Source organism: Electrophorus electricus, chromosome 12 (assembly GCF_041902795.1).
Source record: "Electrophorus electricus isolate QZ-2024a chromosome 12, ASM4190279v1, whole genome shotgun sequence".
NCBI classification, from domain to species: Eukaryota; Metazoa; Chordata; class Actinopteri; order Gymnotiformes; family Gymnotidae; genus Electrophorus; species Electrophorus electricus.
The window spans coordinates 2,131,349-2,203,437 of NC_137508.1; the positions used below are offsets into that span (position 1 = coordinate 2,131,349).

The 72,089-nt window shown below is 39.2% G+C and overlaps 4 protein-coding genes across 8 annotated transcripts; 2 read left to right on the top strand and 2 right to left on the bottom strand.

The window, feature by feature from the left end:
* The first annotated feature begins 11,602 nt into the window (after window positions 1-11,602).
* On the top strand, window positions 11,603-24,392 carry slc43a1b (solute carrier family 43 member 1b). 2 transcript variants are annotated; one of them, XM_027000482.3, is made up of 15 exons: window positions 11,603-11,817; window positions 14,997-15,153; window positions 15,425-15,611; window positions 16,130-16,185; window positions 16,456-16,532; window positions 18,218-18,310; window positions 18,672-18,805; window positions 19,261-19,412; window positions 19,580-19,726; window positions 20,674-20,709; window positions 20,883-21,015; window positions 21,143-21,263; window positions 21,449-21,522; window positions 22,193-22,316; window positions 22,442-24,392. In XM_027000482.3, exons 2-15 carry the CDS (start codon window positions 15,000-15,002, stop codon window positions 22,649-22,651), a joined length of 1,698 nt encoding a protein of 565 aa, XP_026856283.2. In that variant the 5' UTR covers window positions 11,603-11,817; window positions 14,997-14,999; the 3' UTR covers window positions 22,652-24,392. The 2 variants fall into 2 exon arrangements, with proteins under 2 accessions (XP_026856283.2, XP_081580301.1); XM_081724175.1 differs by lacking the exon at window positions 11,603-11,817 and adding an exon at window positions 11,828-11,971.
* med19b (mediator complex subunit 19b) lies at window positions 24,056-27,533 on the bottom strand. Its single transcript, XM_027000497.3, has 6 exons — window positions 27,010-27,533; window positions 26,656-26,778; window positions 26,324-26,457; window positions 25,130-25,226; window positions 24,650-24,744; window positions 24,056-24,513 (listed from the first exon to the last, which is right to left on the bottom strand). The coding sequence occupies exons 1-6, from the start codon at window positions 27,230-27,232 to the stop codon at window positions 24,448-24,450; spliced, it is 738 nt and encodes a 245-aa protein (XP_026856298.2). The 5' UTR covers window positions 27,233-27,533; the 3' UTR covers window positions 24,056-24,447.
* Window positions 27,534-27,701: 168 nt separating this feature from the next.
* On the top strand, window positions 27,702-32,315 carry tmx2b (thioredoxin-related transmembrane protein 2b). Its single transcript, XM_027000494.3, has 8 exons — window positions 27,702-27,998; window positions 28,451-28,511; window positions 28,863-28,976; window positions 29,990-30,066; window positions 30,222-30,328; window positions 30,489-30,554; window positions 30,636-30,765; window positions 31,022-32,315. The coding sequence occupies exons 1-8, from the start codon at window positions 27,810-27,812 to the stop codon at window positions 31,199-31,201; spliced, it is 924 nt and encodes a 307-aa protein (XP_026856295.1). The 5' UTR covers window positions 27,702-27,809; the 3' UTR covers window positions 31,202-32,315.
* A 719-nt stretch (window positions 32,316-33,034) lies between these two features.
* On the bottom strand, window positions 33,035-52,440 carry zdhhc5a (zDHHC palmitoyltransferase 5a). 4 transcript variants are annotated; one of them, XR_014126304.1, is made up of 13 exons: window positions 52,037-52,440; window positions 46,035-48,012; window positions 43,529-43,650; window positions 43,139-43,296; window positions 42,670-42,842; window positions 42,329-42,431; window positions 41,784-41,875; window positions 40,896-41,022; window positions 39,368-39,485; window positions 39,095-39,207; window positions 35,870-36,795; window positions 34,856-35,414; window positions 33,035-34,731 (listed from the first exon to the last, which is right to left on the bottom strand). XR_014126304.1 is itself a non-coding variant. In XM_081724171.1 (12 exons), exons 2-12 carry the CDS (start codon window positions 46,187-46,189, stop codon window positions 35,183-35,185), a joined length of 2,319 nt encoding a protein of 772 aa, XP_081580297.1. In that variant the 5' UTR covers window positions 46,190-48,012; window positions 52,037-52,440; the 3' UTR covers window positions 33,035-35,182. The 4 variants fall into 4 exon arrangements, 1 of the variants encoding a protein (XP_081580297.1); XR_014126306.1 differs by lacking the exon at window positions 33,035-34,731 and adding an exon at window positions 35,647-35,682 and having other exon boundaries at window positions 35,277-35,414; window positions 35,782-36,795; XM_081724171.1 differs by having other exon boundaries at window positions 33,035-35,414.
* Window positions 52,441-72,089: the final 19,649 nt, after the last annotated feature.

Here is a 72,089-nt window from a genome sequence, read left to right on the forward strand (position 1 = left end):
ATGCATAAGGACAGAAAAAAAATCAAGTTCAAAAGCTGGATGTGCTAGGTGTTGTTTAACTCGGACTGATCTAAGTCCAGAGTTGAATGCATTGTCTTTTCCAGAATCAGGGCTGTGGCACCCAGGAGTACTACTTGGCCAGAAGCTTGTTGGGCTGCTGGTAGAGCAAAAAAGATGTGCTACATTGGAAATATCCTAATACTAAACTAAGCAAAACTATTTTAAAACAATACCTTATGTCCTGAATGTATTTACATATGAAATTCTAAGTTTTTAAATGGATTGCTTTTTGCTGTGTATTGAGTGTGTATTTGCTGTGTATTGTGAGGTATTGTGAGTTGATCCTACCATTTCATTTGCGTTTAAACTGAGCTTGCTCTCTTCTGGATTTCTCTTTATGGACTACACATGTGGAAGAGATGATAGCATTAAATATAAATAACAATAATCTAAACTGACAAATGTTCTTTGATGAAAGGTATACTCACTGTCCCATCAACACCACTTCTTAAAGTCTTCAGTGAGTTGCGAATGCTCTCAATCTGTCTCCATATGTTTTGACATGACATGGTGGGCATAGATGAGACTGGCCATAGCAAGGGCAACAGCAGAAAACTAGAGATGGTAAAATGCACTGGAAAAAACAACAGCGTATTACATATCACTATGTTATACACAGAAATGTATTAAGATGAATGATAATTATCAAACACTGGTTTGATAATGCAAAATCATTAGACAGTATTACCTTGTGCACATATAATGATTATACACACACGCACACACACACACACACACACACACACACACACACACACACACACACATATATATATATATATATATATATATATATATATATATATATATATATATATATATATATGTATATATATGTATATATACTCAAAATTGGAGTAAAGTACACAAGGTTTCCAGTTAAACAGGATGTTTCAAACAGAGGTCCTACATCAGCTGTACAAGCAAAGTGAATTTGTAGCAAATTATTAAGAAGCACTTTGCTTGCACAGGACCTCTGATGAAGGACCTCTGTCCGAAACATCCTGTTTAACTGGAAACCTTGTGTACTTCACCACACACACACACACACACACACACATACACTTACTTATGTCTTCTTTGTGGTGACTCAATGGATCTCAGAGGCTCTGTGGTGCCCCAGTGATGTGTTCTAGACACAGGTTCTTGTGTTGCTCCTGACTCCCCATCCTTCTGACTTTATATATATACATATGAGACCAGGACATCAGTCCACACAGATGCCTCAGAGGCTGAATTTCCAAGGAACTATTGCATAACCTTGCCCTGTTTCTGTGAGTTAATGAGCTTCTTTTCTGAAATACAGAACAGGCATGCACATTAGTAGTGGTGGTTTTGCGTTTCTGAGCTTGTAAATGACTCATTTAAATCCCTCTTCCTCCAGGTGTATGGATGAGAAAGGCAGGTTACAGGTGCCACTGTGCATGTCCTTACATGGAAGTAACAAATCAAAACTTCATAGGGCAAAAAGATTTTAAAGTGCTCACCCATGAAATAGATGTAAATGTGTCAGTGAAGCCATGTATAAGTGTATTATTCTTGGCTGAGGAACAATTAAAACAAATGGGTAAGATGAACTCAGAGTTCTGGTGGGAATAGACAAAGGACTTCTGCTTTGTAAGTAGGCACCAGTCGACTTTAATACAGTTCTCCTTCTTTACACCCATGGGCGAAAATTTGCTTTGAAATGTGCTGTGGACAAGAATGCAGACTTCAGGTGCCCTTCAAATTCCTGAAAAAAAGTCCTCAAGCACTGAAAATAAGCACAGAGATTCAAAGGAATTGGCTAATGAAAGGTTTTAAGGCTGTTTGTTAAGCCCACTGGCATTGAATAATACTCTATGTATCAGCACTATGGTTTAAAACATATTTTTAGTACAAATGTATTGCTTTAGATTTTTTTTAATTAAAAAATTATTCAAGAAATGTTGGTTATTCCACATTGGTGTGTCCTAAAATATAACATGAACATTTTCTGATTCTTTTGTTAGGATCACACGTTTCAATTTAATGCTTAAAACAGCACATTTCTTTAAATATTACTGAATAAATTAACCAAAAGATAGCTTGTAGAGGAAACATTATTTTCAGTTCCCCTTTAAAAAGTGGTGGAGACGATATCAGCCATTTCAGAAAGTGCTGGGGACACGATCCCAGAGTCCCTAGCTATGTTTACAACATTAGAGAAGAAAGAGTTTTATTTAATACAACTGCATTCATGATAAGGATGTCTGGTGGACTGTAAGGTATGCTGAATTATAGTTGTCCAACTGAGATAAAAGCATGAACTACTGTTCAGACCAAAAATGTAAAGATCAAAGTTGTTTAATCTTTAATAATAATTTCTGAGGTGAAAAGAGTTGCTTTTGACAAATCAACCTTGAGTTCTAAAGCAGAGCTCACCTCTAGGTTATGTCAAGAGTTTTAACGAAGATTTCTGTGTGGTCAAACTTCTTATAGGTAATCACTAGTCAGTTTACACAGGGCAAATACTGACTAGACAAATGATCTTTAATAACCGAGAGCTTATAATTATGTCTTCTTAGTGTCAATATACTGTATCAAGGAAACAACTGAATAATAAAAAAGAAGCATATATTTGGAGAATAGAATAGGGCCATAGAGGGACCATTATTAACTCAAACATCAATCAAAATAGCCCAACAGCTAACAACTTGATTAGAAGAAAAAGTATCAGATTAAAAACTAATCAACCAATGATTTAATTAGAAACAGAATTACCACTGAACTTTTTTCCAAACATAGGTTTTTACATTTGTTAGGTGCTCATTTCTTTTAGTGATACTTTTGGTATAAAAATCTAAAAGTGAGAGGTGAAATACGCCAGGTACGCTCTCCTGGAACAAAATACAATTAAATATAGAAAGAGGTTAATTTAACTGGATTATTGGATTATTAAAATGTATCTGAATAAACAGTAGATTCCTCACAACTACACAGTAACCGGTCAAAACAGGCCCAGATTAAGACCACACAAGGGTTTAGATGTAACCATTAGATGGTAATCTTTAATGACGTCATTAAAATGTATGGCATCCATGGACATGTATGATAAGTGTCTTTTCTCTTGTACCATAATACACCACAAGTGATTTTTGTTTATTTATTTATTTTAAATCAAACATGGTTTAGAAAAGGGACATTCTCCTTGCATTAGTAACAGGCAATGCAACAATTGGTGAACAAGACTGGTCAAACAACAGCATCTCAGTAAAGTCAGCTGCTCATCTAATTTTACTGAGATGCTGTTTAAAGCTGAATAGAAGTAGCACTGTCTATTTTTAAACAAATTACCATTTTATCAATCTGTATTTCTTTTAATCTCCAACTGTGTTGCAATGAGATGGCGGTTTACATCACTACACAATTTTGAAAAGCAATATTTCCAGTGAATATTGATAATAAGCAAGACCTCTAAATGTTACCTAGCTGGTTTGTATCAGCACATTGGTTTAAAATATATTTATAGGACAAATTTATTATTTTAAATTTATTTTGATTAAAAGTAATTCAACTAATGTTTTTTTATTCTTTTGATAGGATCATATGTTTCGATTTACTGACTAAAAGGCATATTGCTTTAATTATTTTGGAATAAATGAAGCAAACTCAACTTTTGTTCATAAGCCACCTATGATGCTTGAAGAAATTCTCACATATGCTGGGCACGTTTCTAAGGTGATGGACTAAATATTTTTAATGAAAACGCTTTGCTGAGGGAGCATTTAAAATTGGAATTAAAAAAATGTAACACTTTTAATATAATTTTCCTTCAAGATTGGAAAAGTGACTTATCAATACAACACGTTATCAATACAAGATGAGTTTATATTTGTGAGTAATAAGCAAGACCGCTAAGAGCTAGCTGGTTTGCTGATAAGATGCCATGCGGTCAAACAGGTTGTGATTTTTGTTTGTACTGGCAGCAGGTGGTGTTGTTTTGCCCAGTTCTGCACTTTTATATTTCTTGTATTATTTGAATCATTGTTAAGGTTCAATGTTCTTTTTAAAATAGATGATTGTGTGATGTACTCTCCAGCTGTGTCTATGAATCAGATATTGATTGTTTAGTTGTATTAATTGTATCTACTGTGCAATCGGGCATTTTATCACAGATTGCAAAGGGCTATGAAACTACTTTTGGGTTTCTCACTCTAACAGGATGTTTAACTCTGAGCCAAACATATTGTACTGCTGCGAATGCTGTATGCTTACCATGCTACAAGTTAATTTGATATTTTGTGGTTGCTGTACTCATTACAGATTATACCCTGCTGGCACTTGGAAGTGCATTTCATGCAAGGGCAAGTGAGTACTCCTGTGCATTTGAGTGCTGGTAGAGGTAAAGGTTTGGGAAGGATCCCCGCTGTATTACGATTTGACAGTCCTGTTCAGGAGGGTTGAACACATGTTGTGAGGGATAGATGGGATCCAGTAGGAACTCCTTTCCTCTGTGGGAAATGGAATCCTTCTCAGGCCCTTCATGTTACTGATGCACCTAGCTCTCAGGTTAATATTACATCAATTCTGAACCCTATTCTCGGTCTTCTGATATATTTAGTCAAATGGGTCTTTTAATTAATCATATCAGACAGGAACTGGCAGACAGCATTATTATTCACCTTAGCTCATTACAAACTGTAACCTGATCTAGCACCACTATTACACATGGCACGTCTACTGACATTCCTGCACTGTGTCTCAATCTATCACAAGTCCAGTTAGTATCCTGCAGGATCCATCTACCTTCAGAGAGGATTGCTCAGATTGGAACGGTGAGTGAAAGGACCTGATGAGGAATTACTTTAAGAAAGGGGATATTAAGGCAAAGCCACAAGCTGAAGAGATGCTCACACGTCTCAGAGGTATGGCAAGAGATGTTGTAAAGATTTGGGCACATAACATTGGTATTATTGTAGTTATAAGGCACTTTGTAGTGTAGAGGCACTTTGACTCCTTACCATGCTCACATCTCCCTATGACAAACTTTTATGCTACATTGCCTAAGCATGACAACTACTGGCTCTAATTCAGCTAGACTGCAGACATTGTTATTGACTGACTGAAAGGACAGGGTAAGACATTTGATTACCCAAGTGTGGAGGTGACGCATATATTCATTAGAAACTGTCCTTCTGAAGAACTTGCTGTGACTTTCAGATCAAAGACAGTTGAGTAATGGGCTACTGAAGATGTTGAGATGAGATTAAGTACTCCGAGTAATTATTGCTACCTTTACCGTCGAGTAAATACTACTCCCTGTAATGATTAATGAGTATGTGTTTGACCAGGCTGAGCAGTTTCGTTTTATTCTATAAACTACTGGCAACATTCCTTCCAAATTTCAGATAAAATATTATATTTTAGAGAATGTTTTTTTTTTTATATGAAGATGACTAATGGTCAAAATAACAAAACAATTACATTTCAGAACACAAATAATGCAAAGGAAACAAGCTCATATTTATTTATAAAGAACACAGTACTAATATTTCAACTTAGGATGAGTCAGGAAAATAATATTTGGTGGAATAACCCTGATTTTTAATCACAGCTTTCATGCGACTTGGCATGCTTTCCACCAGTCTTTCACATTGCTGTTGGGTAACTTTATGCCACTCCTGGCACAGAAATTCTGGGAGCTTGGCTTTGTTTGATGGCTTGTGACCATCCATCTTCCTCTGGATCACATTCCAGAGGTTTTCAGTGGGGTTCAGGTCTGGAAATTGGGCTGGTCACGACAGAGTCTTGATCACTTTGACTGACCTGGCTGTGTGACATGGAGCATTGTCCTGTCGAAAAAAACAATCATCAGAGTTGGGGAAACATTGTCAGAGCAGAAGGAAGCAAGTTTTCTTCCATCACAGTTTTGTAAGTGGCTTGATTTGTGTGTCCTTCACAAAGACAAATCTGCCCGATTCCAGCCTTGCTGAAACACCCCCAGATCACCACTAATCCTGCACCAAATTTCATAGTGGGTGCGAGACACTCTGGCTTGTAGGCCGCTCCAGGTCTTTGTCTAACCATTACATGACCAGGTGTTGGACAAAACTGAAAATAGCACTCATCAGAGAAGATGACCACACTCCAGTTCTCTACAGTCTAAAACTTATGGTCTTTTGCAAAATTCAGTCTGGCTCTTCTTTGCTTCTCATTGATGAATGGCTTTTTTCTAGCTTTGCATGACTTCAGCCCTGCCTCCAGAAGCCTGTTTTGTAGAAAGTCGTTTTTGACCTCTGTAGTCTGTAGCTATTGTTGTCCCATGTGTTTTCTGCTTGACCTTGTTCTTATAAACCACAGCTTTTGAAATTTTCAAGATAGAAGCAACCTGATGCTCACTGTATCCCTCTGCCAGTAAAGCTACAATTGAACCCTTCTTTTCCTCATTAAGAACCTTTCTTTTCAACTCTTTTGGCGTGGTCTGTAGCTGTATTTTGACTACACTTACCTTTTGGGTAGTCCTAGCACTGCTTTTCCCATCCAAGAGAATAGTGATGACAGCAGCAGTGGCAATACTGTTGCTCATTAGAACAGGATTTTGTTAATGTGAGTACCTTAATATTCTATTAAGTAGAATGAGGTGTGTCTGTGAAGGAATTCAACAAACACATGAATGGAATGGCTGCTGTACATGTGGAGATGCTGATTTAAGAAAAAATTGGAGTGGTTTCTTTCTTTCTTTATTTTTTTCCCAGTTCACCCTCCTCCAGGTGGTCTATTACCAGAGGCCTGAGAGCTTACCCTAACCCTGCATAGTATCTTAGCTATTCACAAGACTGCACTCTTCTGGACGGGGTTCTCGGCTGTTAGTCCTGGGATGTGCTGGAGCCATTCTCCCCTAGTGCTTTGATTACTACAGGAACTACTGTTGCTTTCACCTCCACATCTTTTCTTTTTATCCATCACAACTATATCCAGTTGGTTACCCATTACCATTTTGTTAATATGTATCTGGAAGTCCCATAGGATTTTAGCCCAGTCATTCTTCATCACACTCAGGGGTGATTCCACTTTGACCTTGGTACTTTCAACCCATACTCAGCACAGATGTTTCTGTATACTATGCCAGCCACTTGGTTATAGCGTTCCATGTATGCTTTGCCTGCTAGCATCTTGCATCCAGCTGTTATGTGCTGGATTGTCTCAGGGACATTTTTGCACAGCCTGCATGGGGTCCTGCCTAGTGTGATATATCCCAGCCTCTGCTGATCTTGTATTCAGAGCTTGTTCTTGTGATTCCATGATTAGTGCCTCCATGCTCTTTCAATCCATCTTTTTCACGCCATTGGTAGGATCTCTCCATATCAGCCACTTCCATTATTTGCCAGAGGTATATCAAATCAAATAAAAATGTATTTATATAACACTTTTTACAACAGATGTTGTCACAAAGCAGCTTTACAAATGTCCAAGTCCAAGCCCACTGGGAGCAAGCCAATGGCGACAGTGGCAAGGAAAACCTCCCTAGAGCATGAGGAAGAAACCCTGAGAGGAACCAAGACTCAAAGGGGGGGGGGGGGGTATCCTCCTCTGGCCATGCAGGAGTTTATCCTCCCATGATAGTTCCAGCTCCTCCTCGTTTCTGCTGTCTAAGGTACTTACTAAGCATTTCATCACTTCAGGCCATCATCCTGGATCTTGGTTATTTCATCTTGGATAGTGGCTCTGACAATCAATAGTCCCTGGCCCCCCTCCTTCCACTTAGTGTACAGTCTGGATTTGGAATGAAAGCCTCCATGCATTGTGAGGACTTTCCTTTTCTTGGTGCCAGTGGCTTGAGTGCCATCTCTTCCTTTGACCAGCTTATTATGTCAGTGGAGTGCTAGAGCATAGTTGTTGATAGCCCTGATCTTTTTCTTCCCATTCAGCTGACTTTTCAAAACTCTCACTCTCTGTATGTACTTGGCTGTAGTTGCTTTCCTTGTGGCCTCTTCATGATTCCAATTTGCCTGTGGGATTCCAAAGTACTTGAAGCTGCCCTTAACATCTGTTACTTACTGTTACTTACTGGTGGTACTGCCCTCTCAGTTCTAGCTACATTCCCGCTGACTGTAAACATCTGATCACAATTATCTTGTCTGAATGACATTCCGATGTCGTTGCTGTATATCCTTGTGAGATGTATTAGTGAGTTGATGTCTCATTCACTTCTGGCTTACAGCTTGATGTCTTCTATGTAGAGGAGGTGGCCTTTTTTTTTTTTTTTGTAGCTGGCATCTGTAGCCACTCTTGGTTGATTGATTTAACTGAGGGGGTTCAGGATTCAGAACAGCAACAGGGACAGGGCATCTCCTTGGTAAATCCCACACTTTATCGTAACTTATGCTATTGGTCTGAAGGATGGATGATTGAGGATACTGTTCTTTGTAACCAAGCATCTCAAAGATCACTGTTGCTGTGGTGTATATCAGCTGGTTGATCTCAGTGATACACTTACACTTATATCTTCCATTCTGTCCATTTTAACCATGATCTGACAGAGCTGCTGACTTGAGATTAAAAATATATGTACATATATGAAGTTATGTTTCTGAACGAACATTCCTTCAGTGTATTTTACAACCGAAACTTTTCAGTGTTAGTTTTCACTAATATCAGCGTGTTTCATGTGGACAGATGCTATATGCTAACTAGACAATGAGTTAATATTATATTTAGAAAAGTACTAATTCTATCAAAGTAACTGTAAGTGTAACAGAGGCAATACAAGTACCATAATGCCAACCTCTGGTTATGCATATAGAATTAAGATGAGAAATTAAGTTTGAGGTAATGGGGAGAGTCTTAACTATAGAATTAGTCATAAGGTAAGGCAGCAGCTGAGGTTTGTACCAGTGGAGTATGTTTCATTTCAATTTTGGGTGGGAGGGGTTGTCACCTACACCTCTGGTTTGTGAACTGTGATTCGCCTATGATGGACTCTGCTGCTCCCTGCTGACAGTAAGGTTTTCTTCCTGACTATAATAATGTTTTAAAGCTATCGAAACCACTTTCACTGTGTGATGTGTGATGTGTAAAAATGGAGGTAATGAAAATATTCATAATGACCTATTCGTGACAGCTGTTTCATAATAATGACTTTAGTAGTGCTTCTTACTATCAGACCTTTTAGAGTATATTGAGGCTTTAAGGTGAAAACAAGCACATGTTGGTGTAAATGAATAGTTCTTCAGTAGAGATATACAGATATAGGATCTTAATTGTTAATCTATTTACTTTTAAAAGAAGAATGATAATACATTCTAGTGGTACACACATAAAGAAGAGCCCATCTCACTTGTAATCCTGTGTCAAACTGTGGCTCAGTGGTTAGCTAAGTGCATAAAGCCTGGAATCATCAAAGGATGAGAGGATCAAAGACATGACAGAATGTATATTATTGCATGTTATAGGCTACGGTTATCAAACTTGAAAAGTCCTTTATCCTATGCCCTTCTGAGCTTATCTGTGTGATAGAACTACATTGCATTTTACTGGCATTCCTAAATTTCTCTATATGCTGACAATTTCTATTTCATTCAAGAATAAAAATGCAGACTTGAGAACACAGTTTTCAGGAATGCTTATGTAATCGCACCACCTTCTTTTACATGCTAATTTTTGAAATCCATATCCATTATATCCAAACCATATATTATTCATGTCACGGCGCGAGTACCACGGGACGTTGAGCAGGACGCACACACTCCCTTGACGAACTGAAGCATTTAATAACAAAACATAAAGGACACTCGTGGCACTCACACACAAATAACATAAACAGTGACAACGACAACATAAAATGATACAAACGTGAGGGTATATTAACAGTGGCTACACACTCACTGACACTAACATTACACTAACACGAACGATGAAACTCACACTGACTGGTGTTTAAATAAACAGACATACAATCAAAGATAACCCCGTGCAGGTGCGTGCCATCATGGAGGGCGTGGCAACAAACGTAAAGTCCACCTGCACGCGGCGGGCCATACCATGTGACTCGTGAGGGGCGGGAGCATTCCGTGACAATTCAAAATATGCAAATTGATATTCAATACCTGTACTAGCTGGAGCTTGGCACCATTATATTTCAGCAGAAGACTTCTCTCTTTTTTCCCTCTTTAAAAAAAATTTTTACTTCATCTTTCATGAGGTTGTTTTTCTGTACCTGGTGGGGAGATGATGTGCTTTACACAGAGGTCTGCATTGGATTACCCAGAGTTCTTTTCAGAAGCCTGCACAGGCCCTTGCTCTGTACACAGATCATCTTATAAGGATGCAGAATCTCTATGGTCCTTTATGTTTTAGGTTATTAATTAAATTCAATTTGAATTCAATTTTTAAACATCTTTTTCTGTAAACACTCTCTTTATTACGTCAGTACAATGTGCAGAGACACTGGCTGCTAGCTCCCTTTCTTCATAGACCTGCACTTCTGTGATGTAAAATCCATGGCCAACCTCTCCCAGCTTTACAGTTTCTTTTCCGTGACCAGTCCTTGTAAACAAAAACCATTCTAACAGCTCTCCTCTGGAACTAGTTGTATGCTTGCATTTTAACTGTCATGAGTAGTTATCATTTGTAAATCTATATAGCAATCACTGTGCTTATTGTTTAAGTGTATATATATATATATATATATATATATATATATATATATATATATATATATATATATATTCCTATCACTGATATTCATATGCAATTATAGATAAAATTCATTGCACATATCTAAATAAATTTCATTGCACAATAATAAATAAAATAAAAAGAAATAAAATAAATAAATAAATAAAATAAATAAATAAAATTAATTGCACATATCTTTACTTTTATTTTTTTATTGCTATTTAATAGTTTTAATGCATGGCCACTGCACACAGATGTAATTACACAGGTTGGCCAGATAGGGGCACTCTATGGCTTATCAAAAGTTATGGCTCGGGTGCTTGAGTAGACGCGACACCAGTCAGATTCTGGGCTTAAATTATGATACCGATCTCTTTCTACGAAGCACAAGCAGCGCGAGTGGGCATAGGATGATTTTGGACAGACGACTGTAGACAGCGCGCGTTGAGTTTTTGTTTGTTTGTTTTTTTTTTGAATACCTTCGGTCTAAATGACTAAACACATGAAGGCAGAAGTTAAAAATAAAATCTCTATGGTCTATGGAGCACCAAATTTAAAAACTAAATGAATAAACAATACTATCTATTAGTGATAGGTATTATAATGTATGTATTGTATGTTTTTTATTATAAAAATGTCGGTATTTAGTCATTTAACAAGTAATCATGGCTTTGGTTTGATGGGCAAATGGCACATGAGCTGCGAATCTCTTGTCCCATAATCGTCTGTTTAGTAGGACTAGTCCTGTTTATTTTCAGCAATACCGTTTATTTGCCTTTGAATGTTTTTTGGGACGTCAGCGCGGTCTGAAGGGGCGTAGCCTCCCAGCAGTCAGACAAGCCCCCTGACCAGCAGAAATCGCCATAAATTGCGCTCAGTGTAAATCGGCAGGGAGGGGGGAGCCATTTATAGACCGTGCAAGCAGACAGACGAGGGGGAGAGTCTCCTACGTTTCACCGACTGTCACGTGTAGTTGTGCAGAGCGGTGAATCGTTTCAATTTTAAGAACAAACAGCAAATAACATATAGATCAGACCAGACGCCCTGACCGGAAAAATATATCATCTCGTAGGAATAATTCATATTTCACTGCTTTAAATAACTATCTTTAGGAGAGTGGTAAGTTGCTTTTCATATCTCTATGAAAAGTGTGTGTGTGTGTGTGTGTAAAAACTGAAGAGAAACTTCACGGGATTATGGACATGGCACTTGCAGAGGTTGTAGACTAAGTTATACTAAGTGCGCAAGTTGACCTCTAACCTCTGCATATAAGGTATGTTTCTTTATGAGTATATTAAGTAGTACACAACACCTTCATTTGAATTTTTGTAATTATTTAATACATTTGTCTGTAATTACTCAAACATACCGTTCATGTCTATACTGGTGCTTACACAATGCCTGGGCATTTGATTTATAATCAGACTAATGCTTTAGAAAAAATATAATGCGAAGAATATTTCAGAAATACTAAAATTAAAGTGGAGGTAGTCTCATAAAAAATAAAAGATGTCAGGGAAGAGGAAAAGTGTGCTTCATGAAGTTTAAGGAACTTCTCACTTACACACACACGCACGCATGTACGCACACACACAAACACACACACACACACACACACACACACACACACACACACACACACACACACACACACATATATATATACAGAGAGAGAGAGAATGAATGAATGAAAATGATAATTGTGTGCATATGAGTTGAATGGCTTCAGAACCTTCTCAGGTTACATCATGCAGGAAACTGAAGTGTGCACACTATAGTGCCAGCGGGGTGCTGACTATGCATTTGCAGTTGGTTTGAAGGAAACAGCTGGTTGTGTGTGTGGCATATCTGGTGTTGAGTGTCATCACTTACTTTGGGAAGTGGCTTTTGACCTGTTGACCTGCTGTCCAATCTCAGTCACAGTGTCTTCAGCATTTATCGCTCGACATCTGATGCCATTTTGTGTTCTTTATTGCTGTTGACAATAGTACTTTTGTCGTCATTACATATTTCATGTAATTGATGTTTGATGACTTAACACATATTTAATATGAACAATTTTCAGTTTTATGGCTAATGTGTCTGTCAATCCACTAAATTACAGATAAACAGTAAGATGTAGATGAAATGTATTATAAACACATGTTCATGCTGTAGTTCTTTAATAGTATGCAAACTCAAAAGCAGTCAGATTGAAGATGGTTGAAGTAAGTTAAGGTAAAGAGGAATATACATGTATTTAGAATATGTCTATACATATATTTAGAAATCCCTCGGAGATCTTGCAGAAACTCTGAAGCAGATAACAGAGGAACAGTCTTTGAATTACTTTCATTCCAATTAATTAAAATGACCTGTAAAAAGCTTTAATCATGGTATCATGTTCTAAAAACACTCAAAGAGAAACTGATTTAATATGTCACTTCTAATCAGTGCTTCTTCTCGTGATTTTCTTCCCTCAATTATAGCTACTTCATTTAATTTCATTTTCATTTCATTTACAGTATTTAGCTGACACTTTTATCCAAAGCAACTTACAATTACAACTGAGCACACAACCATTCTCCCCATTTATTTCCATTTCTTTATCCTTGGGCATTTCGTCCCATATCAGGTGCTAGCCAAACTGTAACAATAAATGAATTAGTCTGTTCTCATCATCACAATAACCATGACTGTCGGCAATCAATGGTAATAACCATTTAGTGTAATAGCCATCCTCTTTGCTGATTTCCTAGATGAGTGTGGGATTATCAGATTATCAATTACTTGGACAGCATAACATCTGTGTGTGGGTGTGTGTCAGTGTGTGTGAGAAATACGTGAGAGAATAAATTAAGAGTGTTGAATAAAGGACTGACTCTAGGCAGTCCACTTTGGTTCGTGTGACTGTTTTATAGCCCATAGATCAGAAAGGGCTACAGATTTGCTTGGTTTAGGTCAACTCTTACCAGTGTAAATGTAAATGATTAATGTTATGAATATAGAATTGTAGAAACAATATGGTGTAGCTTTGGACATGTCTCTTAAAAATCTTGATTTGGAATGGCCATTTTACATACACGAGTATCCCATGAGGATTGTAAAATACATTTATAGGTAGGTTCCTTTCTCCCAGAATGTTCTTGGGCATTTCTAAGCTTATTGCATTATTGAATGTTGGAGTTTTATTTATAATGCATTACTGCATATGCATATGTTAAACTACATTTTACACTCTGCTTGTTAAACATCTCTGAATGTGTGGATTAGTCATTCACTTCAATACTGAAACACATCATTAGTTTATTTTGAACCAATGTACAGATACATTACTCATGAAATGCAGTAGAATATTCAGGTTTATAGTAAAATCTGCTTCATGTTATCATTGTTATCAATCATTATTTACATAACAGAGTGTAAGATGGCTAGAGTGTTACAGTGCAGCCAGTGGTTAGCGCTGCTCTTTACTTAGCCAGAGGTTTGTGTCGCTGCCCTTGCAGTGACACAGTGTTTCTGTACACTAAAGCCTGTTTCAGGTATCAGCAGTGCAGGGTGACATGTACTCTTCAGTTCTCTACAATCCACAACAATAACAATACTGCAACTTGGTTCAGCAGTTGGCTTGGAACAGCCATGTTATGTATATTTTTCATATTCTCAGTTACAGAGTGAAGGAGCCAATTAATGAATAATTTACTCTGTTTTATATCTGCCTGAGAGAGTCAGATTCATCTGCTTACAGTACACTTACTTCATCAGAACCATCTTATAAGGGCACATTTAGAGTATGTATCCCATCTGTTAGAATACACAGTTTTTAATTGATGGTCAGTCTTTGATCACAGAACCTCAGTTCAGTGGCTTCTTGAGCATGAGCCCACTCTCAACGCAGTGACACTGTCATGTGTAAAGGTTCAGGAAACACTTTGTTTTTCGGTTGTGCATTTCTGTTGTGCTTCTTTGCTTGTTTTGTTATTTCTCTTATTGTTTTGCTGTCCAGTAATCACCAAAGGAGGATGCCCCCCCCCCCCCCTTTGAGTCTTGGTTCCTCTCGAGGTTTCTTCTTCATGCTCTTAGGGAGTTTTTCCTCACCACTGTTACCACTGGTGTGCTTACTGGGTGCTTGGACCTTGACATTTGTAAAGCTGCTTTGTGACAACGACTGTTGTAAAAAGTGCTATATGAATCATTTTTGATTTATTATTATTATTTTTTGATAAATGAGTATATAAGACAGCTGTACCTAATAAAGTGGTGACTGAGTACAAATAACTCTCTCTCTCTCTCTCTCTCTCTCTCATTCTGTCTCCCAGGCCATGGCGCCATCTCTGTCAGTGGCGTATAGGAGGCGCTGGTGGATGGCTGTGACAGCGGTAATAGAGAACCTGCTCTTCTCTGCTGTGTTGCTGGGCTGGGGGTCACTGTTAATCATGCTCAAGAATGAGGGCTTCTATTCTCACCTGTGCACAGGTACCCTGACATTCCTAGTGTATGGCTTAACCGGTGTGGCCAACTGGAACTTAAAATCATACTTTTAAATATGTTAACTCATATGTCCAGGTGGGCTAGGTGTTATAAAATCTGCAGTGTTGTACTGACTCTTATAATGATTGACTGAGTGCCATCTCCACAATGTATAGTTCAGTTCATTAGTTTCAATAAAGGCAGTGTTGGGGACTTTACACCTGACAGCCAGCAGATACTGAGAATATTTGGTTAGACCTGCCTCCCTCTTTGACAGAAAACACAACAGATGCTCATGTTAATGGAAGCTCAGAGGAGACCTTGGTGTGGCTCAGCTGTGTGGAGCAGGAGGAGATTCTAAATCTCGGCTTTACAATTGGCTCATTCATCATCAGTGCAGCCACTCTGCCATTAGGAATCTTGATGGACAAATATGGGCCACGTCCACTTCGGCTTCTAGGCAGGTACAAGATGTATTACATTCTCATTCTTCATAAGATTCATATTAAACTTATAGCTATAATAGAAAGCTATATAAACATATAGCTATCACATTTATCTTTCAGTGTCATTCTGTTTATGATTCACACAAAAGGTTACAGGCAGATTTCCTTGTTACTATCTCATTATCAGACATATATAGGTATTTGTTTCTGAATTTCATTTTCTAAGTTTGCAGTTGTACTTAACCTTTACCTCCAACAACATACATTTTCTAATCAGTAGTAGGCCTAGTATCACTTTACTTCAAAGCTGTACATTCATTGCCAGATATAGATTAGATGTTTGAATGAGTCTCTCTGCTAAATATATATATATATATATATATATATATATATATATATATATATATATATATATATATATATATATATATAATCACCATATATATGGAATGGATTGGCACCATTTTAACCAGCCTTTATTGCTACACAAGTGTTAGACATGAATTGGGCCATTTGTACCACTCAATCTGTTCCAGTACCTGTTTTGCCTTCTCCATGGTCTTGATTGCTGTGGCAGCATATGATCCTTCAGGTCAGTGTACATGAATGTGTGTGTGTATGTGTGTGTGCGTGTGTATACTGTATACTGAATATGTCACAGAAGATAATGTCCTGCTTACATCCTCCAAAGTATATATAAACATTAATGGAAATGCTGCTTATTGCATTACATATGAGCAATGATCTAAGAAGCCAAGCTTATAGTCATTTATATACAGTATCTAGATGTATATTTTTCAATATAGTAAAAGGTAGATCTTGAAACATTATACAAAAGCCTGTTTACCTTTCTCTCCCTCAGTATTATCTGCCCTCATCTTCATTGCTGTCTCATTCAATGGCTTTGGAGGAATCTGTTTGACCTTTACTTCACTGACAGTAAGATAAACACACACACACACACACACACACACACACACATTCACATACACACACACACAATGCTAACAATCATAAGTGAAAGTCATATTGTTCTTATTCATATACACAACCTGTGAAAATGACATATACTTCAGTCTTTATTAATAGCAGAACATCAGTAGTATGAATTTGCTGTAGTTTGTTATTTTAAGATGTATCAGTCCAGCATGCCTGCAAGAATTGTGGTAATTTGTAAAGCCGTATTGGGTGAGTAAGGTGTTACCACTGAGACCTTTGGTGTGTGTGTATGTGTGTGTATGTGTGTGTGTGTGTGTCTATGAGTCTGGGTGTATTTTGGTAGAACACCTTGCTGAGGCACATGCTCTGCTTCCAGGCTTATAATTTTGGCATAATGCTTTTAGCCAATCAGAGAGCAGGGCTGATCTCACGCCCTCATCTCAGCCATGCCCACTGTTCCTGAGTCCACAAGGACACATGGTCCTCTCCCCCCATTTCCAAGTTTTCATTTGCTCTTCTTCCTGAGGCATATCTTTCCATTTCCAACATTCTGCATTTTTTACTTTCAGTCTTTTTTCTGTCCCTCCTCCTGGAATCCTGCATCTGGTTCTTCTTAGTTTATTGAAAACACTAACACGGAATAATGTTAACAGTTAAAAACAAACAGAGATATACACCTAAAATATAAGTAGGTTGACAAAACTTCTGAGATTATAAACCCCAGTCACCCCATATGCCCTTGTGCCCTAATTTATGATTCTGCACTCTCATATTCCTTTTTTGGCAGTCTCTATGCCAGACTATGCAGTTTAGAGAGTATGTGTGTGTATGTGTGTGTGTGTGTGTGTGTGTGTGTGTTGGACAACAGTAGTGAGGGAAACAGTGGTAGTATAAACACAGAGACATATAAGGGGAAAGAATTACAAGCTGAGTAGGTGACCTGAATGTGTACACATGCTTGTCCGTATTGAGATTTGTCTGGATGTCTCAGACATACGTGAAATTAAATATATAATAAATAAATAAACATGAAAGAATGAAAGAAAGAAGACTACAACACATTACAATACAAACATTCATGTACATGCACTGAACAACAACAACAACAACAACAACAACAACAACAACAACAACAACAACAACAACTCCCAGGTTGCCCAAATTTGCTGCATTGCAGATGCATTTCTCTCTTTTACATCTTTTGATTTCCCTTTCTGGGAAGTAGATAAATTTTATGTAGATTCTGAAGTTGCACAGTGAAATTCTCAATCAGGAGTGTCATTAGGGGTTCTCTATTTTAAATAGTTATAAACTCAAGGGCAGGATTGACATCACTCATGTACGTAACAGTTACTATCACAAGGAATATCTTTTTCTGTGTATTACAGGGTATTTTTTCAATCTGATTATAGGGAGGGAGAGAAAGTAACAGAATTATTTTATGGGAAGAGGTGGGAAACATACCTTAGACACAGCTGTGGTCTCAAGAGTCACTACTGCAAGCTGGCTCCCCATTTCACCACTGGGAGGATTTGAGTGCCTTCTACTGGCCACTAACTCATAGTGCATGTCTAAATACAGAAATACATGCATAAAAATCATGGCAGCAGGGTATTTTTGGTGTTATTTTAGAGTCATTCTCTGCTTTCAGCTCAATAATGTATCCTATTTACTTGTCATCTCAGCTCGCCAACATGTTTGGGAATGCACGTTCTACCATTCTTTCGGTCATGATTGGCTCCTATGCTTCCTCTGCAGTTACATTCCCAGGAGTAAAGGTAGGACACAAAGCACTAACCTCACAACACTGGACCCATTAAAGCACAGGGCACAACAACAGACTCCTTTAAGCATTAACACTGCACAATATTAGAGCCCTTAAAGCATTAACCCTGTACATCAGAACCCTTAAATCCCCAAACCTGCACAACACCAGACCCTTTAAAATACCAAACCTGCACAACATCAGACCCCTTAAAGCCCTAACCCTGCACAACATCAGACCCCTTAAAGCGCTAACACTGCACATCATTAGACCCCTTAAAGCACTAAAGCTCTAGCCCAACATCAAAAAGACAGACTAACCTACACAGTAATTTTTAAATTACTTTTGGTAATACATTCTGTTTTCTTTTTTAGCTAATCTATGACATGGGTGTGTCCTTCCATGTGATCTTCTGGGTGTGGGCGGGCTTAGCTTGTCTGGTCTTCCTCAACTGCTTTGTTAATTGGCCAGTGGAGCCTTTCCCTGCCCCTGAAGACATCAACTACAAGTCAGTATTATATCCAACACAGTTATCTCAGTAATATTATCAACTACACATCAGTATTATATCCAACACAGTTATCTCAGTAATATCAACTACAACTACACGTCAGCATTATATCCAACACAATTATCACAGTAATATCAACTACACATCAGTATTATATCCAACACAGTTATCTCAGTAATATCAACTACAACTACACCTACATGTCAGCATTATATCCAACACAATTATCGCAGTAATATCAACTACACGTCAGTAATATATCCAACACAGTTATCTCAGTAATATCATCAACCACATGTCAGTATTACATCCAACAAAAAGAAAAAGAAAAAAAAATACTTTAAACAACATATTTCATAACAGGGCCATCTGAATCATATCAAATGTAAACTCTCCCAGTTTATACTCACTCACTCTCTCTCTCTCTCTCTCTCTCTTTCTCTCTCTGACAGTAAAAATGTAAAGCTGAAAGGTTTAGTAATGGATGACATTGTGACAGGAGACTGCAGCTACAGTGATATGACCACTGTAGAGCAGGGGATGACTAAAAAACAGCTTTCTGACAACTGCGTACAGAGTAGTGAAGCAGCTTTACCGAACCAGGGTGAGTGTCATACCCCCACACCTGCACACAAATGTGCAAAACCAGCAGAAGAACATATAGTCACTGCACAATATGCTGCCTTTTCCTGACAGAGAGACACTTCAGACTTGACCTGTGTGTGTGTGTGTGTGTGTGTGTGTGTGTGTGTGTGTGTGTGTGTTACTCAGGTCCACCGCCGTTTAGCCGCTCTGTGTGTTCGGCCATCTTTTTGTGGAGTTTAATCATCATGGCGATGACCCAACTTCGCATTATCTTCTATATGGGAGCCATGAACAAGATGCTGGAATTCCTGGTTACCCATGGCGACCATGACCGTGAGTATTCTATTCAGTCTTGTTGTTTCATGTGGTTGATTTGTAAAAGAAATGTTGCATCAGACATGGATTAATCACAAGCAAATCTCAAACCTTAATCATACAATGCAGGTTACACTGCACAGATTAAGAATGTCAGGAGTAACTAAAGAGCTTGCAACTGTTGTATGAAATAACCAAATGATTAAATAGCTCTACTATTAAAGTCTCAGAGAACTCAGAGTGTAAAATTGTTTAGACAATTGTTTAAATGTTTGTATGATACCAATCTTTTGCATTATATTAAACATCCAGCAAATTTTGAATGACAAAAAAAGTGTCATATAGTAACTTTGCTCAAAAACCAGCTGAATATCTTAACTAAACCTGTCTGAGAACTGTCCAACTGTAGTCCTAATGTTCTAATGAGAAAACATCATCAAGACTCCCAACCTATTTTCCCATCGAACTTGAACTACACAAATGGTGGAAGATGTAACAAACCTGATTTTGCCTTCTAAGCCACTCGACAAAGCAAAACAATAGGCTGTAGCCCACCACACCTCCACCCCCACCCCCACCAACTACTTCTCTGTTGCCCTTGATGGACGTTCTATTGTGGGATGGGTTTCTGACACATGCACACCATCGGGGCAAGATTAGGACTAGAAAACCGGACTAGGCATTAATTATTTTTGTTTTTTTAAATTTTATTATCACTATTTATTTTTCTCTTAAAATTGTTACTATTGTGGTGACCATTGTTCTTCCTCATGCTCTAGGGAGTTTTTCCTCACCACTGTCACCCTGGGCTTGCTCAATGGGGGCTTGGACTTGGACATTTGTAAAGCCGCTTTGTGACAACATCTGTCGTAAAAAGTGCTTTATAAATAAATGTGATTAGATTTGAATAGGCTGTTACGTATGCATACATATACATATTTACCCTCTATCTCCGTCTGTTCCAGCACCAGCAGAGTTGATGAAAGAGGCAGATGAACAAGGTAAGAAGAATCTCAGGACTTGCTTCCATTCACCCAAGATGGAAGACAACATAGACAGTTTTGTTGTTCTGTACTCTTTAATTATGCATGAAAATGCGTAACATGTTTCTGAAGGACCTGCCAAAAATTGCTGTGTTCCTCCAAGGCTGATATTCATTTGTGTATTTCCACAGTGAGCTTCTATTCGTCCATCTTTGGTACTCTGCAGCTGCTGTGTCTGGTGACTTGCCCTCTTATTGGCTACATCATGGACTGGAGGATGAAAGAGTGTGAGGAGGAGACAGTTATTGTGGATGGAGAGAAAAGGTGATGAGAGAGCAAGAGTGCGAGGGAGAGAGAGGGGTGCACAAGGAAACCCTGCAGCCCAGTTGGACTTAATCTAACCTCTTTTAATGAAAATGTAATTTTATTACTCACAGTTATTTTACATTAGGGCCCCTGGCAGAGTCAGAAAGATCCAGAAACTCACCAATGCAATCAGAGCCTTTATCTTCACCAACTTACTGCTGGTCATTTTTGGCATCATATGCTTAATAGACAACCTGCCTATACAGGTGATACACCTACACAACTTCCTGTTGTCACTAGCCAGTATTTTGATGTAGAAGACTTGCATGTTTAACAAGTCTGACATTATGTGAAACAGCACATAAAGTTTTCATATGCCTTTAAATTTCTGCACTACTAAAAAACGTGTCTCTCTCTCTCTCTCTCTCTCTCCCCTCCCTCCCTATCATAGGTGGTCTCCTTTATTCTTCATACTGCAGTAAGAGGTTTTATTCACTCTTGCTGTGGGGGACTCTATGCTGCTGTGTGAGTATTCTTCCAGTCATTATCTCATCGTGTACCTGCATTTCCTGGATGCCAAAATTTACCAGCTTCAGTAAGAACTCCCAATATGTTTCAAAAACCTATCTGACCTATTCCCTTTCCAATCCCTGGGATGGAAATTCCATCTCTTGCTCCTGGAATATCTGCACCATATGGTGCACTTTCTCAACCTAGTCCTCAAGACAATGCACATTTTTACAATAACCTAGCTCCCATTCAAGTATTCAGGCATTCAGATTTGGTTCCTGTATGTTGGGAGCTGAGATGGATCAAGGCCTGGATTGGTTTAGTGTTTTCATCTATCCTAGCATCACTGATTCAGTAATAAGCAAAGCTGAATCAGTTACATTCTGGTTAAAGGAGGGCCTGAATTAGGAACCACTATGACAGACAGGGGCAGTTTGAGCCCTGTGGGTTTTGGTGCTCCCCATTTTAATGTTTATTTTGCTTTGGCACACTTTATTCATGAAAGGCTTGATACTTAGTCACTTAACCGAATTAGGCATATTAGAAAAGGGAAGACACTTAAGACTTCATAGTTGTCCAGCACAGAAATTGTCCATCCCTCATTATTAAGTAACTTGGCCTATATATAAGTGAACAATGAATTCTAAAAGATAAGCAAGATGCCACTCTGTTTTTTGGTGGTCAGGTATCCCACAAACCACTTTGGCACTCTGACAGGCCTGCAGTCTTTAGTGAGTGCTGTTTTTGCACTTCTCCAACAACCACTCTTCATCTGCATGTTGGGACCACTCAAAGGAGACCCCTACTGGGTGAGACACACATATGCACAATTACATATATCTTTTTTAGGCAAACATGGTTACTTAATGGACTGACTGAGGTTATAACTGATTAATTGCATCAAAGCCTTCATGTCTTTCTCCTCAATTACCAGATCAACTTTGGCCTCCTTCTTTTCTCACTGGCTGGTTTCTTGTTGCCGGGATACCTGTTCTACCACCGCAGACAACTTCTTAAAGAGGAGAAACTGAAGGATAAAGCAGTGATGGACCAGTCAGCACAGGATATGGTTGTCCTTAACCAATTAGAAGATGGTCGTGTGAAACTCCAAAGCAATGGGTTTGCTCCAAATGATGTCAGTTAGCAGTAAAATGCAGTGGTATGGTAAAATGTGATTCATGATAAAGACAAAAGATTTTTTTTGTTCCTTTAAACCAAATCTAGACAAATGCAAATTCACACCCACATTCAACCAAACATTAAAAAAACAACTCCTTCAACACCTTAGCTAAGGCTTTTGTAACAACAACAACATCATCATCATCATCATCATCATCATCATCCCATCCCCCCAACCTTTCATAATTTGTCACAAACTCTTTCTCTAATATTTAGCACTCAGTCCTTTTCAGGGACCTAACAAAATTTGTTTTTCTTATGCAAGCATCTTGTAGAACTGGATTTAATCTTTTATTTCACAAAACCAATGAATTCCCTTTGTGCTAACAGACTGGTATCATTATAAACTACCTCCTCTAGTCGCATCCCTACAGACAATTAAACCATTTTGGCTCATTTGTAGTCTGTTGGAACAGAGTGTATGTGTTTATCATTTGTAACTCATTTCTAATAAATTGTCATTTAGTTATTAATATTTGTACAGAAAGAGTGTGTGTGTCTTAGTTTGTTTTATTGTGTGCAATACATCTGTAAGTCATGAATCATTTCAGTGTTTGACTGTAGCTGTGGTTTGGCTTTCTCTTTTGCCTCAGCATAGTAACACTGCGCTAGTACTACCTAGTGTGTCACTAAATCATCAGTATTACTGAATGACATCATACCCATGAAACCTTTAGTCAAGAACTGCTGTACTAATCTGTAAAGCGTAGATTTGCTGTAAAAGCACCATTTCACACCTCCTTTGTCTGCTGGTATTTCTGAGCACTTTTCATTTATGCTATTTAATAAATTAGGAAGTCAGAAATGGGCAGTAAACTTTGAAACATGTTTTTTCCTGTTAAAGTTCTAGAAACAAACAAAACCAGTCTGTATCGCAACACCATTTGGTAAATTCATTGGGCTTATTCATTCTTGTTATTTGAAGACTAACATACCTACTTTTATTTGTTGACCTAAAATGTCATGCTTTTCTGCACCAACACCCCAAAGTATAATTTGTTTGCATGTGACCAACACAGTGTTGACAGGCTGGACTTTGAATAACAATGGGGTTATAGATCAGGCATAGGCCTTTTAGGGAAATTTACTGTTTTCTTTGAAAAGGTCATCTATATCTATTGGTAAAGTTAATCATGTCAGAGTTGCTAATTACATGTCCTTATTTAATCATAAGTGCCTTTACAGATGGTGTAAACATCACTGGTGTTCAAATACAGTGTTCAGGTTATTTTCTGGTATTATGATTTATTTTTGAATCAATGTACTCATTGATGCCATAGTGCCTCTTGTTTGCACTGTAGTGGGCTTATTGCTGTAAAATATGTTTTAAAATGAATAAAAAAAAGTGAAAGTATGAGTCAAGACAAAGTACATTTATGAAGTATTTTTATAACTACAAAAAGATAATAAAGTGTATTTCTCACTGATTTAGTATACCATAAATAAAAATGCAGAGGCACTTGAATGGTTATAAACAGATGTAACACACAAATACACATACATATATTGCTGCCAATTGTCCTTAGTTGTCTCAGTCACAAACACATGCACACACAAGCAAGCAAAAAACACATGACAATACTGCTCATTTTTTCTTGCTTGCTTTTCTCTCTCTCGCGCACACACACACACACACACACACACACACACACACACACACACACACACACACACACACACACACACACACACACACACACACACAACCACTGTTAATCCAATTCTATTTACAAAGAATCCTCTCTCCTGGATGATCTGCTCCTATCTGAGGCTGCTACTGCTGGGCTGCGAGCCAGTCATTCCTGGATGATCAGGGCTATGGCGGCTCTGTGGGCACAGACAAGCAAAACATATTCCATGAATACTATTATAGAAATAGTAAAACCTTTAGAATATACGTGCATGTGTGTGTTTATATCAATATGTTCCTGCATATTTTGGATATTAAAACAAAGTTATAAACCTTCTTTTTTTTCTTATCCTTCTTCTTTTTCTTTCTATCAGGATCATCATCCTTCTTCTTCTTCTTCTTCTTGTGGTCGGAGTCTGAGGGTGTTTCTGTAAGAAAAAAAACAAACATCAAATGTCACAGGGTAAGACATTTTGAACCACTTGCACCAACGCTGACACTGTAATGCAATTTAGCATGGTATTAAGTGCATGTGTGAAAGAGCGTGCCTGCGCATTTATTACTTGGTGGTAAGAGGATGGGAGAGAGGGGGAGGGTGGCAGGGAGAGACAGAGAGAGAGACAGAGAGAGAGAGAGAGAGGCAGAGACAGAGAGAGAGGCAGAGAGAGAGAGAGAGAGGCAGAGGGAGAGAGAGAGGCAGAGAGAGAGAGAGAGAGAGAGGCAGAGGCAGAGAGAGGCAGAGGCAGAGGCAGAGGCAGAGAGAGAGAGAGGCAGAGAGAGAGAGAGAGAGAGAGAGGGAGAGATTATTGTTACCTGGTGGTAAGGGATCCTGAGGTCGATGGTGTCTGTGTTTATGTTTGCTCTTTTTCTTTGGAGGCTGAATGTGCATCAGTCTGTACTGCTCTGGAAGCTTGAAATGTTACAGGCAGAGAGAAATTTAAATATGTAAAATCATTCTTCAAATAAAAATACAAAATAAATAAAAAATAAAATGTAATTTCTGTGATTTCCAGTTGAGCTAATCTGATTTGCTTTTTGACTCACTGTATCTATGAATGACATTTAGAAGGTTTGCTATTGATCTTACCAAATGTATTTCACTCTTTATACGCTGAAACTGCTCTCCAGATCCTTTGCTAACTCCAACCCTTACAGGGTTGGCCTCTCTGGTGCACTCTCAAAAATGGTTTAGATACTATTTCAACTGTTCATAAACTCCATAATGAAATTAAATTCAGAGAAAACCTATACATGTTTTTATGTTACCAATACTGGATTACTGTAATCTATATTGGAACTACAAATGTTTACAATGCTGCCAGAATACTAATATATTACAATGAGGCTTTACATTATACCAGCTCTAGAAACCAGCATGTTTCTGGATTTATTCTTTTATATGACTGTAATACATATTCCACCTAAGTCTGTCAAATCAAGGTACTACGGTGTCATCATTAAAACCCCAAAAGCCAAAAAGCAAAGAGTCAGCGTTTAGTCACCATATCCCCAAGCACCTGAATTCTGTCACTGAAAATCTGCAAGCTAGTGAAAAAACATATCCATGTCATATTACTTTTAACTAGACATTCATGTTGTTAAATTTGTATTGTTCTGTTTTTTGCCTTATTGCCCCTTTATTTATCAGTTAATTTGCTCTTTGTATTCCAGTTTATTTTAACTGCTATTTCTGTAAAGCACTTAGCAAGTATTTAAAAAAAGACATACAAGTGTATTATTATTATTACTTTATTACTGTTGTTGTTGCTACTGCTGTCATCATCACTGAAAAATGGGGTACTAGAAAATAATTCAGCTTCTGAAGGAACACTGTCTAAATAATTAGTGTAACCCAGCATGCTTCAAATCATGCACTTCTAGACAGTATCAGGGAATGCAACCAAACAGAGCAATGGGAAATAAGTAGTCTAGCTAACACAAAGGTCTTAAATTCAGACTTTTTTTAAAAACCCCTGTTAAATTACACAAATACACAGACACACTTACAGGGCCTGTGTGTAGTCTGAACCCAGTGAGCAAGGTTCCAGTAAGAGGACTGAAAGAGTTGTTGCACACTGGTGGTTTCTCAATGAGGGAGCGCAAAGAACTTCCATCCTGCACACCTGGATTGTCTATCATACCTTGAACAAAGCAGAATAATTCCTCTTTTGATTTACAAGAAACAACCCAAGGTGCTCAATCAAAGTTTATCCTTTCAGTCAACAGAACAGAGAAAGGATGATTCCTCCTCCCCCGACACCCCCCCCCCCCCCGGGATTTCCAGGATTCAGGAACTTATTTCAGGTTAATCTTCATGTCCTTACATACAGAATACTTACCAGGAAGCTCTGGGAGAAAGTTGCTGAGTTTCTCCTTTACTTTCTTGCCACAGAACTTATTGAATGCGTGTTCCAGATTGTAATGTGTGATGAGATTAGTGTTTCCAGTCAGCTCGTTCTCCACTTAGGATAAAATAAGTAAGGACTGATTAACAAAAGGCTACTTAAATATCACTTCTTCATAGGACAAAATCTTACCATTTGGCTATAGTCTGCATAGTTTTACTGTCTCTATTTGGCTAGCTAAACGACTTTGACTGATCAAAAACAATGATATATGTTTATTATCGTGAATTATTATGGATAATATAATCTAACAACACAGAAGGAAACAATAAAAGAAAAGAGACTCACTTGGCAGCTCCCGCAGCAGGTAAAACGGTTCATTCATGGCAGTTGGTTTTCTGAGTTGAGGCCCGTCGTCCACAAAGTGGTGTGGAATCGACACCGACATGTGGATCGTATTTTGGGGTACCGGAGGTGGAAGGGGTTTCCCTGGTCCATACCCCATCCCGGAAGGTCCCGAAGGTCCCTGAGTTTCACTCTGGCTGTAGAGTGATGAGAATATTTCTGTCATGGCAAAGAACAGGGAATATGTGCTCAGCTTGTTATTCTAATAGTTTGTTGACGCTCTTCCTAATGAAGGTGACTTGGTATAGTCCGGTACTTGGTATAGTCCGTGTAGTTCAGCATTTACCGTAATATGCCTAATATCACTTAGATAAAGAAGTCACAATCTAAAACATTTGCCATATTGGCTTACGACACCGAAATATCGTAAATGGAGAGATAGTTATACAACAATAAAATACTGTTAAGCAAACTGTGATAGATAAATTGCATCTTATTAATTGAAGAATTGCCGCTGTGAACTGTCTATCGCGTTACGACGGTAAATGACAAGTATTCCGAAGAGACAACTTCCTGTGGCCCTCTCCTTTATGACACAAGCCTAGCCAATAGGCACCTTCGTTTCATACAGCCCACCAATCACCGTGTACATGGAGAGAGGGGGCGGGCACAAGTCCCGCTTCGTCCGCGGTGACCTCTGTCCCTTTAACTGCCGAGAGATTTTCCGCCGACTGAAAATTCGCTCGCAGAGAACCGCTTTCATCTGCGGTGCGTCGTTTTGCTTATAGCTGTTTTCTGAAAGCATGGCACTGTTAACTCCCCTCTTTGCTTTTTTATATCACTTACCGCAAGTTTATAAATGGCTGTTGAAGCCATACTACATAGCGTCCTTGTTTATGTCGGTCGCTTTTTTGCTGGTTCGCAAGACTCCGGGAATCTGTGAACATCTTTCGACCCAGCGCGAGGATGGCAATCCCTGCGATTTCGACTGGGTGGGTGTCGCGTTACTAGAAAAGAAAACCAACAACAGACTTTGAATATATATATATATATATATGATATGATGGTCATATAATTGCTTACGCCCTTTGCTTTATTATGAGGTTGAGTGTAATTTGTCGACTCGGTAACGTGAGCCAGCCAGCCATTTATTTGTTTAATGGGGAGTAGTGTGGATCTAAGCAGAAAAACAGAATGTCGGTTGAGATTTCAGGTGTCACTTGGCCATTCATTTGTTTGGTTGACTCTTCAACAAAAATACGGTGAGAGACGTTCAGGTACATGTGCTCTGAAGACCAGCACACGTAGCTAGGTTAGCTAGCTAGGTTGTCAAAGTGTCTCTTATAGCTAGATGGCTTCATAACTACAGCAAGCAACTTTGAAGTGCAATATGCCAGTTTAACTTGGATATGCCCTCTAGTTACATATTCTATTTCTTTTACAGAGAGAAGTGGAGATACTGATGTTTCTGAGTGCCATAGTCATGATGAAGAACAGAAGAGCGAGTAAGTGTCATGTCCTGGATTCCTTTATTTTCCGATCTGGCACCACTCTGTAGGTCAAAGTAGTTTATATATATCAACTTGTCAACAAATTGGATTAAAGTGCAAACAAATACAACTGCATATTAAACACAACATCTGCTGCAGTTAGGTAGCAGTCCTTATATCAGTTGGATACTACTTGAGCGGGTGGGCCCATTCGAAAAGTTTGTTTACTGTATGCAATCTGGTTCCTGTGGGGTGTAATTTCAGTTGCCCTTGGCTTGTTGGGCTGGTTATTGCGTTGGTTTCTCATTTGTTTCTTTTTTTCCACCCCCTTATCTCTTTGGGTAAACCTTTCTCTCATTTACACAGTAACGGTTGAACAGCACGTGGGGAACATCATTCTCTTCTCTAAAGTGGCCAATGTGATTCTGTTCTTCAGACTGGATATCCGCATGGGATTGCTCTACCTGACCTTGTGCATTGGTCAGTATGGACACACACAGAAAACAATTGTAAAAGTAATTGGACATTGCTGTTATTGGTTTGGCTCTGTCCACCACCACACTGATTTTGAGATGCTTGTGGGTTGTAAGCGGTCACTGATTACAAAATATTTGCAACCAAGAAATATGGCAGCTGGTCTTCTATTGATCTCCTGAAATACCATTGTTCTCCTGAAATGGGGTTGAGATTTTCCACTTATACCTCAAAGTCATTGTTTCATTTTAAACCTATGTTGCTAGAGTTCTATTTTGCTAGAGTTTTGCTAAACAGAAATTGTCACTGTCAAAATAGTTAGACTGCACATACATGGATAAACCCACTAGTGCCTGCCTGTTCCCACCACACTGTTTCTACATTATTTCTAGAAGTCAGGAATAAGCTTCAAAAGCCATGGATGGCTAATAAATTTCAAACAAGCACAGACAGCCTATTGCATATTTTATTGCTAATTTCTTATATTTTGGTTTGGTTATATTTTATATTTTGATTGGGGAACAAAAGGTATACTCACCACTTCATCACAAGACTTAGCATCAAACCTTGGATTACTGTGGATTACTAGATAACTGTGTTTTCACCATTTGAGATGTTTTTTTAGGAACAGCATCCCATTCATAACGTAATCTGTAGCAGGTCCCAAATTACAGATAATGTTAAATGACATGGTTAAAAATCTACATGAAGAGTAATACTGGTTCCCAAGATAATTTATAGTGATATTGCCTACTGAAGTTTACAAAGAAGTTACAATAATTTGTGACAAAAACTTTGTGTATCATTACATGATAAACCCTTTTTGACATGCTTCATAGCATACATCTCACACATTATTCATTCCCTTTAAAATGCTTACTAAAATACTACTTTCTAATTGAGACAATGAATAGCCATTGGAATAAAATTAAAATGTTTGTTTTAGTATATATTATATATATTAGTATAGTTAATAGTATATAGTTTCCCTTAATATACTATATTCTTTTGTCCTACAGTGTTCCTTATGACGTGCAAGCCTCCCCTCTACATGGGCCCAGAGTACATCAAGTATTTCAGTGATAAGACTATAGATGTGAGACTTTAAATTCCCAAACTTGCATATATAATAAGTAGACAGAATACGTTCCAGTCTATTGAGTTTAACAGAATGAGTTTAAAATCTATTCTAGAGAGTGCTTTTGGCCAATATGTATATGTGGAAATCATCTCTTACCCATTGGTCTTCAGGAGGAGCTGGAGAGAGATAGTCGTGTAACATGGATTGTGGAGTTCTTCGCTAACTGGTCTCCAGAGTGTCAGTCTTTTGCTTCTGTCTATGCTGATCTGTCACTGAAGTAAGAACCAATCACTTGTTTCAGAAACATGTATAGTGCACTAATTACATACCTTTTACTGAGAAGGCTATAGAGAGAGTGATTCTTTGTGCGGCTGAATATTCTAGTTTTCAGAAACTGGATAGTCATTGTATTATAAATACTTTTCTCTTATCACTAGATACAACTGTGCTGGACTGAAATTTGGGAAAGTGGACATTGGGCGCTACAGTGAAGTATCCAAGAAGTAAGCAATTAAAGATGATCTTGAGATTATACTGATTCCATTTTTTGCTAGGACTCTAAATTGGCCATCTTCTCTTCATAGGTATAAGGTTAGCACTTCTCCTCTCTCCAAGCAACTGCCCTCACTGGTGCTCTTTCAGGGGGGTAAGGAAGTCATGAGGCGCCCCCAAGTGGACAAGAAAGGAAGAGCAGTGTCTTGGAGCTTCACTGAGGTGAGATGCAAACACACAATTTTTAATTGCATGTCAGATGTATATAGTCTTAATGTCAGATAGTTTTCAACATGCTGATAGTGTTAATAATAATGTGGAGTTGACTTACATTCCTTTCTTAGTTTTGAGAAGTTATCTTTTTGTACCATGAATAAAGATGTTGTAGGAAAAAGTCTGTTGGCATTAGTGACATCTTGGATTCTGCATTGACGAACTTTTTTTGACACATGCAAACATAACGCCTATCAATTTTCAGGAGAACATCATCAGAGAGTTTAACTTAAATGAGTTGTATCAAAAGTCAAAGAAACTCAGTAAGAGCAGAGGAGAGAGGAGCGAAAAGCCCAGCGAATCACAGTTCCCCCCTGTGCCTGAGGAAGAGGAGCCTGAGGCTGACACCCAAGAGGCAGTGAAAGAGAGCAAGAAAGACAAATAGGAGAGCCAGGCTGGTGCGGAGCACTGGGACATAACTGTGGAACTTGATGGTTTTATGCAGAAAGTTGTGTGGGAATCAACTATGGTGGTCCTATTCCCCTAGTAACAACATAACATTACAAAAGTTAAATAAAACTGTATCTTGACAAATAAATTAGAAAGCATTGACTACTGCAGTATATAAAACCCTCCAGCCTTTCACAACCATTGTTCAAAGGTTAAATGAGATCAGATTGGGTAGACTCTAGCTGTGGACAGTGTTTATTTTAACCAAACAGCTCATGCTACCTCTCAACACGGTTAATGATAGGAATAATATTAATTTATAGATAGGTTATATTTTGTAGCAGTTTGCTAATAGAAGGGAGGGTCCTGCCTACTGTTCATTCATTTTTTTCCCCTATAAATCATTCCTACTTTCTTCTTTTGTTACTCCTTAATTTGGTAATATGTTTGTATTTCTTAACATTACCTTTTATGGTACTAGCACTATGTGAAGTGATGCTCTCAACATGGGCTTTATGTAACTACCATTTACAGTTTACATCATCTCTAAATTATGAGCAGAATAAAGCAGAATTTGAAATGCTTCTCAAATGCATGTTGGTGCAACAGGTATCGTTTTTTTTTTTCTACAACTCACTCAGCCATTGTATTTCTGGGATCTTGACATTATCTTACATAATACTCTTATTAGTCTCTAAATGTGGTCTCTGCTGTAAAAAAAAAGAAAAAAAAAGTATTATTTGGCTTTGTACACATATCCCAAATTTACCAAATCTTGGGGTTGCATCTGAGCTTTTACATTTTTATTTTTTGCATTTGAATGCTGATACTACAAAGTTAAGTAAACCAGCAGTACTGTTAGCTGCTTTCCTATGGGCCTCTGTATTGCTGTGGAATCCTGCAGTGTTGTCAAGACACCATACTTGCATGGAGCCTTATTTCTCGTTAAGTTGCTCACAGACTTATACTGTGCATGTGCCCTAGACTTGACTCGTTTCATTCTAAACCACAACTACCATATGGTCTTTAAATTTAAAGTACATGTGACTGGGATTGTGTGCAGAGGTTTTGGATTACCATTCCAATAAAATGCAAAACTTGATATTTAACAGCTTTGTGTAACTATGGGGTACAATTTATGGCCAAGCTTTCCAAGTAGTGTGGCATTAAATGTTTTGAGTGAAGCTCATTACATCCTTAGGACTTTATTTTTGGACATCAGCAGGTTTGGAAAATGAGACTTGCACCACATTTAGGATGAATGCTAATGCTTAGCAGGACAGGAAATATTGCCTGCAATAGCTAAAGCAGGTTAATATATAGAATTTCTCAGATTTGGTATGTGGGGAAAAATAAATTGCAATAATCAAGGACATGTGCTCAAAGTTATAAGAACAGCAAGAAGAGCAGAGGGAGATGTTGGGGGACTCCAATGTTGAGTTTACCATTACTCTAATTATCATGAGCCTATACTACAACATATACGGCTGGAGAAGCCACTCCAAACACTTCAGAGATCTACATTACCAGCTGTTCTACCTTGGACGTACTGAAATTGCGGCCAAGAATTTGCACAGCTGTTATACTAAAACCATTTTTTGCCAAAAATACTTAAGAAAACTGTCACTTGAACTGATTATTGAACTTTTATCTTTTGAACCTTTACTACACGGGGTTTGCTCACATAAGAGTTAATGTGGATGTGTTCAAGCAGAAGCTTAGTGGGATATTAATGGCCTTATACAGAAGATGATCGGTTTTAAGAGTCCTCACCTGTTTTTTTTTTTTTTTTTTTAAATGAAGACACCATGCAGTTTTACAAATGAAGTCTGTGTTATAAAAAAACAGTTAATTTTATGGTTACTTTTACTGTATAACCTATATCATACAAGTGTCACCTTTCTTGGGTATAAAATAAATGACACCACCACTTGTGATATACTGTTAAATTTAACATTCTAAAAAAAAGAAAAAAAAAGAAAAAAAAAAGAACTGAATAAAAAAAAAAATTTGTGAAATGAAACCTTTTTAATATCTTATAAAACAAACAAAAGTACTACCAAAGGTAGTAAGAATTAATTTAGGAAAATAATAAAAATAACTAAAAATGTAATACAAAAGAAACATAGGAATTGACAAAATGGAAAAAAACCCAAACCCCTCATCCATAATTTTAAGGGTTTCACAGCTGATTGGAAATTAACAGAATCATGTTAAATTTTAGTGAAATGTTTCCAGTTTGCTTCCTTAATTCACACAACAAATCTTTTGGGCCACATACCACCAAAACAAGTGTGCACCTTAACAATGGGGGAAAATGATGAAAGTGACGTTGAAAATGGCGCCATACTAATTAAAGTATCAAGCAAGTCTAAAGCACAAATGATTTATAAAGAATTTATTACCAAGGCTCACTCAATCTCAGACACAGACACACCTACATTCACCCACACTGAGCTATACAGTACACTTTTGTCCATCTTACGTAGACTACCCTTTTCAGACCCCAAATATTTCCCGCTTTCTGAGAGGGCATACACTAACTCTTAGATGTCCCGTCCCCCCCAGACAAATATGCATTTAGTCCAGCGTTGATCTGAATATCGATCAAACGCAATGACAAGCCTAGGCATCACTGAAACACAGGACCTGCAAAATATCCACAATATCTTTTGAAAGTTAAAAAAAAGAGAAAAAAATTAAAAAGGTGCTTTTTATAATTCATAACTACAGCAATTACTCAGTACATTAATTTGGTTTCCACACCTCTCTGGCCAGCCAGTTTTTAATACTAGTCAACTATTCGACAAAGCTACTAGTGTGTGTTTTTCAACTGATAACCAAAAATGTCATCTTTGAGAGGCAGGCAACTCTTACGTACATCCCGTAAAATTGGTTAATCTGTCCCCCCATGTGATTATCTGCTACATCTCATCGAATGCATTATATAGATTTCACATGGGTGATTTTGAGGCTCGTTTTCCTGGAGACACAAGGTTGAGTTGCTGTAGAAATCAAGCAAAATTAGGCAAGCCCCCTCCGCCCAATCTGACTGGTTAAAAATCCGAAAGTATACATAAATCTCATTAGCCTTATAGAAAACAAAGGGTGCAGTTGAGTAATTCGTTTCTATGAATGATTCACTGATCTTCAAATCAAGTGCTTAACATACATGATATGTAGATCATAGGATCTCAATAAAGTCTGCAGTACTCATCTAAACCCAAATTTCTTGATCTTATCAACAGCCATTTATAAATTCATATAAAACAACCTTTAAAAATTAAATAAAATAAAAACGTTTCCTTGATTTCCAAGGCCATTGCGCTAAAATACTACCTCAAAAGGCTATTATCATTAAACAGTGAATTATGCCATTTCATTACCAAGATCCTCACTTGCTTCTCCAGTTCTGATTGGTCAACAGACAGATGCAGAATGGTCAAAAGCCAATCACAGTGGTCCGAAATGGCAACTGCTTTCCATGACGTCGCCAATTTAAATCCATCCTCTTGAAGAAAACTCCTGGGGGGGGAAACAAAACCTGAACCATTTTTAGCTATACAGAACATATTTTTTTTCCATTTACACACTAGTCAGATAGCAATCTTTTTTGAATTATTTTTTAAGGCAGTCTAATTTGCCACACCCATGAAGTGTCACACATCCTCATGAGTGCCAAGTCAAGAAGTCCAGCCTCATGATGTGAAAGGATTGTATGACAAGGCTACATGCCACAGTTGATTGACAGAACTCTTCTCCTCCTCCTCCTCTGTGTCTCATTTGACCTTCAAACTGCTGGTCAGATTTATTATACTTTCTTTATTTGCAGAGATACAGCAGAGATTCGAGTCCTTCATTATATCCTGTGTGTGCGCACACACCACTTCCAAATAGCGAGGCTCTAGTCTGTCAGATGAAGCAGGTCCATAGTTTAATCATCAACACCAGATTAGTCGACGCAGAGGACCATCACTCAGACTGAAATCTCATATGTGGTCCCTCCAACGCCCGTCACCTTCTTCACCCCACCTCCAGTCTTGTGGGTGGGGCTTTGAGGAGAAGCAACACTAGCATAGGCATGTCCTGGGCGGGTTGAAATGCTGATTGGATTGGAGGGAGAAGAGGGGGTAGAAGGAGGAGACTGAGGAAGAAATGTCCTGGGCTGCCCATTTGTCCGGCTATAAGATCTCATCTGAATCTCGTCCCTGGATGAGAGAGAGAGAAAGAGAGAGAGAGAGAGAGGGAGGGAGTTCACAAAATGAAATTTTACTAGTGAACAAAATTGTGACAAAATTAAGATGTTTCCATTCGACTCCATACAAAGATTACAGAATTACATCGTCCATGCTGGATTTACATCCACAGGTAAACAAAATCTACACACTAAAATGTATGCAGATATAGTGGTTAACACTGCAAGTGCAAGGATTCACTGACCAAGCTTCAACTGTGGCCAGCAAGTCCACACAGAACCTGACAATGGCATACCGAACATTTAATGATGCAATATGAGCTTGAGAGGAAATACAGAGGTGGGAAAAACCAGAAAAGCCGAGAAAGAGATTCACTCACGGGAGTCTGGGAGGAGGAGGAGTAGGAGGAGGAAGAAGGAGGCAGCAGGCTGCGCAGAGCGTCGAAATGCTGAGGGGGTGTTACTCACTTGGGTGCCTGTATGCCCCCTCCCCCGACCGAGGCGGAGGCTTTGCGGACCAGGCGATACTGCATCTCAGCAGCTGCGGCGCTGGAGTAGGACAGAGACTTCCCTAAGGGAGGGGGGTGGCCAGAGCGCGGTGGGTGAGTAGAGGGAGGCAGCGAAGCGTCGGTGGAGCGGGTGCGGTACGGGTATGAGGGCTGAGACACTCCCGGGTCAGAGAGAAGCGGGGGACGGGAGAAGCGTGTAGGCCGGTGGTGGTGGTGATGGTGATGGTGGTGATGGTGTGGGTGAGGCTGTGGATTGTGGAGTAACCGCTCACACTCTCGCTCAGGCGGCAGGGGTGGGGAAGAGGCAGAGCTACGCAGGTAGGCACCACGATGCGGCGAAGCAAGCAGGGAGGAGCTAGAGGAAGAGATCTGGTGAAGCTCTGCCTCCCGTTGGTGGGCTATTTGCGCGGATAGGAAGGGAGAGCTGTATCCAAGTACTGGTGTGCGTGGTTGCCTAGGTGACAACTCTGGTGCTGCAGACTCAAAATCCGGGCTTTCGGAAGGTGTGAGCAGGCTGTCATATGACAAGCTGCCGTTACGAGGGGCTGGAGGTGGTGTCTGATTGGCTAGGCTCTTGTAGCTGGTGGATGTGGTGGCTTCAGAGGCAGGCACATTATGGGAGGAGCGAACACTGGAGGAATGGGAGGCACCTCCAGAGAGCACAGTGGGATCAGAGAAGGAGGGGTAAGAGCGCCCTCCAAGGGAATAACCAGGCATTCCAGAGCCCAGAGGTGCCCCTTGGCTTCCGGCGGATCGCTCTGCACCCCCACGCTCTCCTCCTCCACCCTCACGGCCATCTAGACTGGGCTCAGAGCGGTAGCCCTGCTGCTGACTGGACTGGAGGAGAGAGGAGGAGGACTCCTTCAGACTGTCCCCACGACTCATCTGGGGGAAGGTTGGGAGAAAGAGGGGGGGAGCGAGAGAGAGAGAGAGAGAGGAGAGAAGCAGAGAAGGCAATATCAACACCAGAAACATTTAAAAGTAGGGTATGAAATGTCAAGGACAAGAGAGGAGGGAAAAAAGCATCACCACTAGGAAAGTAGTCAAGGCATAAGCATTGGGTGTATTATAAAAACCTGCTTTACTTACTACAAACATATCCTTAGCAGCATGGGCTTGATTTGTGCCCCTTCCCTTTTACATTTTTATTACAAGACAAGAGTTCATTTTTGGCATGTACATTTAAATGACTGTGATCTTAATATTAGTGTGAAGTATTTTCTCTGCACCCTTTGTGTATTTATGCTACCTGAACATGCTGTTGCTGGTTTTACTCCCACATGGGAGAGACTGGCTTATTCAGAGTTTATGGCACTGATAACTATAACCTTTATCGAGTGACTTTTCAGAAACTGACACATTATTTGGGTACGCTAAGAGAATGTTAGAATGGAAGAATTTATGGTGCATCCAGCCAGGATATGTGTCGTTACACAGCAGGTGTATGAAGCAGAAAATTCCATAGTAGTAACAGGCAGGTGCAGGCATAAGACAGCAGGAATGAGGAGGCAGCAATTTGGCACATATGAATCATTTGTCATTTTGCAATGCTGTTTATCTGTTGCTTTCTTTTAATGAATGTGTTTAGGAGACAAGCTCTGCTCAGAACCTCATCGCTGCCATTGCTTTTCAGTCTGTATGCAATTACTAAATGTAATTACTAAATTAATATAGTAGCTAAATTTTAGGCTCAAATCCCACCCCTGTCTAGTGATCACTGGAGTATCAGTACAGGAGCACTGAAGAGGATAGTGGCAATGCTGGAGAAGGTTCTAATAGAAATTATAAACATGAAAATTGTAGGGGAAGGAGTATTCTCTGTCTCCAACAACGTTATAAGCAGGGATGGACAAATCAGGCGACCTGTGCTGTGCATTTTTTTAAAGATAAATTTTACATGCCAGATCCTGGTAACAAGGTCAAGTTTACAACCTGGAAAAAACTAGTTATTTGAGATAAAAAGAGGACAGCCATGTAAGAAGCATGCCACAAAATGTCCTTCACATGATGAGAATTACAAGGCTACCACTACCAGTGCACCTACAACCATAACATACATTTCCTCAAAACCCTCTCCAAAAACTATAATGTGATGTGGTGCTATGTTTCTAATTTATCCTACCATAATCCAGCATGCTTGCGTGTATGCATGCACACACTTTCACACTCAGTCTTTCTCCTTCCCTCCCTGGTCAACGCATAGTACTGCTAAAATAAAGCCTGCCTCTCTCATAAGAGAAAAGAAGGTATAGCGTGTTTGTGTTAATGTGTGCACACATGCCTTGTGTGAGAGTGCTTAAAATGATAGATAATGAAAATTAAGGTGTTTCACTTAACACCATTAAAGATAAATAAAGTCTCTCTTCACAGTCTCTAATTAATATCACCCTCCATTTGAAGGGCAGGTTATGTATAAAAGCTATTTTTGCAATGACGCTGCTGATTAATGACTCGTTTTTCTCAGCCCATTACATTAATGGACAGTTGTGTTACAGGATACGAAACTCAGCACATCCCAATTACATTAAAAATGTATCCAAACACAAAATTCAAGGATGTTTGGGGGTAAATCTCCATCATGAAGGGCCAAAGCATAAATTAGACTGTAGTACATAAAACAAAGGCATGGAATTCCTAGTACAGGCTGAAGCTGAGTTTGCAAAGATTATCTTTGCCTGTGAGGATTTGGCGCTGCACTAAGAGAAAAGCTACTGACAAACAGAACAACAAACAAACACACACACACACACACACACACACACACACACACACACACACACACACACACACACGGACAAACAAAAAGGATGAGTACAGTGTTAACTTACTGATACTGTTCAACTGAAAGCCACCGGGTCAATCAATTGAAAAGAAAGAAAAATTAATATAGAAATTAATGTTTAAAATGAATTAATAGATTAAAATTGAAAGAGAGAAAATTAAAAAAGAAGCATAAAGGAAATTCCAGACATGCAGTGAAAGATAAATGAGGTCACAACTAAATATTAAATCAGTGTTTGTGTGCAACACAAGAGCCACACTGCTGAAAACCAGTGCACACCACACACTCTCTCTCACACACACACACACACACACTTCTATGCAACTACATCTCTTATGATGTATATAATGACATCAGTTCTCAAACAAACGTGTAGTGTACACGCAGTGTCACGCGATTTACCTGGTTGGCATAGGCATGTGTCAGTGCAGTGTGGTTCTTCCCTGGGCTGCTGTATGTAGGCCGGTACTTGAACATGGTGGGAGTTGGTGGAGCTTTATTTAACAGGCTACTCTCTGAAGAAAGCACAGTTGGACATGTTAGTGACAGCTACATTAACATTACAAGTATTATGACACTGGGCACAGTTGCCATAAAACTAGCATCTTGTTTAACAGGAATCATAAGAGAGAAAAGATTAGAGACCCTGTGGTGTGTGTGTGTGTGTCTGTGTACCTTCAGAGTGTCCACTGGATGCTCTGGACAGACCGGGGTATCTGAGCTCCGGTTTAGGAGGAGGAGGTGGCTCAGCATCTGCAGACTGACTCTCCATCATCTCTAAACTACTCTTAGACTGAGGGGGAGAGAGAAAGCGAGAATCATTAAGCACAGGTTACCATCCAGTAAACCTAGAACATAACAGGAGACTGTGGCAGACTGGCAGAGGGAAAGATAAAGGGAGAGTACATTACACAAATCACAGAGTACAAAAGCACTAGATTCTCTTTTTAATGGTTTAAAATAGCTGACCTTAAGGACTTCAGTGATTGGGTGATGACAATATTACTGTTGCAGACTAGCAAGCAAAGAAACTCCTATTTGACTTTGATTTTGATTTAACTCTTTTAAATTTGGCCTTTTATTTTTTTTTAATAAGACATGGAAATTACAAGCGAAACCAGACCAGTGAACAAATTCCATTAAGTAGTAGTACCATTTCTTTTCTTTAAAAATGGTTGTAATATGAATTTGAAGATTCAGAGTATTGGCTAGGATGGCAATTACAACTCTAATTTTCAAAGTAAAAATATAGCAAGTTTAGCAGTTTTTCAAGGTGATATTGATCACTGCCCAAGGGAACATCCTTTTTCAAAACCTGACAATTTCGCTTTTCATGAAAAGAGGCAAAATTTGTTTTCTTCTCCTTTCTCCTTCAAACTGACATAAGGCCTATTTCTTTACATGTCAAACATGAATATTTGTTCACTGCTGAGATGAATATTCATAAATGCATTATGCACTATTTATATAAAATGTTATAAATGTGTAATGTATAAAAATCAAAGTGTCATCAAATGTTCTAAATGGCCCATGTCTTTTAGAATATTATTCTCTATCTGAACAATTTAATAGATAGATCGACAGATTGACAAATAAATAAAGAGACAAATGACTGACAAGTTTAATTCGCTGACCTTCACATGCAAAACATGATCATAGTATAGGACATGACTGCCTGTTATCTGCAGTTATCTAGCTAATGCAAACTTTGGCAATTTTAAGAACATCTTTTGGTGAGTTAGTGTTAAGGAATACACAAGAAACAAACTGGTTTCTTAGTAATGAGCCCTGGAAGAGTCCACATTAAAAGTTTGTGTTTCACCACACTATTCAGTCAGTACATGATTGAGCAGTAGTTTACAAAAGAGAAACTGTAAATAAATACTAAATTAATCAGATATTTCATTTATTCAAAATATAACTGGCAATTTAATTGTTTATTAAAATAATTGCTGCAGCCCTACAGAACTAAGCTGCGCTGTAATTGGTATATTAAAACTTTCATCCATAATTAAGTAATGAATTTATTAATCCAATTGTAACTCAAAGAAAACTTCACTATAAAGTTAGAAATATCTACTGCAAAAACATATAAAAACCAAACAAATCCAACTGATGACTGAGAATAGTAGCAACAGAGGGGAACAATGAATGCTGAAGGGGGAACCCATACAAAACAAAGTGATGTGTGAAGATGGCCTACCCGGTGTAGATCTCCTTGGATACCATTGTCGAGCACCTTGGCTGCTAGCTGTGCCTCAGAGAGCTGCGGCCGGAGGAATGGAGGCTGCACCGATACTGTCTGAGATTTCCTTTTTCTGCCCAGGTATCTGAGGAGGAGGAAGAGGATGAAGAGGACACTGGTTTTGAGTAACAGCAAAATGGATTTCATTATGGCAAGGCTGGAAAATACATAAATATATGATATTTCTGAGTTCAACTACAACAATATTTAGCTCAATATACTTGCTACAGTAAAATAAATCTGTATGATCAAAGCAGTTTGATATCTGCCAGACAGTGATATACTATGAACAAAAAATAAGCACTGGTTTTGTTTAAAATAATTTAAAATAAGATGCTAAGATATAGAAATCTTTGCACATGACCACTTTTTAATGCCAAGACTTCGGAGTGTTTAGGGTCAATCCTCAGATCATATAGCTGCAAGACAAGGTTTAGGAAATCTGGACTAACACCTTGTCACTCAGTGCAACTGGCCAAGAACAAACTATGTCAGGTTTGATTGCAATATTATCTGACAATAATCAATGGCTTATGACTCCATTGTCTAGATATACCGCTGGTTGTCAGACAGATTAATCTTAGGTCTAGAGCACTGGCAGAGGAAAAAAAAAAAAAAAAAAACTTTCACAGAAAAATCCAGTGCAGTTCCAGGCATATACTGTGCCCAGACCATGTAGGTGTAGAAAACAAAACGAAAGGTGATTTAGATCATTTTCAGAGACAAGATCTGTAGGACTATTTCCATTACTAGAATAATGGCAATTAAATGAGCTCAGAACAAAAAGGGAAAACATTAGTGAGCATGAAGGAGTGGTATGGAGGATATTAAGGCTGAGGGTCATGCCTGGGTGCCTGGGAACTGCAGAGAACCCGCGACACATTCTTCCAGCAGCCATTGGTGAAGGGGTTGACTCCTCCTCTGAACTTCCCTGTCACCTGCAGGAATAGGAACAGATATATATTTTTATAAATATGTTTTATAAATATGCACAATTTGCTCACATATTCATATCCACAAAGGGGTTTAAGAATCCATTAAAAACTAAAAGCATGGCCTGTCAAAATAGCTCTGAAATGCAGTAAAGGATGGAAAGATCTGAAAATACCAAATATAAACATACTAAACACTGGAAGGGGAGGATGGCTGCTAGATAATGAGAGAATTGGATGATGGGAGGGAGATTCTGAAAGAGGCAGTGAAGATTAAGATTATAATCTGAAGGGGAGGGCAAGGAAGAGGTCATATAAGCAAGGATTCTAAAACTACCGTACCAACATTACAACCTTACCAACATAACTACTGATGGACCAACAGACCAAACAAAAAGGCTATAGCTAAAGACAGTATGTCATGTTTATGAACAAACATACACCCACACAACCACCCACCTGCTCATTAGTGGTCCTGCCTCTTGCAACCAGCACAATGTGGAAACCAGTAAGGCCTGCTACAGGGATGAAAAAAAGTCCAGCTACACACATAACAGCCATACTGAGAAAAAAAGGTCAAGGGAACAGTATCACATAGAAAGATAGATAAACATGGATAATGGATATGGATGGATGGATGGATGGATGGATGGATGGATGGATAACACCAAAACATCTATATTCATTCCTTAATATCAGAATGTATATACAAACATTGATCCACATGTGCTGTAAAGTGCTAATGGTTCCAGCGTCTCTCGCCCACCCCCACCCACCCCCACCCACCCCCACAAGGATACGTGACAGCAGAGTGTACTTGGTCGAGATGCTGTGTGTGGTAGAGGATGTAGAGTAGGCCAAAGCCGAACACCCCCATGATGTGAGCAGTCAGAGAGAGCAGGAACAAAAAAAAGTAGCGGTAGTTCCTCCTACCTATACAGTTATTCACCCACGGACAGTGGTGATCAAAATCCTGCATGCACACACACACGCGCGCGCACACACGCGTGCGCACACAGAGAGAGAGGCACAAACTTTATAAACTTACAAGGCTTTGTGATGCATATACATCTGGACAAGTGTAAAAAGTGGGTTGCTTGCTTATACCCTTTCTCTCAAAGTCAGAATAATTAATTCCATGCTAGCAGAGATCAGTGGAATGACTGATAGTAGCAAGGACTGCCTGACTTACGAGCATGAGAATAAACTTCACTTTGTAAAGAAAGTGCATATGCCTGTGTCTGCAAGTGTTCAGAGGTGCATCCATACCTCCACACAGTTGTCACACACTGAACAGTGTGAGCAACGAGGTGGCCTGTAGAATCGACAGGTAGAGCACCATTTCATGCGCACCTGTATGCCACGAATCTCCACAGTTTTATAGAGTGGAGCACGGAAATCATCCTCCTTATCCTCATCTTCCTCAGCTACAACACAAAGACAATGTGAAACACCTTTTTGATGTGTTGGAAAGAGATATATCATAATAAATCAAACAGCCCTCTGATAAACAATGTTATATAGCTTAAGGTCTCTCTTGTGCTATATTGTACACAAATGCATGCTCCAAGAGCCAGACACTACTACAAAAGTCACTTCAAACTACCGTGCACACAAACAGATAAAACTGACGTGAACATAAAGACAATGTTTGTCTACCTCTAGGGAAGATGCCAGGGTCCATGAAGGTGGCCATACAAAAGTTGGCCAACACAAAAAGGAAGATGATGCCATTATATATTGGCACAGCAACGGAAAACTGCTCTGAAAGCCATGGACACCTGGGATACAAAAAGGAAAGCTGTTCAAGACATTAAGTAACAGACTTCATTCACTGCAGCAATGCTGAGCACTTGGCAGGGCTTATTCTGATGCATAGAAATCCTGAAATAGGTAAAGAAGGTGAAGGTATTTTGAGGAAATTTAGCTATGCAGTGCCTTCAGTGGTACCAAAAACAAACAGATGTTTACCTACAAGGGACAGGAGGAAAATACGCCCTCCCAAAATAAACACCACCACAATACCTGAAGACTCCATATACCAGACATGTTTGTTTTTGCTTAGGTTTGATAAAAAGTTGGAAAAGACTATGCACCAGCAGATGGGCCAAAATGGGGGTGGGGAGGATTTTTCTTTTTGAAAATTGTCTACAGTTCCAGCTGGAATGATTTGGGATTGTAATTTTTCTGCCCAGCAGTACAATTCTGTTCAACAGTGCTGATTTATATATGAACTGAATCATTCATCTCCAAGTATATTTTGAGTTTTCCTCATTCAATATAAAAAGGAACAAGAAAAAAAATCTAGCAATTCATAAAATAAAAAAGAATGATGGCCACCATTCGATCAGCACCACAGTTTTAATACACCGATGCACAGTGTTCTAAAAGTAATGATACCCTCATATTCTTAGAAAAGCGAGTATATTGATGCAAATTTACTGTAATAACAATGGTGTTGTCATAACACCCAGCCCTACTTTTGTGAACTGATAGGAAAAAATATTAATTGCAAAAACAAATGAAGAATGCAGTGTGAAGAAAGTGAAAACACAGGAGATTAGACATATGGGGTGAGAATGAAATAAGGGGAGAAAAAAAAGAAATGGAAAAAGTAAAATAAGATGATGGTGTAAATAAACAGTTGTCACATGTATATGCTATACATGGATCCTTTTGAAGGACCCCACTGACCACTGGGACAACAGATGCCAGGACATAATCATCACTAAAACAAATAAAAATAGGAATGCATCAGTTACCAGTACTAATGATAAAACAGAAACGCTTCTATTAGGCCCACAGACAGTTAGGACTTCACTCTCTACTTACATAATAAACCTTTATGGTCTCCAAATCACAACTTCATTAATAGTTAAAGATCTTGGTATAGTTACGGATCCCAGTCTCTCATTCGAAGCGCATGTCAATATTATTTCTAGGACAGCCTTTCTTCAGCTCAGAACATTGCAAAGATTAGCAACATACCATCTTCACATTAAGCTGAAAAGCACGTTCATGAATTTATCCCTTACAGATTGGACTACTGTAGTGTAAAGTATCTGGCTGTACCACTAAGTGTCTAAACAAGCTTAGCTAGTTCAAAATGCAGCAGCCAGAGTTCTTACTAGAAAGGCTGATCATATTACTATTATTCCTATCTTATTATTACTGCCAACTTACTATTACTCTTGGATACATTACATTGGCTCCCAGTAAAATTTTGTATTGATTATAAAATACTTCTAATGACCTACAAAGCACTCAACGGCCAGGCCTCACAGTACCATAGCAAACTGAGTGCATTAACACCAACCACGTTTGCTAAGATCAAAAGGGGCAGGCTCTTTACTAATACCAATAATAAGAAAATCTACTGCAAGGTGCAGAGCCTTTTCCTATAAAGCTCCCACAGTATGGGATAACCTTCCTGTCAATGTTTGAGACTCAGTCTCAACATTCAAGGCTAGGCTGCAAACCTATCTGTATAGTCAGGCATTTTATTAAATATTTCCCTTGGGCATTAAGAGATATGGTAAACTGGGAGGTTATGATGTCACTTCACCTCATTTTTTTCAATGAAGTTTGCTTACTGATAGAGGCGGAGTGCTGATGTCCCAGGGTGCCTTCATGCTTGTGTTTCCTTCTGGCTCTTTCCTTTCAGCTGCGCTGCCATAGCTAGATCTGCCGGAGTCCATCTTTGCACATTCTTGTTCCCCAATTTACACTTTTTTACTTGGACATGCCTAATAATCTATTCTCTTTCTGTCGAGGTATCTACTCCTGATGTCATGTTACTGAGCCTCAACCTGTCTCAGCTGCTCATGTTCCTTCCACTACCCCCTGGTGCACCCGTGCTGTGGGGCAACCAGAATGATTTCAATAGGTATTTGTGCTTTTAAATTATTTTCTGTGTATTTTATCACTACAGTAATAATGGAAACCTTAATCGTTTTGGTCACTGATATCAGTGGAAAATCACATGAATGCAAACCAAGTTAAACTGCTGTGCCCTTATCTAATAAACTAAGAAGCTGATAAACAAAAACAAATCCTATTGAGTAACTGATGAAAATAACTGAATGTACCTGGCCAGGAGGTTTTCTTTAGGACATGAACATAAAAATGGATGTTATTTGTATGCAGTGTGTGCCCATATACTCACGTGAAGCAGAAGAAGAGTGTAGTTGCTCCCACCAAGAAGGCTGTTGCTGCAGACACCGGAACATAGCGACTAGGTCGAAGAGGGCGGGATGGAACAGTGGGGTGTGGTGGGGAGGTGGGGCCAGACACGCCCCCACTCTTACTGCTGCTCGGCATTACCCAAGGAGCACCGGGAGGTTCCACCACAGAAAAACTGCCCTCGTGTGCAAGTGTGTGTAAGAAACAGAGGGAGACTAAGGAAGGAGTGGTAGTTCTTTTCTCCCTCGGTTTATGTTAAAAAAATGCCACAGCCTTGGCATAGTTTCAGCACAAAGGTTAAAAAGGTAAAAAGCAGAGAAAAGCAGAAGAGGGGAAAATAAAAACCAAACAAAAATGAAAAAGGGAGGGAAGAAAAAAAAAAAAAAAAAAAAAAAAAAAAAAAGAAGAGCAGGGATCAAGCCATCTGCTCAAATCACCCTACACAGCCAAGAGCCAAATGCTGAGATACATGTATTAAATCTACTGACCCTCCTGTGCCACAAAAAAAAATAAAAAATCGTTTTTATGAGTGGCTTGAGATTATTCAGGAGGAACACACTTATTTGAAGAGCTTTGGGATAAACACAATTTTGGTACTTTTTAAAATAGCAAAGCTTTGAACCTAAAAAAATTAGAACTATGATTATAAAAATCAGAATAACAAAAATATGGCTCAAATCTTTTGGCAAAAGCAAAAATAAGAATAAAGTAACTTAGGAGAAAATACAAAAGTAAGCACTAGGAACAAATGTTTTTCCTGTTAAGGTTTTGCAATCAATAAGCACTGCTCTGCAACTGAAATTACATGACCACAAAAAACTACTTTTTTGTGGTGGCTTCTAAAAGTAATTTGGTTTTATGGTACAACTTAAGAGGTAGAGGGGAAAATGTTTAAGACTTAACTTTGTCCGTTTTGCTTCGTGTCTTTTGCAAAACCTCGCATACTGAAAAATGGTATCATGCACTTTTCTTTTCAGATGTGAGTGAATTTTAAAGCTTTATAATAATGGGTTCGAGGTTTGATTTTAACTATATCCTAATTCAAGGACTAAATCAGGTTTGAAAAGGAGGTACAACTGGGGGAAAAAGAAACAGTACAACAGTGAGATTTAGTGCCTGTCCTGCTTTTTTCTTTGTACAGCAATGTAGGAAGGGCAATGGGGTTGGCACACAAATTGCTGCCAGCTGTGGATCTTTCTGCGCACTCAAGAAATGTAAAAATGTTTTTTCTTCCTTTTTCTAAATTTCATTCAACATGTATGATATTGCACTTTTGTGCACATAAGATTATTAAGCTTTACTTTCCCAAATCAGAGCATTCTTGATCAAGAACAAAAGCAAAACGGGGAATAATCAAAAAAGCGAGGCAGACGTGTTGTGGGCAGAAACAGAAGCTTATATGGTTCCCCAAGCCTCTGTCTAACGGTGTTGGTAATATGATAAGCAGCTAAAAGAAAGAGAAACAAAAACTACAGGAATCCTTTGGGACAGCACAATGCCTCAAAATACTGACTCACACAGTGAGATCCCAAAATAGTGTTCTCTTGCTTGCACACCTCCTCCGGAAATTGTTGATTTAGGTCAGTGGAACGATTCTAAAATGAAGACCACAGAGATGCTGCAAATGTCAGATTGCGCAAATGAGTGCACTGGGACAACGGCAAGATCAAAAACAAAAACAAAAAGCTTCAGCTTTTGAGGACTTCCTAATGTGCTCGTGTGTTGTGGGCAGCTGTTGTTTCCTGATAGACACTGAACAATTACATAAGCAGCTTGGAGGGATATAGTCTCAAAAGAGCAAGTTGGTCCATGCCTCCAGTTACACGTGTGTGCACGCGTGCTTGTGAATAATCCACTGAAAGGAAAGTTAAATCCAACTGGTTAACGCGTTAGTCCTGTGCTCGTGATGTTCTGTTTTGAAGGGTGTGTCGCAGTGCATACCACTATGCCAACAGCTATATCTGAAAGAAAGAACAAAGAGAATGCAAGTCATAAATCATTCAAGGAGGAGCTGTACTGTAATTTTTTCACAGTAACAGGATTGTTGACACAAGATTAAAGAATATTCATCAATAAAAATGTATGTTCTGTTTAAAGTATTTCTCATAATCAGTTTAGGCCTAGAGCATAAACCCTTGGTAAATTGACAGTTCTAACAAAGGGGGGGGGGGGGGGTTCAGAGAGAGAGAGAGAGAGAGAGAGAGAGAGAGAGAGAGAGAGAGAGAGAGAGAGAGATTCACTCTAGAGAGGAGTGCAATCAAATAGTTTTATTCATTTAACATGCTTCAGTGGTCTGAGCTTTCTTACTGTTCTCTCACAGCCTACACTGTCACTAGCCCTCCTGCCTATCAGATCACCTGCAAGTGATACATACCAGAGACACACCTACAGCACTTTTTTTGTTGACATGACATCACCTCAAGCGCTATCAAGTGATCTGTACAGAAACAGACATTTTCTCACTGAGCCTGAAGGCTGGTAGGTTATGAGCAAATAATAAGAGCCGTATGTGGATTGAGTATGTTTCCAATGTGGACATATGCTGCTTAAGAACCTTTGCTTCTCCCATCTAGTGACTATCTCTCAAACAAAGCTTAAAAAAAAAAAAACTGCTTCAACCTGATTCTATAACTGACTTTGTAACTGAGATAAGGGGTGACAAATGCCTTCATCAATGAGGAAATTAATGAGCAAGTGAACATGTGTGAAAGACAGCACCAGTATCTGAGTCCTCAGGGAAGGAAGAGGCATTACATACAAGGCAAGACTGACATGACTTGTTGGTAAGGGTAGGGGAAAATGTACAGCAAGACAGTAACCCCGCCTCCAAAAAGGAGAAAAAAAAAAGAGATAAGATTCCAATAGAGTAAATAGCCAGCAGATAGAATTTCACTTCAGAATGGATTTCAATTCCACTAATACAGGGCAGTTGAAACACACAAAGCTATACCCCCCCCATCTATCATTAGAAGCAAACTCATGTTCATTTTTTAACATTGCTTCACAATTAATCCAGCAACTTTACTAACTCAAGGGCATCCAAAATTAATTTGCCCACTGAAATTACATCATCCCTAACACTGTTAATGGGCACCTGGTGCATGACAATCAAGCAATAGCTAGCTACAAGCAGAACTGCTCTTCAGTTTATGCAATAAAATTACAGGCTTTTTGCAGTATGTTCCATTTCTGCAACTTCTCTGAAAAATCACAAGAGAACTTACATGCTGTGATGTCAAATGTATTTTACTAATCACAGATTATTTCAATTAATGACAACTATCATGCTCAACATAAATCTGTGTTAATGTTAAGACCACACAGTTCTTTATTTAGCCATGAAGAGACAGTGGGCAATTATTGACTTATAACAGTGATTACAGAAAAATGTTTTTCCCCCAATAATCAACATTTTTAATATTTCAAAATTGATCTTAAATAGAAACAAGTGCTTCTCATTCCACTCCCACTTCACAACTTAAAAGCAGTGCTAAGGCCTAAACCTCTGGGGTGTATTTGCACTACCTTACTTCATCACTGTAACTCAAATTTGAACACTTCATTGATGAAAGGTACCTTAATCCTTGTGCCTCATTAATTAAAGAAAAAATATGGGACATGGTGTGGTTATAGATTTTGGTTTGTATTGCTGCTTTGATGCATTACCTGCAAACTCTTCCAATGCCATTACAAAACAAAACAAACAAACAAAAACAAAAAATAAGGATGTCACTCAGTCTTCCACATATTCTTTATCTGTGCCAAAGGTCATTTTCAGACACCTTTCTGCTGACCTACACTTAATCCTTCATCATCATAATTTTGCTTGTGCCCATTTGCCTATGCTTCTGCCAGTTATATTATATACCTCATGCATCAAGATCTGAGCTGATTGTTTCACTTGCGTAAACAAACAAACAAAAAAGACTACAACATAGGACAGCAGTCCTGTAATCCTAAAAAGATGATAACACACACCCTAGTTATAGTAAATGCACACATCATCCTAGATTGATATAAGCCATTTGCTAATTTTTTGAACTAGAATGAGTAGCAGACCTTTTTCCTTCTACATTACACTCAATAAATTTCTTACAAAAAGACTATTTTTCTTTATTCTTTTGAAAACAAAGCACAAAGAAGCAAACCACATAGTAAATCCTTTCAAACTACAGAACAAAAAAGAACCACAAATAATTATGTTTAACTACACCTACTTCCTAAGAAGCATCTATCGTGTTCCTACCATTATTGTACAGTTTGTTAGGTACAACCAACTTGTCGAAGTATTTTATAGGTGCATAATTACACACTGTCGCCCATCTGTTACCATATACAATTTATAAGCCACCCTCTGTGCATTTATTGCTGGTCAGTTTCTGACCACATGTCTACTGCTAACCAGATATAATTTGACTGGCAGGCCAATTTCAATATATTATAATAAATATTGAATTGTGGCTGTTGAGCCTTGATGGGTGCATTAGGAACAGCTATGTTTCTGCAGTTTCACACATGTCACTGCTTTGGAGTGGTATAGCCATGCAAATATATCCAGCCAGGACCAGTCTTGTGGTCAGGAAATGGCCATCAATTAAGGGTTTTTCTCCACTATGTTTACTAGAAACCTGCATGGAAATAAGTGTCACACTTTCCCCAATATTCACTTCTTGCATGATTTCTCACTGTGATATACTCTTGTTACTATACCTCCAGCATGCAAGTCTGCCAAGGGAGAGCAAAAATGACAAAGATCCAGGGTGGATACAAGTGAAGGGATGCCTTGTGTAGTATCTCTGGTGATAAACTTGTGGGATAAGAGATGTGCCATATGTAACTGGTGGCTCGGCCAAAGGTACAGTTACATACAAGCAACGTAAAGCCTGACAGTCAGATTACGCTGTGACAGAGCAACACAACAAGCTGGGTGTAGCGGCTGTCATCAACACCACACGTTGCACCGATAGAGTCAGATTTGCTTATATCTACCGATTGAAAAGACGGATGCCTTTGAATATCGCAAAATCCTCTCATATCTCTAGCTATATATTAAACATAGTGCTTCTCAGAAATTTTACATGTCCATTACGTGTAAATGTGAAATGGAATTTCATCTCCAGGTGTATTTAGATAATTGAACTGAAAACTACGCCAGCGTTACTCAAACGCAGTGTTGATCGATTTTCTATAAAAATCAAATAAATCTGGAATAAACAATGATTTATTCTGACCAACGGCAAACTGCTTACACCGCCAATTCACAGTGTGTGTAGCGTATCTGTCAGCATGAAAAGGCTGCTTGCACACCGAGACCGTGAGTGTCTTTTTGGGTGTGTTTCACTGCAGCTAGCAGCTCGGTTACCACTCAGCTGGGCCCAGAGCGGACCCACGCTCTATCGCCTGCCGGCTTGAACGTGCATTCCGCGGATTATTGTTCAGGCAGAGACCGATGAGTAATGTGGCCCATTTGGGTGGGGAGCATAACTACCTACTCTGGTTTACGTTTGAGTAGCCACACCAACACGCTCGAAGAAAACTGCCAGCTGCATACAAATGGGTAATGTTAGATGGCAACACAATTACGCCTTATTTAATTAATCTTATATTCAATTAGGGGCGTTGATTAAACGAGGCGCAGTGGGTCTCTACCGGTGAGGAAAATATTACCTGCTGCCCAGTCCAAATAGACAGACCGAGAAGCTTTATAACAAGGCTTATTCAAATAGCTACAGACGTGAGAATGCCGGAAATCTTGCAAATAAAACATGCAGTAATAATTCACTGTCGATAATTCAGCATAAAAATAGCTAAAACATCCAGGTAGGGACCCTGGAAGCTAGTTATCAAGTAAACTCTCTCCAGGTTTTAAGGATTAGCCAGCTCTAGCTAGCTCACTGTCAAGATCAAAAGCTGCCCCGCTAGCTTTCGCTATTAATTCGATGATTTACAGACTCATTTTAATAACAAAATAAAGTGGTGACCTACCTGTCAGTTCTCGCACATCACCACACGTCGCTTTTTCAGAGGAACCGAAGTGCGTGGCCGCGGATAACCTTTTAAAATAGATTAGATAATGGCTTTGATCTCCGTTTTATTCTTTGGATGGCTGGTCTCTAAAATCGCTACCCAAAGGAGCTAACCACTAGCTAGCTAGTCATTTGGGTTAGCTAGCTCACGACTAAGGTTGGACTATTCCACTTCTGACTAAAAATATTTTTCCACGGATGTTTCCCGGCCGTTTTAGTTTTGTTTTATATCATTAGTCTCTTCCTTCGGATGAGTCCACACACAACATGTCATACGACTTAATAACGCTGCAGTTAGCATAAGGCTAGTTACACTAAAACTAGCTAGCTATACACAGCCTTTCAGTTCCACGAGCCCCCCCAGAACGGTAGAGTGCTTTGCCCCGCCTTCTGCAATCCTATTGGCAGGGAACGTCAATCAATCCGAGCAGAACGACCAATAAATGCCCGAGAATGCATTCAGCGAGGTTATGAACCTTGCCACCTCAGATATTGTTTTTGCTTTGGTTCGTAGATAAGTAGCATGTACCTGCCGTTCCAAGATATTTTGACAATGAACAAAGGAAAGCCAGGTGTTAAAATTAAATAAAATATACCCGCACAAGGAGATACATATCCTCGTGTTTAAACGTACAGCAATGAATAAAAGCCTGAAAGCCCAATTGCTTAATAAAGAATAAAACTAACACACTAACATAGTAAAACTCTTTGTATTATGAGCATGTGTACATCAAGGATTAGAGACAGCAAGGGTTTTAAAGATAAGACCACCAGCAACCACACCCTCACCCCCACCTCTACTATCCCAGTAAAGCTGATCAACATCTGTTACACCACCTCCTTCACATAACTAACACAAATCTACAGCACTGAGATGCAACAGACAAACCACAAGCATAATCAAACACAGATGTCGCCAAATTTGACAAGGCATGTCTCAAAGACTACATGAACACATGATGAAAGACTGAGAAATCAAGGGAGTAGTTTTTTGTTGTTTTTTTTTTTTTTAAAGTTACAGCTATGTTATATTGTTAACATTCCAAAAGAACATAAAAAAGATTAGGAATTCCAAGAACTAGGTTTGAAAATACATAATGGTAGCAGATGAGAGGAGTCACTTTACTGTTCTCTATTCTGGTCAAAAGAAGGCCAGTCATTATATTACAATGAGGAAATGTTCACAATCTACATCATATAAATACTTGTACAACATAGGGGCCTCTGAAGTCTTGCCCAATTGGTTACCTCTAGCCTCAGTTTTATTCTGTAGCTAGTATTGTCTGGATATGTTGTACCACCATTCTAAGGCCTAGTCTCTTTGAGAAAGTAAGCACAACGTTAGAAACTTCAGTTAGTTCCTTACAAATTAAGTAAGCATCAGAAGACCATGTTGCTTGAACTGATGAAACTACAAGGCACAATTTCAATGCACATAAGTGTAACTATAGCTATATGGTGCTCCACAAAAGTCATGATACCATACAATTTCAACAGTATGCTTTTATCTAATAATCACCTTTTTTGCATTATTTTTGTACTTTGTTTGACTTCAACCAGCAACCAGGACAATTTAGTTTTCTCATTTATAAAGAAAGGTCCTCAAATTAAGTGCTACAATTATGTTTCACTAGATGCCAAGTACTGCATAAAGTTACCAATACTACAATACTAGATTTTCTGCTGCATCTATGAATATTTGAATACATGAATAGTCACTTTATTACAGACTCCTGTCCTTTCACAATTGGAGCTTCACTGTATGGAAAGTAGACATGTGACCATGGTGTTTGGCATAAAACCAGGTGAACCAGATTTCTGTGGATTGGTTTCAGTTTGAATCCACATCAGCATGGAAGAATCAAGCAGTCTGAGTGAGGTATGGTCATAGGTACAAGACTAACTAGAGTCAGTATTTCAAAAACTGCCAATGTTTTGGGGTTTTCTTTTGCAATGGTGTTGAGAGTATGCAGAGAATAGCGTGATCAAGACAAAACATCCAAAGAAAGGGGATTCTGGGTACATAAACAATTCAACGACAAGGGACAAGGGTCAGAGGAAGATGTCAAGAATCATTCTGATGAACAGGTGGCACACAGTCAAGCAAATTGCAGCTGAATACAACACTGGTGCTCCAACTAACGTGTCCAGACACACAACTCATCATTCCTTAGGGCTGTAACAACAGATGACCAATTCAAATACCATTGCAGTCTAAGGGAATCACAAAGACAAGACTGCAGTGGGCAAAAGATCACAAAAATTGGATCACTGAGCAATGGAAAAATATTGCTTGGTCAGATGAATTCAGACTTCTGTTGCACCAATCTGATGGGAAGGTCAGAAGTTGGGGAAAGTAGCTTGAATCGATGAGCCCTTCCTGTCAGTTGTCAATAGTTCAGGCTGGTGAAGGTGGAGTAATGTGTGGGTGATACCTGTGAATGGATGTTTGGACAGTAGGGCTTGTACCTAAGCATTGTGGCTGACCAAGTTCATCCCTTCATGGCAGCTCTTTGCCATATGACAGAAGGAGTCTTTCAGCAGGACAATACACCATGCCACAAGGGTCGTACAGTCATGGATTGGTTCCAGGAACATGACAGCGCGTTTTCTATGCTTCCCTGGCCTTCACAGTCCACAGATCTTTATCCTGTAGAGCGTCTCTGGGACGAGGTTCAGAGCGTGTCAGTACCTCCATCTAATTTGCCACAACTGTGAGAAGTTATTCTGTCTGCATGAGCCATGATCCCTGCTGAATGATTTCAACACTTAATGTATGCCACAACAAATTGCTGCGGTTCTGAAGACCAAAGAAGGCCCAACGCACTACTGGATGAGTGTCTCTAACATGGCCATTCAGTGTACTGTATGTGTAATGAAGAATAATGAATAATAATTTTAACTTTTTTGTATTTGTTTATTTTAGTGATTTAATTAATAAGACCATAGAATGTGACTACACAGCAAACCAGCAAAAACATCCTGTGCACAGCTTTTCTGTGTCTCTTGTTGTCTGCCGCACAATTTTTAAGACATCTATGGCTTATTTGCAGTATGTCAGATTTTCCTGAAAGGAACAATTATATCATTTTACCTTTATTTTAGAAATAGAGAATTAAGAACCACATCCCCTTTTTGCTTGATAATCCTCCTTGGTTTATAGATTTGTCGCTTTTCCCTCTGTTACAGAGCCTGACTGGGCTGTCCTAATCAGATGAGACCTTCGGTCTTGAGTACAAGTCCTGCTTTCTACATCTGTGGCCACTGTTGATGCCTGCTGTATTCCCTTAGCGCATTTATGTTCCTTACCTTGAGCATAGATAGAAGTGCCAGTGCTAATGACATTTTGGATGCTGGTATGTTTGTCCATCAAATAATTCTGGTTGGCCAAATCAGGAAGTAATCCCCGAGTTATAGTATTAAAAGGGTAGTTTTGTTTTGCAGAAGTCTGATTCAATATTTACCTCAGCAGACATCAGCAAGTTGAGGTCCCTCTCTCCAATTAAGATCCATAGTGGTGGTGTTCTGTAAAGCATGTCTTATTTGGTTTTCTGTTGTGTGTACATAAATTATGGTGTTTGGCATCTTTGATTCTCACATATTTTCAGAACGAATACCCATCACCCTTTAATATAACTGCATTTCAGCCTTTGCCTCCCACTGAAAAACAGGATGGGATATATTCTCCTATCACCAGAAAAATCAACATTTGTTATGCCGCACAGTTGGTGCTGCAGGAGGCCTGGGGTGGGGTGGCCCACTGAAGAACTGATACACCAGGCAGCTCTGAAAGCAGTCAGTGACATTTAAAGATGAGAGTAAGGAATATCACATTCAGTTGTCTTGGAGTGATGATACATATAGGAATGTTCCCGCACAGACCAAAAGGAGGCAGCAGTAGTTCAGAATATCAGAGCCTTCAGTCCTTAGACAGCTGCCCTCAGAAGCCTTCTCCAGTTCTCGTTTTAGAGAGCCACTCTGAGATGTTTTAGCACACTTGTTTAGCACACTTGTTTGATATTTAGCTCATAATTTGGTTTAGTATAGGGAAACACTAAACGGTGTAGTTTTGGAGTCAATACTGAAACCTGGAGATCCTTGTCCTATAGACCAGTGCTCTACATTGATGGATCCCAGTACTGGACCTAAGTTCTCTTACACTGCACAGTTTTGTGTACTGTTAATCACCTGATTCAACTAATCAGTTAAGGAACTTCCCCTTCCAGTGTTAAAACAGGCATCTATTGGTGAGCTGGATCTAATGTGTTTGATTAGGGGTAGAATTAAACTTTGCATGAGGGTAGATATGCTAAATAAAAAGCTTATATAAATTTATATATTTGTACAGGTAAATTAACATAAAATACCATTATTATACTTATTGTTATTGTCAGGTAATAAATTCAAGATGGCAACATGAGAGATTATTAATTAAATGAAAACAGATGTTTGAGGAGGATAAGCCATTGGATGGTTAACAACGAAACTGCAGTTTTACACTGCTACCACTTGAGGGCATCAAAAAATGTGAGACGGTATGGATGTAATCCTAAACTGCCAAAAAAAGGGTTGTTGCTCAGTACTATCTATTTTGTTAGAAACACAATGGGATGACTCATACAGTATAATCCCTTTTCATGCGTTTTGTGTGCCTTATTCTCTTAACTTCAACACTGTCCACTGAAGGGAGGAATGAAAATATTAACAAAGATAATTACTTTACTAATAATGTTATTAATAATGCATACAATTGGTGAGCCAAGGCTTAGAATACATATGTGGTGAAAGTAAACAGTTCTTCAAATTTTATAACAAAATCTTATTTATTAACCCCAACATACTCCCAAAGAAAGATAGAGACGTTATAAATTGTGAACAAAGGGTTTAAAGAGCAGCTATCCTGGAAAGAGGATAAATGAAATGAGCTGGCAGATGACTCATCGTCCAGGCGGCCATCTTGACAGTGATGAATGGAGATCAGTGGGCATTCTGGGACTGTGTTTTGTATCTGTGCCATTCTATTTCTGACTACAGAGACCCCTCCACACCCACAAACAATGAGACACAAAAATAAACAAAGAGTAAATAAAAGGATTAGGGCAGACAAGAGGAGCAAGACTGGGGAGAAAAGGTAAATGAAAGTGGGTGGAAAATACTGAGTGGAAAGAAATAGGGAAGAGGCACCGAAGAGTGCACCAGGCAAGGCAAAGAAAGAGAAGAAGTGTCACCAAGAGTGTTGAAGAGTCCGGGAGAAAAAGAGCAAGCCTAAAAAACCCCATACTGGAATAAAGCAAGACTGATACTGATAACCAAGTGGTTCCTACTCGACTTTAAGAAAAAAAAATCAAACACACACACACACACACACACACACACACACACACACACACACACACACACACACACACACACCCCAGTTGATTATTATACGCTATAAATAAGGATACAGGTTATAAAAAATCTTGCGGGGAAGTAGTGGGATGGACACTTTATGCATATGCATCGTAGTGTAATTGATGTTTTATGAATGAGGATGACTCTATAATGAGAACGAAGGCATTGGCAGGGAAGCAGTGAGAGGAAAGAGCTGACGTTTTACCCATAGTTCTCAGCCCCTGCTGTCTGGCGAAGGGTTATTAATAGTCAGTCCCAGATTGTTGAAGGATGGGACCACGTCCCTGCAATGACGCTGAAAATCACAAATGAATGCAACAAATTAACAGGCCCATTTCTCCCCCGACTTTATCATAAGACAGCCATCAATACTGTCCCAAACTCCACACACACACACACACACACACACACACACACACACACACACACACACACACACACACACACACACACACACACACACACACACACACACACACAACACACAGACGTATGTACTCACTCGCAGGCACACTTACTTGCACAGCCATACATACACAGGCATGCACATCCCCTGCAGATAATATAGACAACTAATAAAAATGCACAAATGCAAAAGTGGTAATCTGTTATTCTGAGTACATTCATACTTACACAGAACCACAGGCAGGTCTAACACAGGCAGAATTTAACCAACTTAAAGTCTTCCACTAATGTGGATGTTTTAAGCAGAATAAAAACTATATAAATTAAAAGTTATATGTACAGATTTTAGATAGGATTTGTGCTACCAGCAAGACAATGTACACAGTAACATTTAAAAAGACATATTTTATAAATTGTGAAGAGCACAAATAATTGTTTGCCTAAATTTAGCCTATGCCCGTGACAAGGACACAAATAAAGAAAACAAATAAATAAATAAATGCATTTTTTTTCCCTTGGAGATATAGTGTCCTAAGGTTTTAAACACAGAAAAGCTGCCTTCGCATGGAGGAAGGCAGCCTGAAAGCTGAAGCTCTCGAACAGGAATAAGGATGACATAGATATGGCATAATTTCATAAAAATCCCACTGAAAAAAATGTAGAAAAATCTCAAAATGAAAAGAGAACTGCAACCTATTACTCTGACAAAACTGTCATTTATGATCTGCATTTATGGACCACACTTTTGTGCCTATAAACAGGATTTCAAACAGGATCATTTAAAAAACAAATAAATGTAAACACTAAACAGAGTCCTGAAAATAACCACGGAACGCAATTAAAACTGTGCATAATTATATTTAGACCATTGTTGTTCATGATAGTGCTGACAGTACAGTATTTTAAAATGACTTTTAATTGTAATATAAAAAATGTAGAAAATATATTCTTTGTAATGAACAGTTAAAAATAAATAATAATAATAATATATAAATAATATAAAATAATAATATAAATCATAGCCTCATAATTTTTTTTTTCACTGTAGCAAAGGCAGTGACAACATTCAGCTCTTCCACTGTCCTTTGGGGGTGAAGGTCTCAGTCTCACTGCCCTGTCCTTTAGGAGTGAAGGTCTCAGTCTCACTGCCCTGTCCTTTAGAGGTGAAGGTCTCAGTCTCACTGGCCTGTCCTTTAGGGGTGAAGGTCTCAGTCTCACTGCCCTGTCCTTTGGGGTGAAGGTCTCAGTTTCACTGCCCTGTCCTTTGGGGTTGAAGGTCTCAGTCTCACTGCCCTGTCCTTTGGGGGTGAAGGTCTCAGTCTCACTGCCCTGTCCTTTGGGGGTGAAGGTCTCAGTTTCACTTCCTTTTCCTTCGAAGGTAGATGGTCTGTTTCACTGCCACTTCTTTGCAAGGGTGACAGTCTCTGGTACACCCATCTCTGGGAATTTCCTTGACAACAAAGACTCCACTCACAGTCATTTATTGATTGTTTCCAACAGTAAGTTTACACTTTCAACTTTCTGTAGATGTGTGGTCCATCTATTTCTTTGCACAATTTATGTTAGATATCATCCAATTTTTCTACAACAAAAACCCAAAACAACACTGGTTTCCGATTGAAATACTGCTGCTAGCTGGATATTATTGAATAGCACATCACCTTTAACGCAACAGTCACACTAATGTATAAAAACGCTCCAGCAACCGGGCTGTGAATAATATACATGCATCAGCACAGCACCCACCACCATTACTACTATGGTATTGCCATTAATGTGCAGAGAATGGCCCACTGCTAAAAAAATAATCACTCAACAACTGTGCATGGAAATCTGCAAAAGGACAAAACATAAGACAGAATATACAAGGATACAATATGTAATAATTGTAACAAATAGGACTCAGACAACTTGTGAGGATCCATATGCAGGTTCACTAAATGGGTAACCAAAGGGGCAAAGGCATGCATGAGGTCCAAACACCACAGTAGGGTGACAACAAACACCACAGTAGGTTCGCAAGAAACACCACAGCTGGGACAGCCCAAAAAACACTGCAGGGTTAGCCCAAAAAACACTGCAGGGTCACAACAAACACCACAGTAGGGTCACAACTGGGACAGTCCACAACTGGGACAGTCCAAAACCTCAGCAGGGTCAGCCCAAACACCACAGCTGGGACAGTCCAAAAAACACTGCAGGGTCAGCCCAAAAAACACTGCAGGGTCAGCCCAAAAGCCTCAGTAGGGTCAGCCCAAACACCACAGCTGGGACAGTCAAAAAAACACTGCAGGGACAGCCAAAAAAACACTGCAGGGACAGTACAAAACCTTCAGCAGGGTGAGTTTAAAAACTACAGCAGGCTCAGTCCAAAAACCATAACAGGGTCAGTCCAAAAGTCCAGCAGCACAAACAGATATAAATCCAAAACAAAATAAAATAAACAAAAAAACCCAGCTAGACTCAAAAACCAGGAAAAGGCTTTTTAAGCAGATGGACTAGTAGAGCTTCGCAAAGACTGAACGTAACTGAACGTATCATGGTTGATTAGAGTCAACAGTTAACAGTAAGCGTAATTAGTAACTACAGCAACAGTCAATATTACAGGGACAAGGACCTCTGGTGGCCAGAAAAAGCAGGGCGCTCCTGACAAAAGTATTTTGTTACCCCGCAATACTCAATTCATAGGAACCTTCAATATATGCAGCTCAACCAGAAAAAAATGTTAGGCATTTGAATGCTGTACTCTCTAACAACATGGTACATCTGTCTATCCTAATTTTTAGGTAATTTATTCATGCATTAATTCATTTATTCTGAAATGCCACTTTAGAAGAATGCCACTGATTTTAAGCTTTCATTTGTATTTTAAATCTTTAACATGAAAAAAACTGATACCTTGACAGAACTGCTAAAACTTTCATTTTTAATGTCTAAAAGGAAAAAATAAAACTTGACAAAACTTTAGGTAGTAATAATATGATCTTCACAAATAGAACATCTAAAAGCACTTTGTGCTGCCATAGGCATACGTTTCATCATGCGGCATGATTAAGCAGAAAAAGCTTGCATAAAATCACCATTAACAACATGAAACTGTCATTATTATGAAACTCAAATACTATGCAGTTGTCATGGTTTGAGTATTAACAAGGTGATTTTTTCGCATGTAATTTTAAACTTGCAATCAGCCAGTGAGTAAGCAGTAATGCAGTTTGGATACATGTATAAAAATGAACACAGGTGAGCTTTTTAGTGCATTTGGTGAAAGGGAAACACTAAAATGGAAATACACAGAGAAAGGGTCCAGGCAAGAGAAGATGAACATGGAAGAAAAAGAGGAGCAAAATGGAGCACTACAAGTGAGATACAGTCATGAATGTTTTTGTTTATGGTGTGAGAGAATCAGGACAAAGGATACAACCAAATGGGATCCATTTCTTGGGTGTTTGACACCAGAAGGTTCAGGGAAGACAATATGGAATTCACAATGCTCAATCTCTTTCTTTTGTTTGCTCGTACATATTTCAAGGAACAGAAATAGATATTTGAACATTTGGTTAAAGCCAGATATATTCAACAATTCTATAATTATTTGAAAACAAACTCAAATAATTAAGGACAACAACATATTCCAAAGAAAGAATGAATTTACTTTGTTCTACAGTTCAACAAAATGCAGGATTAAAGCATATGAGTAGTAACATGATGTGTTTAGTTCATTGTGGTCTACCTAACTAATTTCATGGGATTATAGGGTATAAGTCTATTTTTGGAAGATTAGAACAGAAATGCATAAATTTGCAAAGTAAATCTTGATTATAGTTATCAACTGCTTAGATGAAACAGTAGTCCCATTATCTGCCCTCTAAGTGTAATTCCTGTAACAGTAAATGCATTTCTCCCAACATTGTATCAATTGTGTAAAAGAATCTTAAACACTACAGGTATTAGCTATAGACATCAAAGCATGCAAGGTCAGTGAATCACTACAACAACGTCACCAAACAAACAGAATTCTTTGATCATTGTGCAAATACTGATGAAATAAATGCTAAATATATGTATCAGAACAGGACTGACTTCATAGTGTTGCTGATCAAAAAATTTGGAAATAATATTTTTATTATAGTATTCATATTAATATAAATAATGATGAAAACAAAATGTTGATGTACACATACACAGAGAAGAGCGAGATTTGTTATGGGCAAATCTAGAATTGTAATCCTCAGAACAGTTGAGGGTCATAGAAACAATACGAAGAGTATGGGAATGATACATGATTTAAAAAAATGGAAACAAAACACAGTATGACAAAAGAGGAAGCAGGCTATTTGGGTTATTTGAGACCTCACTCCGCCTACTCAAGTCTTGCACTGCAGGCCACTCCTGCCTGCAGTGTTGGTCAAGACGGGCAGGCTCATGGTGCTTACCTGGGATCTTGTTGTAGTCATAACATATAGGATCCTGTTTTTTTTTTCCGGGAACAACGAGATACCCGTGTAGCCAGTGCCAGGGGATTTGCTTTAACAAGACACAGGTGCAACTAATGAGGGTTGGGGAAAGCAAGACTAAGGAACAAAACCACATCAAGGAATGAGACAGAGAACTATGACAATGAAGACACTAGGGAGTGGCCAATCATAACAGTTGCAAAATCTTTTGAAAAAATTAATGTACATTGTTACAGTGAAAATGCAGGCATGTCATTCTTAGTGTTAATTAAGGTACATCTCATCTCTCCTTAATGTGTGTCAACAACACTTCAGACCTCGTGGCCTGATTTCCATGACAGAGAAGGAAAAAGCTTCTTGTATGTAACAGCAACCCTTGGCAGTCCTCAGCAGTGATGTCAAAATGCCAGATCCCCTAGCAGACTACATGACCCAGCAACCCATTCTTCTCCCTGCCAACAACTCCACCAATGAGAGACACTTAATCAGATCAGCATCACCAGAATATTGAACTCACCTGTACATCATTAGTATCGGTGTATATAAGACTGTTGAGAACTACCACTCACTGCAAAGTATTGCCATAAGTTTTCTGATAAGTTTTTCCATATGTTTTTACCGATTACGGGAATCTAAACCAGATCTCCAAAAACTATGCTTACCCCTTAACACTCATCCCTGTCGCCCTGGAACAGCTATGAGAGGCAAAATTCTTCACGAAATTAGACCTTTGTAGCACTTATAACCTTATAAGGATCAAGAAGGGAGATGAGTGGAAGACTGCCTTCATCACCACCAAGGCACACTATGAATACAAGGCGATGCCATTCGGTCTCAACGTCGCACCATCTGTGTTCCAGGCTTTCATTTATGGTGTTCTTCGAGCAGTCAAAGGGAGGTATGTTATCGCATATATAGACGATATCCTTATTTACTCATCCGATCTTCAGACACACATTCAACATGTTAGATCTGTACTGAAAATTCTCCTGGATAATGGACTGTAGGAGAGGGGAGAAATGTGAATTTCATACCACCACTACCACATTTCTGGGGTATGTAGTAAGTCATGGGGGAGTGACTATGGATGACAAGAAAATAGAAGCTATCTTGCATTGGCCAGTACTGACTACCATCAAAAGGCTCCAAAGTTTCCGAGGTTTCACAAATATTTATGGACATTTCATCAGAAATTTCATTAGTATAATGGCTCCTCTCACAGCTTTTCTCAAAGGATTTTCTAAATACCTTAGTTGGACTCAACAGCTGAGAGTGCATTCAACAGATTAAAGGAGGATTTCACGATGGCTCTCATCCTGAGACACTTGGACCCTACAATCCCATTTATAGTAGAAGCTGACACTTCCAACATTGGTATTAGAGCCATCCTTTCTCAATGACATAACGGGGAGAAACTACATCCTGTGGTGTATTTTCAAGGAAATGATCACCCACAGAACAAAATTATGGCATTGGAGAGCACAAACTGTTGGCCATCAAGTTGGCCTTGGAGGAATGGAGACATTGGCTAGAGGGGGCTAATCATCCTTTTTAGTAATCACAGACCATAGGAATCTAGAGTATATGTGTACAGCAAGACAACTGAGCCCCCACCAAGCCCATTGGTCCTTGTACTTTTCCAGATTTAACTTCTAAATTATGTATCGTCCAGGAAATCGCAATATTAAAGCAGATGCACTTTCCCGTTTTCATCAAGAGGAGAGTGAGGAAAGAACAGAGGAGGAGCAAACCATATTACCTACCTGGGTTCACCTGACGTCCATCAGATGGGAGATAGATAAAGAAATAGAACAGGTCACATGAGGAATGATCACCCCAGTAGAATATCCAAGTGACAAATGCTACATACCTGAATCTTGTCGAGACCATTTGCTAGCATGGGCCCATTACTGTCCTGGGCCCATTACTGTCCTCATGCCTCGTCCATTCTGGACTCTTTAAGGGAGAGTACTGTCATAACTCCAGCTCCCCTAACAGACTACAACATCCAGCAACCCATTCTTCTCCCTGACAACAACTCCACCAATCAGAGACACTAATCAGAGCAGCCTCACCATAGTATTGAACTCACCTATACATCATTAGTATCAGTGTATATAAGACTGTTGAGAACCACCACTCACTGCAAAGTATTACCGTAAGTTTTCTGAAAGCATACAGAGCATTACCCAGGTGCTTCTGCAGTCTCTTGTGATCTCAAAGCTAGACTACTGCAACTTGCTACTTGCTGGTCTTCCTCTAAGAGCCATCAAACCTCTACAACTTGTCCAAAATGCAGCAGCATGACTTGTCTTCAATCTTCTGAAGTTCACACATTACTCCACTGTTACGCTCCCTTCATTGGCTTCCAGTAGCTGCACACATCAGATTTAAAACCTTGATGCTTGCCTACAAAGCCAAAAATGGGCCAGCCCCTTCATACATTAGGTCAATGGTCAAAGCCCAATCCGTACCTGGAGTACTTAGAATCTCAAGTACGTCTCCGCTTGAAATACCTTGCTTCAGGTCTCATGGACGACAAGCATTGAGATTATTTTCTGTCCTGGCTCCAAGATGGTGGAATGAACTCCCACTTGCTGTCCAGACAGCAGAGTCCCTTGCAGTCTTCAAATGCAGACTGAAGACCCATCTATTTGCAGAATATTTAAAGGACAACTGACACTGCTCCCATATTGACTGACTAAATTAATACTTATTGTAGAGTATTATTGTAGGGTGTTTATGTTGTTTATGTAGTTTAAGAAACTCTAGCACTTATTGTTTATAGCACTTATCATTGTTTAAGATAGACCTTATGTATTTTGTACTTCTAGGTATCAGCATTCATCCCTGTATTCTACAGTATTCTAGTTCATCAGTATGTTTGATTCTAACCTACTGTACTAGGATGTATTCTATAAGTAAATGACAAAGCACTTTTGTAAGTTGCTCCGGATAAGAACGTCTGCTAAATGCCATAAATGTATTTTTTGATTGGATTATTGTGTACTGTACCTTGACTTTGTTTTTCTGATATTGTATCTTTGCCTGCCCGAACTGTTGATTCTTTATGATTTGGATTCTCCCATTACATTCTCGTTTGATCATACTTCTTGATTCTTCTACTCTTGGATTAAGAATAGACACCTACTATTTCATTTCCGCAAGTGTCTGAACTTGACCACCACCCAACAAGCGATATCCCCAAAAACAGCTTTCATAGCTTCAACTCTCTGATTATGGGGCTGGTGATCACATACCTTTCACCCCCAAGCTGAGAAGAATTCCTCAACAGTGCTGAGTGATGAACACGGTGGTAGCAGCTCTACTTCCCTCACAATATCAGAGTGGTGAAACCTGACATTGTACCAAATTACCACATGATTTGGCAGGTCATGTCTCACCACTCCCCTTTCATTCTCAGGTATGAGAGCAAAAAAACATGTAATGAGCTTTACAGTACAGTCTGTGATTATATATCATGCTATGATGAAATTTACATGAATTGTAATATATGTGGTATACACACACCTGTTTCCATTCCTAAACATTTGTATGATTCCACAGAAGACGGACTGAGCTAAGGCTGCCCCCTTTGACCCGCCCCAGCCGTACTTAGGCCATAGTCTGTGACAGTGGCTCAGTTGTCAGGGAAAATGTTCTGCCTTCTTTGCCTTCTCCTGCCTCTTCCTCCTCCTGTGAGCTTCTCGCCTCCTTCACACCATGCATTCGAACACCTACCTCTTGTGTGACCATGTACTTGCCTAGGTCTGTAACCAGTTTCCTGTTCCATTCACAGCAACATTGGTCACTATAGCCATCGTTTATTTATGTGTGCTTGTGGTTCTACTCTACAACAATTTACGTCTGTGGGATGAAAATGGAAACTTTTGCTGGAAACATATTGTGGAAGCCAGTCACAGGACTCAAACGGAACATATTGGCCCTTTTCTTTGGTACACACGCTGATTGTTGTATGTAATATTTTGAATGCCAGGATTTATGCATTGAATCACTGTGAGAATGTAAGCATGAAATGTGCATGACTGGTGACTGGTCACCATAAGCAGGATATGGTGGAACTGTGCATGGAACTATGCCAGCTTTGAGCAAGTTTAAAGTGCCTAATCAGCTGTGTGGACTCTCATAGTCATGACTTCCATGACTTCCATGACTTCCATGTTTCAGGCTTATCACATTGCCACCCCAGAGGTTTATGACAGGTTATGCGGGTTGTGAAGACTTCTTAGATCAATGTGAATTGTACGAATATAACATATGAGTCAGTTATACTGGAGCACAGAGTGGCATTTGTCATCAGTCAGTTCATTGGGAAATCTAAGGCTTGGGGTACCATGCAGTGACACAAACTCTCCGCTGAAGTGCTCTCCGTCCCTGTGTAGATTATACAGACTTAAATGCCCTCTTGTAGCCCTTTTCCACCAATGAGGAGCTGGAACCGGTCTGGTTCATGCACCTAATTTTGAACCATTCAGCACATTTCCACCAAAATAAACAGGTTCTGGAACTCGAAAAGATCATTCCAAGCTGGAACCAAAGAATAGCAGGTTCTTCAGCATGAACCGTGATGACAAGGGCATGTCAAATTGGAGCTGGACAGTGTAATTTGCCAGCACATTATGTTGTATTCAATGGTGTGTTAACAGACCAGCAAATGAGATGATTGGGGCACTGAATTCAGTTGCAGCAATGCTGGAAACTGACCATCTCTGTCCACATGGGCCAATAATGACTGTAGGTTGGTTACATTAAACACAACCAACATGTAGTGTTATTATATTTCTATGACTATTTAAGATAGTTATATTTGTTTTATTAATGTTGTTTATTTTCTGTTATTGTTATCTTTCTAATATCACCAATAGTAGATCCATACTTGATTTTTGGGTAAAAAAACATCTGTAACTGCACAAATGCTCGCAGGTAATCTGTACTTCACCAAACTTGATCTTCATCTATAATCTGATATGTAACAGGAATGGGGATGAATGGATGACTGCTTTCAGCATGGCCTCTGGTCAATACGAGTACCTGGTTTTCCATATGGCCTATCAACTGCACCCTCTGTCTTTCAGGTTTTCATTAATGAGGTGCTATGGGAGTATTTGGGTAGATCTGTTATTGCTTACATTGATGATAGTTTGGTCTATTCACCCTCTCTGGACCAACATGTCTGCGATGTATGCCAGGTCCTTGACACTCTCCTGTGCATCAATAATTTATATTCCAAGCTAGAAAAGTTTAAATTCCATCTGTGCCAGGTTAAGTTCCTAATCTATGTCATCAGTGAAGCATGTGAGCAGATGCAGGTCAGTAAGGTCAAAGTAGTGATGCAATGGCTCAGTGACATAGTTGCCCATGCATGCTGAACTTTTCTGGGGTTTGCCTGAGTTTTATCACCAACCTCCTCCAGGGACAACAGAACCTCCTGGTTGGGTGTCTTGTAGACTTTGCTGCAATCAAGTCCATCTTCACTACTGCCCCCATCCTCCAACACCCAGATCCAAACTGTTTACAGTAGAGGTAGATGTCACCAGTGTTGAAGCAGGAGAAATGAAATGAAGTTTGTGGCCTCAATGAAGAGTTGAGAAACTAGCTCAAGGGTGCTCAGCTTCCATCTGTGGTTATCATGGACCACAAGAATTTGCATTACCTCCTCGTCACCAAGAGACTCAATGACAGACAGGTCCAGTGGTCAATTTCCTTGTCCAGCTTTAACATTTCTCTCATTTACAGCTTCCAAAAACAAAAAGGTGGATACCCTCTAGCATCAGTTCTGCCTGGAGGACAGATCCACATGCCAGGACCCCATCCTACCATCCTCCTGCTTCCTGGGATCCACCAAGTGGAATTTTGGTCACCTCTCTGTCCCACTGGCATACTGTGGTGCCACCTCTCTGGGGATTGGTCCTCCCTCATTAACCAGGCACACACACACACACACACACAGCGGGAAAAGCCACCCCGGTTCAACATTTTGGGGGACAGCAGCAGTGTGATACATCCTAAGCACTGAATGTATCCTGTGCATGCTACAGAATGATGGTACAGCTGAGGTTTTTCACACTAAAAGTAATCAAGTGATTTCATCCCATCTATGTTTTTCATCCTAAACAGCTGTGGTCAACCCTAGCATGTATAGACCCAACTATATCACCCCTTAGTTTACACCCAGAGCAAAGGGGAGCTCTGCCTTTACACAACACAGAAAAATAGAAAATACAATGTTTATTAATTTTCTAATAAATTATTATTAATTAAAATAGGTCACCATAGCCTTGGATGGATAATAAAAGAATACATAAAATGGCATAAGTTTATTGAATACCCTTGATAAACCCACATCAAATCACTGAGCTTCTGATAAGCAAAGGGTGTTCACTAGTCACTAAAATCTCAATTATATCCACTCAGTAATATCAATTACTTCTGCAACTTGGCCCATCTTCAATGGGGTACAGAAAAGGAAAGATACAAAAGATCTGTCTAGCCACTGCTTCACACAATTAAATTTCCAGAAGGTCATAAAGAACCCATTGACCAGAAGGAAATTGGAACCTATCTATAGGCTTAAAATATGAGAGCAACCACTAAATCGGCACACTGAATCCTTGTACTGTTTGTGGGTGAGAGAACAGCAATAAACCATAAATCATTTCACACTCATATGTAGCCCAGATGCCACAGGGAATATTGGATCCCCATTCAGGCATAGTTACAGTAGGCAAAATTGAAAGATTGCTAGTTTGGTGACCACAATACACTAACAGGACCTGAGGTGCCCCAGTCAGTGCCTGCCCCTAATGTTTGCACCTCAGCACTTCTTACAGCTGATTATTTAACCTAAGGAGATAAGGTGCCTTGAATCCACAGACACATCCACTGCTCTGGACACCTAGAGCACCAAACTAGAGCATTTAGCCAAAGAACCACCAAGAAATTCAATCCACAAGGACCCCATGGGTGTCTGAATATATCTGAATGTATACCTTACCAGGATCCAAAGTGCCTGCCCACACTTAAATGCCACAGGCTACAAAGCATTCATGTGAACGTTGTGACGTAAAATAATTTCACTGCCAGTCATACCATGTATGACTATGTACGTGACAAATAAACTTTGAACTTTAACAGACTTGACTCTTCATACTGAACGAGCTGTCGGTCAGGTAAAAGTCAGCAGCCATCACTTTATACTTGTCTTTATAAAAGACGCATTTAAGATTTGCCAGTACTGACACACTTTGAACCAAGCAATGAAAATATGCTAAACACACCAGAGCAAGGCAAATGGTTTCAACACTGAACCCCCACCTTAATGTCTTTATTAGAAAATAGCAATAGAAAATTTCAGATTTTGTAACATTGTTGATTCTTGAATGCACTTACAGTTTTTATCAATCAATACAGGATTTATTAATAAACAGATATATATAGGCCCCCCTGTTGCAGTTGTTACCTATATATTTGCATTTCTGATAAAAGTGTTTTTTCAGTTGACTGCACTACTCTAACCTAATGGTGATGTCAGTGAATTCAATGACGTTGTGTGTGTTTTGAAAGCAAAGATTCATGAGGGTTGATTTTAATGTTCCTTTCAACAGAATTGGTTGCTTTGATTATGGAAGATATGAAATATTCATGGCACATGAATGTGTTAATGCTGTAATTTACCAGCATTGGTATGGAATCACAGACATGTGGATGTACTTACAAAGAGGATGTACCTACATGTGGCTGTACTTGCAGACATACTTTCTCAGTATTAAACTGAGAAATCATAAACACGCGTGCATGCAATGCCCTCTCCCCACAGACATAGTGCCTGTGATTTCCTTATACACCAGCCTACTGGGAGTGGGCTAATTAACTTTCTAATTGGTTAGATGACTTCTCATTCCCAGATGTCACAAGGCATTAAGTAGGCACACACCCTTACATGAGATGCTAAAGAGGAATTTTATATATATATTTGTGTGTGTGCTCTGTGTCTCAGAGGAGCAGCCTAGATTGCATGCCTGTGTGTGTTAGGTACACGAGTGAAACAAACACGTGAACCTGCCACTGGTCCAATGACGAGTGATGACGCATACCATTTAAAACCGTCTGCCTCTCTGCAGGACACATGGGATGCACACAGAATGTGTTATCTTCAAGTGTGTGTGTGTGTGTGTGTGTGTGTGTGTGCGCACGGGCACAAGAATTGGCACTTCATAAGCTCTCAAATGTTTGCAACAATTAAGCATTCCAAGAATGTGACTCAAAGTTCTCACTTCTCTCACTTCTGTTCTCACTCCTCCTCTCCATCTCTCCCTCGCTCCTCTTCTATCCATCTCTCCGACACTGTCTAATGGTTCTTTCTTTCCTTTGCTCTCTTTCCCAAACCCTCTTCATGTCCATTTCGATTTCCACAGTGCAATACCCTTTGACATGTTTTAGTGAATGGATTCTGATTTAGACTGCGAGAGATACCGCAGGTGCGTGCAGCATGGTGAACTAGGAACACACATAACTGTTTTTTTTTCTTTTTTCAGAAAGTACACCCACTCAAATCTGACTTCTCTCTCTCTCTCTCTCTCTCTCTCTCTATCCCTGTCTCTCCATCTCTCCTTCTCCTTCTTCTCTTGGCTCCCTATATCATGCAGGCAAATGCAAGACACACACATGCCTCTGCATGCACCGGTGCACACGCACACACAAACACATATAATGATCAAAAGCAGTGGTGCTCAAAACCAGATCAAAACTGACTCATGGCTTAACAAAGCGCTGTGGTCTTTTTAAAAATAAGCCCAGAAGATGAGGAGAAAGAGGAAGAAAGAGACAGAGAGAGAGAGAGAGAGAGAGAGAGAGAGAGAGAGAGAGAGAGACTCAGACAAACACAGAGAGAAAAACAGAATGAGACAGACACGTACAGAGACAAAGATACAGAGAGAAACCTTTGCTTTGTTGTACAAAAATCAATGCCTGCAGAATAAAGCACAAAAAAAGACAAAGGACTAATGAAATAGAGGCTGACAAATCATCGATATCTTGATCTATAGATACAGAAAGATGGGAGAGAATTAGAAGGTAGATAAAGTGTGGGAGCAAACTGCAGAGATGGAGAAAGAGTGAAATCGTAAGAGTGACGTAAAGCTAACAAGGAGTGCAAGAGAGGGAGGCTGTAAGAATGAAAGAATGTGTGAGAGAAAAAGAATCTTGTTGGGGGTTAGAGAGAGAATTTGATCTAAATGATAGACAAGGGTATTAAAATATGACAGAATTATGCTAATTTCCAAAAAGTACTGAGATAAATCAAATAAATGTTTGTGTTTCACTATCACTAAATTGTATTATTTGTGTGTATTTGCAAAGAAAAAATTCAATGTTTGCCTTTATTGACATAACAGCAAGTATAGCTTTGTGTGTGTGTGTGTGTGTGTGTGTGTGTGTGTGTGTGAAATCTAACTGTAATGACATTTGGATATCTGATGAGCTCTTCCTATCGTATTGTGTAGCAACGACGCAGATCCTGTAGACTGTGTTAAGAGTGGGGGCAAAGTTCTATGCCTTCCGAACAACTCACTCTTATGAATTCCAACTTCCAGGCTCCCAAAAAGATCATCCTAACCCTCCCATCTCATCCCCTTTCTCACTTTACCCCCCCCCCCCCCCCCCCCATTTCATTCAGCATTCAGTGACTCACCCGTGATTTCCATTAATATTCCTCAATCATCAGCTTGTTGTGATGAT

Bases quoted from the DNA above. Each gene is read 5' to 3' on its own strand.
- slc43a1b (XM_027000482.3), top strand. From the start codon at position 15,000: ATGGCGCCATCTCTGTCAGTGGCGTATAGGAGGCGCTGGTGGATGGCT. The intron at 18,806-19,260 runs GTCAGTATTATA...TCTCTCTGACAG, and splicing joins CCTGAAGACATCAACTACAA to TAAAAATGTAAAGCTGAAAG. The intron at 19,413-19,579 runs GTGAGTGTCATA...TGTGTTACTCAG, and splicing joins AGCAGCTTTACCGAACCAGG to GTCCACCGCCGTTTAGCCGC.
- tmx2b (XM_027000494.3), top strand. From the start codon at position 27,810: ATGGCACTGTTAACTCCCCTCTTTGCTTTTTTATATCACTTACCGCAA. The intron at 30,555-30,635 runs GTAAGCAATTAA...TTCTCTTCATAG, and splicing joins TACAGTGAAGTATCCAAGAA to GTATAAGGTTAGCACTTCTC. The intron at 30,766-31,021 runs GTGAGATGCAAA...ATCAATTTTCAG, and splicing joins TGTCTTGGAGCTTCACTGAG to GAGAACATCATCAGAGAGTT.
- med19b (XM_027000497.3), bottom strand. From the start codon at position 27,232: ATGACAGAAATATTCTCATCACTCTACAGCCAGAGTGAAACTCAGGGA. The intron at 26,458-26,655 runs GTAAGTATTCTG...GCTTTGTTCAAG, and splicing joins CTTTCTCCCAGAGCTTCCTG to GTATGATAGACAATCCAGGT. The intron at 24,745-25,129 runs GTAACAATAATC...TTTTTCTTACAG, and splicing joins TCAGGATCCCTTACCACCAG to AAACACCCTCAGACTCCGAC.
- zdhhc5a (XM_081724171.1), bottom strand. From the start codon at position 46,189: ATGCCGAGCAGCAGTAAGAGTGGGGGCGTGTCTGGCCCCACCTCCCCA. The intron at 43,297-43,528 runs GTAGACAAACAT...TTTGTGTTGTAG, and splicing joins CCCTGGCATCTTCCCTAGAG to CTGAGGAAGATGAGGATAAG. The intron at 36,796-39,094 runs GTAAATCGCGTG...ACCTTCCCCCAG, and splicing joins CACATGCCTATGCCAACCAG to ATGAGTCGTGGGGACAGTCT.